The sequence below is a fragment of the Ochotona curzoniae genome, unplaced genomic scaffold (genome assembly GCF_017591425.1).
Source record: "Ochotona curzoniae isolate NIBS_2020 unplaced genomic scaffold, NIBS_Ocur_1.0 contig_2692, whole genome shotgun sequence".
Taxonomy (NCBI): Eukaryota; Metazoa; Chordata; class Mammalia; order Lagomorpha; family Ochotonidae; genus Ochotona; species Ochotona curzoniae.
The window spans coordinates 379,002-450,902 of NW_024465556.1; the positions used below are offsets into that span (position 1 = coordinate 379,002).

At 43.5% G+C, this 71,901-nt stretch overlaps 2 protein-coding genes and 1 long non-coding RNA gene across 7 annotated transcripts in view; 1 reads left to right on the plus strand and 2 right to left on the minus strand.

Annotated features, from left to right (window-relative positions):
* The window catches only part of LOC121153298 (interferon-induced protein with tetratricopeptide repeats 1-like), a 6,484-nt gene extending 5,948 nt beyond the window's left edge, over nt 1-536 (minus strand). Inside the window, exon 1 of the mRNA XM_040975735.1 lies at nt 517-536. Within this exon, the coding sequence (XP_040831669.1) occupies nt 517-521 (5 nt within the window). The 5' untranslated portion in view covers nt 522-536. The remainder of the gene's footprint in view (nt 1-516) is intronic.
* A 7,342-nt stretch (nt 537-7,878) lies between these two features.
* LOC121153299 (interferon-induced protein with tetratricopeptide repeats 1B-like) lies at nt 7,879-29,355 on the minus strand. Of its 4 annotated transcripts, XM_040975737.1 has the most exons (3): nt 28,503-28,634; nt 24,649-25,386; nt 7,879-9,197 (listed from the first exon to the last, which is right to left on the minus strand). In XM_040975737.1, the coding sequence occupies exons 1-3, from the start codon at nt 28,511-28,513 to the stop codon at nt 8,513-8,515; spliced, it is 1,434 nt and encodes a 477-aa protein (XP_040831671.1). In that variant the 5' UTR covers nt 28,514-28,634; the 3' UTR covers nt 7,879-8,512. The 4 variants fall into 4 exon arrangements, with proteins under 4 accessions (XP_040831671.1, XP_040831672.1, XP_040831673.1 ...); XM_040975738.1 differs by lacking the exons at nt 24,649-25,386; nt 28,503-28,634 and adding an exon at nt 29,138-29,355 and having other exon boundaries at nt 7,879-9,938; XM_040975739.1 differs by lacking the exons at nt 7,879-9,197; nt 28,503-28,634 and adding an exon at nt 29,138-29,330 and having other exon boundaries at nt 23,187-25,386.
* Nucleotides 29,356-31,617: 2,262 nt separating this feature from the next.
* Nucleotides 31,618-46,019, plus strand: LOC121153469. Of its 2 annotated transcripts, none has more exons than XR_005883400.1 (4): nt 31,618-31,725; nt 41,761-41,901; nt 42,824-42,909; nt 45,421-46,019. It is a non-coding gene; the product is annotated as an uncharacterized LOC121153469 (long non-coding RNA). The 2 variants fall into 2 exon arrangements; XR_005883399.1 differs by lacking the exon at nt 31,618-31,725 and adding an exon at nt 39,223-39,241.
* The last annotated feature ends 25,882 nt before the right edge of the window (nt 46,020-71,901 follow it).

Sequence of the window (71,901 nt, forward strand, 5' to 3'; positions counted from 1 at the left end):
AACTGAGAGGTCACGTGACTGGCTGACACAGCACTATGGATCTTGCATGTGGAGCCAGCAGAATATGATGTCTAATAAACAGACTGCCCAGCCCTCCACACATCAGACAAAGTACATTTTGTAGAAAAGAATCTCTGAGATTGAGGTCAATTTCTTCCTCCCTGCAAAGCAACTCTTCCCAGTTTCCCTCCCCCCTTTGGTGTTACAGTATGAGGAAAAGATCAAGGTCACAGCTACTTGAAAGGTCTGCCAGAAAGAATCCTGCCAGTGTATTTAGGTGAGTGTATCTCTCTACGATCATGACACACACACACTCCAACATCAGGTCCCTAAGCATATACAGGTCCAGAAAGATACACTATCTTCATATCCATACAGATATTAGATCCATAAACATACACAAGTAGTCATTCACATACTTGACTTTACTGATACCGTCCTATCCTGTTGCAATAGTACTGCCAACATTTTCTCAAAATCTACAGATCCCCTGAGGAGAAGCTGAGAGCTCCTTACCTCATGGTGGCTGTGAAGGGAGCAGAGCTGCTGCAGGTGTGCTGGTGCTGGACCTGGTCCTTGTTGATGTGGCCAGCCTGCTTGTGGATTTCCAGAGAAACTGAATACCCCAGACAGGACAGTAGAGAGTGGCGATTGGCAGCAAATGTTGTAATGTGTGTGTGTCCTTGTTACTGGTAATGAGAAACTCAAAGTGACCAATGAAACTGAAACTACCAGCTTCCTTGCTCTTGGGAAAAGAAACCTAAGCAAAGTGCTTAGTTGTCTGTCTTGATAACTGCCTCAGAAATGATGGTTGTGGCTTTGTTTGATAACCATAGCTGTGCCAAGTCCTCTGGCGACCTGCTAACCTGGATTGGCCCTGTCCTACCTGCACGTGTAGCCTTATGTGTTCATAATCAGTTGTCAGGAATACTATGAGAGATTGGTCTCCTGGGCAGAGATTTGTCTGTTTCCTTTACTTATCTTTCTCTCCTCTATTCTTCTCTTTTTCTCTTTTTTTTTCTTTCATTCACTTTATCTCTACTCAGCCTTCTTACTGCACAGAGCAAGTGATCCAGAAAACCCAGAAGTTAGAAAGACCATGTCACATACTGGGTTAGTAAGTGGTCTCAGTGGAAGGTGGGAAAGAATCAAAATCAGGAAGCTCAAGTCAGAGAGTTCGCTCGGGAAAGCAGCACAGAACAGGTTGCTTCAGAGTAGCCCCGTGTGATATTTCGGTTCCTCTTTTATGGGCCTTAATAAATTGATGCTATTATTTGAGTTGTGCAGTCCTCCTTAGTGTACTATGTAAATTCAGAGCAAAATCCTCAGCCAACCTCCCAACTACCCCAGCACCGAAGAAGCATTGGGAACAGTCACCTGATATCATCCCAGGGTCCCCTATGTGGAGCATATTCTGAGGTTCTATTCAAGTGGTTTCAATAGTTCTGGTATGCTGTTGATCTTACTGATCCAAGACCGAGGAAATGCTTTCAAAGCCCACTGGCTCACACAGTTCACCACAGAGTGTTCATTTGCCCAGAAATGTGCTATCAAGCTACCCTGGGGTAGTAGACCAATTTGTTCTGCCCTTCCTACTCTGCTATGGTACCAGATGTCCTCTGTACATCCTAGGGGACTACGTAATCCTCCATGTGCATCTCTGTATGCTGTCCACTGCACCGTCTTCAGTAGCTGAGGAGGCCCCTTTCAGACACATACACTCCACAGTCAGATCCCAGGTCCTGCCACTCTCCCCATGGTTGGAGTTCTGAGTTCAGCAGTTTAACTGGGGGAGGGATCCTCAAGGAAATCACATCTGAAGTGATCCCAGACCTGACTCATATGTGCCTGCCAATACTGGGTGTGGCTCATTCTGTCACCCTCATCACCCTATACATACTGAGAGTCACAATTTCTAGATCAGATCTATTCTCATCCCTGTTTCTTTTTTTTTTTTCGGGTTAACTTTTTTTTTTAACTTTTTTTTAAAATATATTTTGACAATCTTTAGATAGTTAATTAGGGTGGAAAGGGTCAAGGGCTACAGGAAAATGGCTAAGACTAGTATTTTTTCCAAATTGTTTGCTTCATGTTTAAAGGGGGGTATTAAGGAAGAAGGCCCACCCAATTTCCCACCCTCCCCAGGTCCTACATGTAGGGTATGCTGTGAGGTTGTTGCTCGAGTGGTTTTGCTATTTCAACAGTTATGAATCACTGCCAATTCTGCCGCTCCATGCACGATGAGGTCCTTGAGGATTCCACTGATTGACATAATCCATCATAGAGTCTCTGTTTGCCCCGAATTTCGCTGCTAAGATATAGCTGGGATGGTTGGTTGACCTGTTCTGTCTTCTCCCTTTTTTCGGTTAGGGTTCTGAGTCCAGCATTTTGATTGGGGAGATCTCCAAAGAAACTTTGTCTGAAGTGTTCTCGGACCTGATTCTCACCCCTGTTTCTTATGAAAACTAGTCTATGTTGCAGCCCATCAGAACCTGCCCACCACATCTGAGCCCCCTGTGTATATAATTGGGAGCTGCAGCTAGTTAGGGTGTCCCCCAATAACTCCCAGCCTGGTGGGCCCCCAGTCCTGATTCCTGTGCCTACCAGCATGCCTAGTCCGGTCTGTCCCACATCCCATTCAGCTCTTGTATATATCATTGTGCACTGATACTTGAATCAATCCAACTGACTCCCTTATCTGGCCCTCGCTCATGCTTGTGGGCGCTCCCACCTGTCCAGCTAGGCCTGGCCTAGTCCTGGTTCTCGTGCTCACCAGTGGGAGCTGCAGCCCATCAAAGAAGTGCTCATAGCTTCTATACTAGATCTACTCCCTAACCCAGATCTGTTACTCTCCAGGTGGTTCTGCAGTCTAGCTGGACAGGAGTTGCCCATAGTCCCAGCCCTTAACAGCTGTTGCTGCAGCTAAGGCTGACCAGCCTGCCTTTCCTCTGGCTCAGACCTGCACTAGTGGATACAGTTGGTTAGCCCAGCCTGGCTCTGCCTCTAATTTCACATGCTGGCCAACAGGTATGGTAGCCCTGCCCAGCCTGGTCTGTTTTGGGTCTCCCCCACGGATTCCTCTAGTACCCCATTGCTGCAGGGGGTAAACCTGCTGCCCCCATTGAACCTCCCAGCATGTGAGACACACACAGATGTGACAGGGGTTCCATCTAAACAGTTCTCCTTTACTTGGGAATTACAAATTCTTCTGTAGAGTAGTGAACAGCCTCAGGCCAGGAATTCTAGGAATTCTAAGAGGGAAGAAACTAGGAGGCAATTGTCATCAGCAGGACTGCAGAAGCCACCTCCCACAGGCCAGGGGCAGGTAAACAAAATGGCCCTGGCCAATCAGTCTTTCTTTGAAATGACTTGACTCTCACCCTGATTCTCACCAAGGGCTCTGTTCTTGGCTGCCTTGCCTTGCTGGCCACATGTAACCCAGTGACCTTGAGTGTTAGTCAGCATCTTGTTGACTTAGTGACTTCTTTGTCCTTTGAACCCCACAGTCTGCCCCTGATCCCAGCTCTCACACTCACCAGCAGGAGTAGTGGTCCAGCAAGGGAGTCCCCACAGCTCCCCTAATGAGCTTGCACTGCCACCCCATCTGCCCATGTCATGTGTGGGTGGGTGGGTGCTGTGACCCAGTCTGGTATGGCCCACCTCACCTTAGCATATGCTGGCAGCTGCTGCAGCCTGTACTGGCTTGGTCTGTCCCCAGGTGCAGCTCATGCTGGTGGGTGCTGCTGCCCATTCTGGCCTAGTCCGCCCCCAGTCCTAGCCCTAACATGAACTAGCTGGTGCTGTGGTTTGACTCAGCCTGTCCTGTGGTCTGTCCTTGTTCTCAGATCTTCCAGTGGGTGTTATGAACTGGCCTAGCCTGGCCTGTCCCCAGACCTGAGCCACAAGTATGCTGGTAGGTACTGTAACCTGACCTGGTTCTTCTTTGTGTGCTGACCTGCAGGGATTGCATCCTGGCAAAGCAGTTCCTCAAGCTCCTCTATTAGGCAGAGAACAACACTTTCAAGGATGCATGTGGGGATTGCTTCTTCAAGTGTGATTTTGGCTTTAGAAATTAGTGGAAATACTACTTGGTGCCTATACAAGGAGGACTCCAGCTTCTGCTGTCCCATTCTTTTTCATAGATTAGCGTTGTAATTGTTCATTAATCTCCCTGTTGTCATTTTAAGTTAAGCAGGTAAATGTGCATTTTGTGTACTTTCTGATTTTCCTGTGTATCCCAGTGATCCCTGTAGGGACCACACACAGCATCAGTACTTCCCAGACATTCAGCAACCACCCTGGGATTTCTATAATCCCTCTTGAGTTTGCAGGCTGAGGAGAGTTGCTGTGGTTTGAAATTGCCTGTTTAGGACTTTGCTTGTGCTCACTCACCAATGTAGACTTGCACACTGATATGCACACTCACACAGAAGCTCCTACACTCATGGAACTAGACCTATAAGGACAAAGCACCTTTGTTCCAGTACCTGGAGTACTGGAAGTGTTTACATAGTCATCTAATTTTCCTTAAAATGAAACTGAATTTCCTGACAATTTACCACCCGAGAGACCTTGTTGCATTTGTCCTGATTCCAGTCAGGAGTCAATAATTGTGTTTGCCAAGAGCATCTGTGTCTGCATTTTGCCAACAGTTACTGTGAGCTCTTTTCAGCATTCTGTTTTTGGTGTTAGCTCTTTTCAGTTTGTTGCCACAAACCCGAATACTAGAGCTGGGTGTCCCTCAGGAGGTTTTTGTTGTTTGTTTGTAAAAATTTATTTATTATTTTTATTGAAAAGGCAGATATAGAGAGAGAGGAGGAGAGAGAGAGAGGAAGATGTTCTGTCTGTTGATTTACTCCCTAAGCGGCAAAATGGCTGGAGCTGAGCCAATCTGAAGCCAGGAGGCCAGAGTCTCTTCTGGGTCTCCCACACGGATGCAGGGTCCCAAGGCTTTGGGCCATCCTCGACTGCTTTCCCAGGCCACAGGCAGGAGCTGGATGGGAAGTTGAGCTGCCGGGATCTGATCCAGTGCCCATATGGGATTCCAGTGTGTTCACGGCAAGGACTTGAGAAATTATGCTGTTGGGACACATCCCCAACACCCCATCCTCTGCCTTCCCCTACCAGCTAGATTTTAATCCAGCAGGGAAGATGGCTTCAGGGACAGAAGCAGAGGCAGAGAGAGCACACCCAGGAACCCATGCTATGAACAAAGGGCAGGTATTGGGAGCAGGCTACTCTGAGTGATTGGCGGATATGGCCGTTGGCAGGCCATGAGGGATTGGTGCATAGGACTGTTGGCACTTCAGAGGATTGGCAGGTGCACTGGTAGACAGGGTCTAAGGGGGAAGGGCCCCACGAGATTGGTGAATAGGGCCATCAGGTATGGTGTCATGAGTGGATTGGTGGGAACATAGTTACCAGGTTACAGCAGCTTGGTGGGCAAGTAATTTTGAACCTAATGGGCATGAAGTTTGCAGACATGAACAGTGGAAGGCAGATGAGATGTAGAGGAAACGGTATTCAAAATGGTGCTAGGTCAAAAATGGCTGGTTCTGTCAGTCTTTGGGCTGATAATTCAAGCCACTCCTCACTGTTAACAATATTAAGCCATACCAAAAGCTTCCAGTTGTGTTGCACGAGAACTGGAAGAATGTTGTATGTCTTCCTATTAGCAGAGCTGTATTCTGAGATTGCTCCCTTCACTTTCTACCGTGAGGGGAGGCAAACATTCCCTGACAAGGGGTCTATTTTAGTCATAGGTGGGGAAGGTATTCAAGGAGTGGTAGGTAAACCCAAAGTCACACATTTTTCAAAGGGTGAAGACAACATTCTTAGAGTAGTATTTCCCTTCATTCCAAGTTAATAACACTCCATCTTAATATCTGAAAATTGGAAATTCCTGCAATCAGGGATCGAGGTGATAAGAGTCAATCTTCCTTGGCTTGTAGAAATAAATCATTACCTGCCAGATATTTTTAAAAATTCTGTGTAGGTGGGGCCCGGCAGCTTGGCCTAGTGGCTAAAGTCCTCACCTTGAAAGTGCTGGGATCCCATATGGGCACTGGTTCTATCCCAGCAGCCCCACTTCCCATCCAGCTCCCTGCTCATGACCTGGGAAAGCAGACGAGGACGGCCCAGAGCTTTGGGACCCTGCACCCATGTGGGAGACCCAGAAGAGCTTCTGGGTTCCCGGCTTCAGATTGGCACAACACCGGCCGTAGTGGTCACTTGGGGAGTGAATCATCGGATGGAAGATCTTCCTCTCTGTCTCTCCTCCTCTCTGTATATCTGACTTTGTAATAAAAATAAATAAATAAATCTTGAAAAAAAATTCTACATAGGCTTTGAAATGCCATAGTCTTCTGTTTGTCCTCTTCCATGGGACCACATACATTGTTTAAGACTTTTGCTATTTCCATCAAAACATAGAATGTGGATGATCCCTCTGAGGAGACTGGGACCCAAGATGTGACGAACGTGCCGAGAAAGACCAGGACACAGGGGATGCAAGGGGAGTGAAGCAATGCATACTTCACTGACCTCGGCAGGGTGTATTTATATACTAGGCAGGTTATTTAGGCAACCACAGAAAGCCCCTCTAATGATAGCTAATAAGGAAATGACATAACAAACGCTATAGGTAAAAGGGTAAACATGCTTTTTAGGAATCAAAGCAATTAACTGAGGAAGGGGATATGCTGGTCTGTAAGCAACTCTTGGGGAAGGAGGCACAGGGAGGCAGTGCTCATTCCCAGCCTGCTCGGCCAGTGAAGCAGCCACAGTCCATTGCAGGAAGTCTGCTTCCTGCTAGCACTCTCAGTCTTAAATCTCACCTGAAAATGCACTCATGCTGAGTATATTTGTGTAGATAGAAAAAAGAGGCCTATTCCTCATCACCCTGCAAATGCAACTAGTGTTGAGCTGTGAATATATCATTTTCAGCTGGCACATCCAAAATGTCTTCCCTTATACATTATCTTTCCTTAAATTGAGGAAACCTAGAAGAACACAAATGTTCAGAAATGTGTCTGGATCGTGAAGAATGCTGGTGACTGCCAGCAGCTGAAATGGCAAAAGGTAATGTTACCGGCTTGGCTCACTCATCAGCAAGTGGAAGCTTCTGTAGATGCTTGTCAAGGGCAGCTCTGGGCTAGGGTGCTGTAGTGGAATCCTCAAATCTCTGCGAGTGTAATCTCTGCTGATTTTTGTGCTCTTTGTACTGACCTTACTGGCCAGCTCAGTGCCCCTGGCCACATGAAAAAAAAGCTCCGCTTGGTTATGTCTCCTCTGTGTGGATTATAAACTGATGTGTAGATGGAAGGTCTTCATTCCTTGGGCAGAACCAGATGGCACATATTTCTTGTTGATCTGAAATGACTGGTGCCCCAAACCACATTAACCCTCTTGGCCAAAGAATGGAAGGGTGCTATGTAGAAGAATAGATGCCTCCATCAGAGGCACGTAGAGTGAGGGTAAAGAAAGGGCAACAGAAAAAATGCCCCAAAACATGTATTTACTTATTTATTCCGGGGAGAGGGAGGTAGAAGAGAAGAGGCAGGCAGACAGATGAACACCCCCGTTTCATGCTCAAATGCCTGTAACATCCAGTTCTGGCCCAGAAACCAGGACTTCAGATCAAGTCTCTCATAGGAATGGCAGAAACACAAGCTTTTGCAGTCAGCTCTGGCCCTGAGGCTGTGACATAGCGAGAAGCTGGCATTGGGAATGCAGCTGGGATTTCAGCACAGCACCTGCTGAAGAATGCAGTCTGGCTAAGTGTCATGTTCTCAGGAGTTATTGACCATCAGGCCCCTGCGACCACTGAGGGGGTGAGACAGCCATGTTCTTCAGCAGGAAAAACCACTGGAGACAGTCTGATTGAACATACTGTTTATTGTAATGCAAGCACAAACTTGTATAGACTAAGAAAGGAGGAAGGCACAAGGTAGTCTCCTGACAGTCCTCCCACACAACAATGGCACTGTGATTGGCTAGAAGTCATGCCTATTTCTCTGGACTCTCCAGTCTCATAACAGGTCACATACAGCATGCATGGCTGGCAGACATATGCCACAGGTCAAGTTCACCATGTGTGGCTGTAGGTCAGCTGAAGGTCACACACACCACATGTGGCTATTAGGCAACATGGGAACACAGCTACTTCTCAAGATATGCTTGTCAGGGAAATCCCAGCATAGCTCATCCAAGGACAGAGAAGAGAGACTGGGGTGCAATCTACCGCTCTCACCTGTATAGCCAATGAACAGACTAGGATGAGGTCTTTGTTAGTCAAAACAATAGTTGGGGATTCCTCCAGGGACATGTTGCGCTGTGTGCCTATGACCTCCCAATAGGTCAAGCAATCAGAGATCTAGTGGAAATCTCCCACACCATGTCAAGTGCTACACCAAATGGCCATCTCAGTTCTATACTTCAGATAGCAGAGATTAGGAAAAATTACTTTATGATTAATTGGGAATACATTAATTAGAAAGTGGTGATCCCCATTTCAGAACATGGCATTGAGGTCAGCAGCCAGCCTCAGAGCCTCCTCATAACACAGCAGGGCCTGTGTCAGCTCTCCTCTCAATTTGTGAATGAGCCCAAGGAGGCTTTTGGCTTCCACAACTCGTACCTCTTGCCTATCCCATTTTTCTGCCACTTTCTGTAAAGCCTTGAGGAGTTTTTCCCTGGCATCGGACATCTTTTCTATTCTTAAGCCTGTTAAATACTGAGTGATTGCTTTGTCTTCAGATTTCCTATGATACTGTTGGAATTGGCCATAGTGGTAATGAATGTCTTGCAGGATGTGATCCTCGATGTTTCTGATGCTTAGTGCTTCCTGAAAAAGTTCCTCAGCCTCTTCGTACTGGCCTATTTCTGCATACATTTCAGCGCGGTCAACATAAGCCATTTCAAACGTGGGCTTTAGTGTTGTAGCCGTTTTAAATTTGTCTATAGCTAATTGAATCAATCTGTCCACATCTCCTCTGCTCTGGTCTTGAGGCTGCCTGTTGGTAGAATTCTTTATTTGGATCATTTGACCCCTGTAACAAAGTCCCATCTGGTGATGAAGAGAGGCAGAGTTGGGTGTTGCGTTCAAGGCCTCTTCTATATACCTCAGAGCTTTATCTGGATGACCCTGTCTGCGGTAAAACTTGGCTGCATACCGGAACACGTAGGCCTGTGAGGACCCCTGGCTCAGAGCTTCTTCAAGGTGCATTTGTCCTTCTGCTTCCTCTCCCACATCCTGCAGCTTCAGAGCAAGGAGAGCTTTCAGGTACCCATCTTGTGGGTTGAGGCTGATGGCCTTTCTGAGGGGAGGAAGAAGGGAGAAGGCCTCACTGATATTGCTTAGTCTTTTGGATGAAGAATTCAGGTGGCAGGCGGCAATTGCATAGCCAGTGTTGAATTCAGGGTTTTCAGGGTCCACTTCCAGAGCCTTTTGAAAGCAGGCCTTGGCCCGTTCATAGTGCTTTCCTCCACACTTCAGCAAGGCCCATCCTTCCACACAGTCCATCTCAGGACACTCCACTCTATAGCGGGAAGAATCTTCAAACCTGTTGCAAATCTCCTGCACCTTGTCCAGGTACTTCTGTGTGTCTTCCCATCTGCCCATGTGGTAATAGACCCAGGCATAGTTGCCCCAGGTCACCAGGCATCTCACATCTGGTTCATCAGCTTGGTCTCTCTGGTACAAATTTTCACCTTCTTCCAGGCACTCCAGGGCATCTTCATTCTTGCCTTGTAGATGTTTCACATAGGCCAATAGATTGTGAATTCCCACATTGTAACTGGTCTCTAGAAATTGAATCTCTTCTGAGATCCTCTCTTCTAAGTCAGGCACCTCAGCGTCTTCAATTAACAGCTGCCACGTGAAGTGACATCTCAGTTGCCCCAGCTTTTCCTGGATCTGATGTTCATCTGCACACTTACTATGAAGACAAGAGCAGAATTTGTTCAGTGAAGAGGAAGCAACAGCAAGAAGACAGATAAGATACTTCAGGCATCTATTTATAGTATAATTTGAACATCTATTGATAGTCTCCCACTTAGATTTCCTTTATAATGCCTATATTTTTAAGATACCTATAACTGTGAATATCATACAGTTGTCTGTCTGCTGGCTCAACTTCCTGCTAGCCAAACAACAATATTTTTTGAATATTTAGTTACTTTTGTTGGAAAGTCAGATTCACAGGCAGAAAGCTTTTCTGTCTATTGGTTCATTCTCTAAGCGGCCACAATGCCTGAAGCTAAACTGATCCAAAGCCAGGAGCCAGGAACCTCCCCCAGGTGCCCAACATGGGCGCAGGGTCCCAAGGCTTTGGGTCATCCTCTTCTGCATTCCCAGATCACAAGCAGGGAGCCGGATGTGAAGTGGAGCAACTGAGGCACAAGCTGGCACCCAAATGGGATTCTTGCGGTTGCATTGTGAGTATTTAGCCAGTGAGCCAATGTGCCCGGCTCTCAGTGTCATTTTTGCAAATGAGAATAACAATAAAACATCTCATCCTGGGCTTGAGGAGGATTAATATGACTATTTTTTCTGAAATTCTTAGAATATATGGTATATGAAAGTTTCCTATTTTACCGTTAGTATAATTGAATCAAGACTGGTTAGAAATATAGATATTTAGGAAACACTGATTTTAGTTTAATTCCATATAAGGGACCAAATTCAGTTAAACAAAAAGAGAATATACTAAGGTTTTTTTTTTTAATTTTTTAAATCAAAATAACTGTAGATTTACAGAAAAGGGCAAATGTAGGGCAGAGATCCAGTGTCTCCTTCACTCAGTTTCTCCCTTTGATTTATACAATTATCATCCAGTAGCTATGTAGGAAGTTGACATTAGTGTAACAGCACATGTGAGTGCGTGTGTGTGCTGTTCTGTGACTTTGTTTTTTGTCTGAAACATTGTCCCATAAATGGAGAATGTTATGTATAGTATGTAAATAGCAATTAATGTCACAGATCAAATTCACGGAATATTAGGAGAAAATCATGAATCCTGCAACGCAGAGGAAGCATGTGACAAAATTTAACATTCTTTCCCAACACTCAGAAGACAAACTGAAGGAAATAACTGCCACATGATAAAGGCCGCGCATGCAAAACTAACAGCCACCATCACATTTGATGACAGAAGACTAAACCTTATCCTCTACAATTAGGAACATAAGTAAGAATGCCTACTTCAATGGCTTCTATTCTATATATATATATATATATGTGTGTGTGTGTATGTATATATATAGAGAGAAAAATTTGATTTTTGTTGAACTAATCTAAACATTCAGCAACATTTCAGGATATAAAATTAACCTGGAAAAAAAAGTCACTGTTTCTGGACACTAGCAATAAAAAATTTGAAAGGAAAATTAAGGGAGAAAATCACATATACTATAAAAAAGAATAAAATACTCAGGAATAAACTTAACCAAAGAAGCAGAAGATTTGTATGCTGAAAAATACAAAACATTTGTTGAAAGATTTAAAGGAAGACACATATTGAAAAATCCTGTGATCAAGGATTAACAGAATTAATATTAAGATGTTAATATTCACAGCAATCTACAGATTTAAATCATCTGCTATCAAAACCCCATAATTTTTTTTCAGAATTACATAAAATTACCTTTGCTCCTTTTGTGATTCTACAATTATTTTGATAAACATATTTTTAAAAACACCTTGATATAATCTTTCTCTAATTCATATTTGTGAGATCCCGAATAGCAAAATCAGCTTGGATGCCTCAAACTTCATACTTTTAAGACATTCTGCAAAGCTACAGCAATCAACATTTTGATCTTGGTATCCAGACAGACCCTATAGACCAATGGAATAGAATACAGAGCCTGTAAATAAACTCTGGAATACAGGTAGGGACTCAGTTTGGGTGTTCCCATGTGGTTAGCCAGTTGTCCCATCACCCAGGGTTACAAAGTCATTTTGTCTTCACACTCTATCTAATCACCAGAATGGAGCCCATATGAGTGGCCTTTCCCTAGATCTACCAGAATCCCAGTAAGGCCTCCGTTCTCGCATAGCAGGGAACGTGGTCATTCAGCAGCAAGGACGCCACTGCTCTGCTATAAAGCAGGGAACAATAGTCTCCCAGTCCAGGAAGAGTAGTGGGACACACATCTGGTCCTTCCCTTAGAAGAAGAGAAGATTCTAAAGGGAGAGGATACACACTATATACAGAGTAGTTAGCCAGCAGCTTTGTAGCCCTGAACACACAAGCAAGCACGCGCGTGCGTGCGCGCGCACACACACACACACACACACACACACACACACGCCCTCCATGTCCATGATTTAACCAACTGATCAACATACTAAAGAGAAGTCAACCAGAGGCCTTTTTGTTTTATTTTCTCCAGTTTGATCTCCAGATACCTATCATGAGAGAAATTACAAAGACCATTCCTGCTGGAAGTTTTGCCCTGCTCAAGGTGATTTGGTGTGCAAATTTATACCTAATTTTCCTGGGGTACCTCTTTATGCAGGTGGGTGGCCTCATGCCTTAATATCTGACCCATGATAAATTGTCCCTCTCATGGGACCCTGCTTTAGGCTTGCAGACACCATTGTAGCCCCTGTTTGACGTTGTTCAGTCTATTCCTGTCAGGGTACACCCTTCCTGGGATAGCCTAGACCTGAAAGGAAGTTAGGTTCAGGTGAGATTCAGAAAATACAACACAAAGAAACACACAAACAAGCAGAAGCAGCTGATGATTTACAGAAACCACAGAGAATAGTGCAACCACTATTGGTAGGTCAATTGGAATAGCGAAACCATTGAGGACATGCACATTCTACCACAGGGTGGCTGAAAGACAGATGCACTGCTGGTTCCAGAGCGTTGTTGGAGTGCACAGTGTTATGCAGGAGGGTCTCCTGTAGTCTTCCAGTCATGAGGTCAGTGACTTTAGAGCAAATGGCTGTGGGTTCCACGGCGTCATGCTGTCACTCAGGGTTCCCCGAGCATGCCAGCTCTGGGGCAGTCCTTCAGGTGAGGCAGGGAGATACTGTGTTTAACTGTCCATAGAGAGCAGGTTATCAGGGATGACTGAGCACTGAGGTGACAAGCACACTGAGGAAGTGGGAGCATTCTGAGAGCTGTAAGTAATGTCGAGGCTGAGACAGCTCTGCTTGTGAAATGAGCAAGTCTAGCTCACATTGAAGGGGTCTCTGAGTCAAGATCAAATAGTAAGAATTTGGTGCAGCCACATAGTACATGCCTCTATTCATCTGAAACAAATTCATTGAGACAGAAAGTAGATTACTTGTTTATGGTGCCCTGAGAAAGGGTTAAATGAGGAATGGCAATGGGTATTAAATTTTGTCTTTCTGATGGTAAAAATGCCCTTGAACTTGGCAATGGTCATAAACATCATGAATGTGCTAACAAGTACTGCGTTATGTAGCTTAAAATGTTTGCAGCAATAAATTTCAGCTTTTCTGTATTTACTACAGTAAAAATTCATGCTGTTACACTCAACCATTTATAAATTTTGTATGTATAATAAATATGTTCTCATATGTAATGTGTCGTTTACACAATATTTGAGATATATATATATATATATATGTTTATATTCCTGGTATGTGTTGATATAAATACAAGACAACATTTAACTGAATTAGTATCTCATCTGAAATTATCTCTTGACCCCAAGAATATGCTTTGAGAAACATTATTTTAAGGTTTTAATGAATCATTATTAAATTCAGAAACTCTTATTCATGTATCAGTTCTACCACCTTGCTCTTTGATCTCAGCATCTCAGATTTTTTTTTATTGTTAAATGAGAGTATAAGAAGCTACTTCACGGATCTCTCTTGAGGACTAAATGTATTAATGTGCATAGTATTTTAAGAAGTCAGACTGCCACTTATTAACCATTTAGCTGATAATAGCTGCTTTAAAAACATGTTTTGGCTAATCTTTGAGCTATCAGTGACAGCCCTGTTTATGGATAAGGATTGATCATAGAACTATGTTTAGCATTTCCTGGAACTTTTTGCCACTTCAAGTTTTGCCCACTGAAGCACATAGAGGAAGAATGCAAGGAGGTATGAATTTTTAAATCTATACATGCCAGAACTATGATTTGCAGTTATTTTTCCCTGTACATTTTGAAAGAAATGTGAAGTATCATTATAACATGAAAGCTAATTGGTAGTCTAAAGGAAGAGTGAACAGGAAATGAAGCTAATCGTATAAGTTCTAGTGATCAAGATTTAGTTGGGATCATATAGAAATGTCCACATAGCAGCTCGTTAGGGGAAAGCGTATGTACATATTGCCAAGCACAGAAACCCAACAAGATTCATGGCAAGGGGGATATTATCTATGGATGGCCTGAGTTCCTCAGGGATGTAGTATCTGCTAGTCTAAATTCACAGTATGGAGAACTTCATCACCAGAGAAAAATTAAATCCTGCCTTATGCAAGACCATGGATACAACTAGAAAACATTATGCTTCATGAAATAAGCCAGACTCAAAAAGACAAATAACATGCAGTTTTTCTCATTTGTGGCAGCTAATACAGAACACAAAATTTAGGAATGAAATGGACATTTTGTGATAGGTCATTTTTAGCCCTTGTTTATAGTTTTATGGAGCTATGTTCTTCCTAATTCTTATAACTATTGTGATTAGTGGTGGATTAAGCCTATGAATATAGAGTAAGTTAAAATTACATCTTTTCAAAAACTGATGATGAAGGGGAGGAAGGGTGAAGGATTCAAGAAGTAGGGAAGCACAGTATCTTCTTGAAACTGTTCCTATGGAATGCACAATGTCTGTTCTCTTTAATAACAAAAAGATTAAACAGAAAATTAAAACAGAGTCAGTCTGTCACAGGAGCCCCTCTGGCCAGAAAGTGAGAGCTAAAGCCTATGGGAAAGGGCCTTGAGCTTCTCCTGCCACATCCTCACAGTGTTTCCCCCAGGACAGAGGCCTCAGGACATGACTGTGGGGGACACTGCCTTTGGGGTCCTGGGTTTTCCCATTGTTTACTAGCAGTAAGCAATGTCTGCAGGAGTTGCCCAGCCCTTCACAGATAGGACAAAGTCCATTTGTTAGAACAGAATCTGAGATTGGGGCTGTGTTTTCCCTTCCTGCAATAATCCCATTTCTCTTGCTGAAGATTTTACATTACAAGGTAAGCTTCCTTAGGTCAAAGCTAACAAAATAAACATGCCTACATGAATTAAGTTGTTTCTGTGTTTTATGAATGTGCACACCACACGTACATACACACACACACACACACACTACTTATTCAAAATCAAACATATTAGAACCATAAACAAGTACTATGCATCATTAATAAACTTGACCTAGTTGAGATCAAACATGTTGCAATAGTCCTGCCAACATTTTCTCAAAATCTACAGATCCCCTGAGGAGAAGCTGAGAGCTCCTTACCTCATGGTGGCTGTGAAGGGAGCAGAGCTGCTGCAGGTGTGCTGGTGCTGGACCTGGTCCTTGTTGATGTGTCCAGCCTGCTTGTGGATTTCCAGAGACTAAATACCCCAGGCAGGACAGTAGAGGGTGGCGATTGGCAGCAAATGTTGCAATGTGTGTGTGTCATTGTTACTGGTAATGAGAAACTCAAAGTGATAAATGAAACTGAAACTAACAACTTCCCTGTTCTTGGAAAGAGAAACTTAAGCAAAGTACTTTATTGTTACGCCCTAATGATCATTTATTTCATATTCTTAAGGAACAGAGTCTCTTGTTGCTATGCAAGTTGCTTGGAATCCCCAGAAATAATTGCTGTGGCTCTGCCATGATAGCCATAGCCGTGCCAAGTCCTCTGGTGACATGCTAACCTGCATTGGCCTTGTCCAACCTGCACCTGTGGCCTTGTGTGTTATAATCGGTTTGGGAGAATAGACCTGTGAGAGATTGGGCTCCTGGGCAGAGATTTGTTTCTTATTGCTAGTGTCTGCCCACGTTTAGCCTCTCCCTCCTGGTTGCTTTGAGCTAGCCACCGTCAGGAAATGGAGCAGAGTGATGAATCTCCAGCCAGCAGGTTCTGACAGCAGGCTTACCTTGAGGATAGTGATTTAATCACAGGTAGCCCCTTATTGGGAGGAGATGTTCAGATGTGCTGCCCCAGGAAGCTGCACCTGCAGGTGTTGCTCCTGTCACATGCACATTGAATGCCAGTGTCAGTGAGATTATCCTGTCTGTGCTATGACTAAGCAGATCAGTAAATGCATATTCAGAAAAAAAAATATCACAGAGCTGAGTACTTTCAGTACTTTACATGTCCAGTGCCAGGAGTGCAGAAATTACCCTGCTAGTGACAGGCCCACGTGAGAAGCTACTTCCCCTTTGTGAATTTCGTTTCACTGCGGAACAGCAGCATGTACAGGGTCCCTGGTAGTCTTGTGGGGACCACCTCCTATTTAAGATTGGTTTTTAGCTTCAGAGGAAAGTGGAAATGAGTCATGAGCCAGTAAAGTAAAAGCAAGAGAATTTTGTTAAAACAAAAAATGAAAGCAGCAAAGAGCAGGTCACTCTCTGATCAGGGCTTCCCCCGTGGGTTATTTCAGTGCTTCCTTCTTGGACTTGGAAAATGTCTGGTAATACTTGGGCTGAATGTTTGTGTGTATTCTGTAAAAGGGACTGTGATTCCCAGGAACCAGGAATCCACCTCTTTTCTATGCCTCTTGAGTTAATTCTGCAGGTTTCCTTTGCAATTGTAAGCTATGAAAACATGACAGGGGGTGATTTTTTTTTCAGATTTATTTTCTTTGGCAAGTTTGATCTACAGAAAGAGAGATATAGAACAAAGATCTTCCATCCTCTGGTTTCTTCCCCAACTAGCCCCAATATGGAATTGTACTGGTTCACTCCCTGTTGGCTGCAATAGCTGGAACTGAACTATTCTGAAACCAGGAGCTTATTCTGGGTGCCCCATGCAGGTGGAGGTTCAATCCTCTACTGCCTTCCCGGGCCACGGAGTTGGGTGGGAAGTGAAACAGCCAGGATATGAACCAGAGATCATATGAGATCCTGGAGTTTGCAACACAAGGACTTAGCTATTGCACCAGACCTGAGAGGGGGTGATTTTTACTATGCTAATGTCTTACATATTCATATAATGAAGTGGAGGTTTGGTAGTAGTTAGCCTGGATTATCCCAGTCTCTGGTCTGCCTGTACTATGTTGGCGTTCCTTTAAGAAACTGTTTGGCTAGTGGGTGGGTCTTGGGCCTGCCACATACTATCACTGCGGTGGTTTCTGGGTTGTCAAGGCAAGTTGTTGTGACTTGCTATCCCAAGATTCCTCAAATGATGACCTAGAAATCTTGACTAAACTAACCATGGATCTCAATCCTCACTGCAGACAGTAGATCCACCCAACTCTTTGAACATGGTACATCCCCAGTCCACACAGGTCTAGCAATGGGCACGCAGTCCCGGCACAAGGAAGGTGGTCTCCAGATGGGACCTTGATGGTTCTTGATGTCTTCTGCCTGTCCGAAATCTTCTCACAGAGTATTTTGGGCTTCATGGGATTTCACACCCTTTCTTGGAGGCCAAAGTTCAGGACATTTTTGACTTTGTGTCTTGTATCCCCATGAACACAGGAGATAATGAACTTTACAGTGGATTATGAACTTCCCAGTCTGTTCTAGAGCCACAAAACCTCATGGGTAAAAATTCTAGCTTGCTCTGGTGTGTTGAAGAGCCCTAGCATAAAGAGCCTTAGCATAAATTTTGTCATTTCAGCTACAGATGCCACCTTAGTAGTTAAGTTTTGTTTCTGGTCTTGTAGGAAGTGTCACAAGTAGATAGCAAGTTAACCACTAACCTATAGAATAGGACGATAACAGGATATTTCCCAAGTTCTTGTGATGAAACTTATTGGCATTCTTCTATTGGTTGGTAACGAAGCAAATTTTCCTTTTTGAGATGTTAACCAATTACCAGTATGCTGAGTTAGAACCCCCCTTAAACTGTAATAAAAACCTTGCATTGTTCTGCCTTTCTCTCCTACCAGGTAATTTTAACACATTTGGTTTGCCTACTATACGCGCTGTCAAGGATGTTGTTCTTCGTCCACGTACAGGACATCCAGATCAGGCACCCTGCATAGTTGTCTGGGAATACTTAGTAAAGAACCTGCCTGCCTGGATAAAATCATTTCTACCCCCAGAGACACAGCCAAAGACCATGCTGGTGGTCAACGAACATTTGGACTGGCATGCGATGTTTTGCCAGTCCCATGTCCCCAGTCTATGCCCATACACATGGACAAGCTCATAGCCAGTCACCTGCCTCTAAGGCTGGAGAAGCCAGTAGTTGATGAAAACAATATTCATCTAGCCACAGAGGTAGATGAATAACTATGAGTTTGTCCAGTCAGTCCTTGTGGATCTAAAACAAGGAGCTGATCCAGTGCAGGTTCACCAATACCCCAGGTCTATGAAGGCCCAGACAGGAATAATTCCCCACATGAGACAGCTGCTAAGCCTCAGAATTCTGAGGCGTCTTGCCAGTCTACCTGGAATACCCTCTTGCTGCCAGTCCAAAAGCCTTGCTTGACTGATTACAGGCCCATCCATGATCTCCGGGAAGTCAACAGACAGGTGATGGACATACATTCCACTGTTCCCAGCCCCTATACTTTGCTTAGTTGTCTGTGCCCTGATCACCATTGGTATACTGTTGTGGATTTAAAAGATGCTTTCTTCAGCCTTTCCCTAGCCCCAAAGAGCCAAGAATTGTTTGCCTTCAAGTGGACTGATTACCAAAAAGGCATTAGTGGACAATTAACCTGGACTCAACTGCCCCAGGATTTCAAAAATTGGCCTACAATCTTTGATGAGGCCCTTCATGAAGAACTGGGTGAGTTTCATGCAATGCACCCACAGGTAACACTTTTGTAGTATGTTGATGACCTTCTAGCAGCTGCCCAGGACTACAAGACTTGCCTGAGCAGGATGCAAGATCTTCTTCAGACCCTGGGTGACCTGGGATATTGGGCCACTGCAAAGAAGGCATAAATCTGCAAACCTAAGGTAAATTATCTGGGATATGTATTAGAGGGAGGCCAAAGGTGGCTATCCAATGCCAGAAAGGGGACAGTTTCAAAAATTCCAAGACCTACCACCCCACTCGTGTAGAATATGGATGCCAGGGTTTGCAGAAATGGCAAAACTTCTGTATGAAGCCACTAGGGAGTGGCTTCTGGGCATAAGATGTGTATGCATTTGTGTGTGAAAGAGAGAGAGAAAGAAAGAGGGAGAATTGGTTCCAATTGGAGGAGACTTAGTTATTTCTGCTGAAATTTCTCTGCTTTCCATTCACAGTTTATTAAGAAATATGTACCATACAAGATTTCCTTCTCCTTTCTCAGGCCATCATGTGTAGTCTCAGTCCATTATCACCTTGTCATAGGCCACATGAAATAATATCTAGTGAGGACTGAACCGTTGACAAATTGGTCAACCCACAGGTGATGCTGCTTTCCACGTTCTGTCATTTCTATCTTCTCAGGCATTAGCCTCAAATCAGAGTGTGCTGGGGAAATTATTAGGGTATTCACGGTTAATAATCAGAGTTAAAAGCAGTCAAGTTTGGAGGGGACAAGTACAGGATGGTCTCCTCTTTAATGAAACGGTAGCCTGAGTGAAGCCATTTACTTGTGCGCACTGGTTTTGTACTAATGCAGGTCGGCATGAATCACATGGGATGTTGAACTTAGATTTGTGTATTGTTCCTCCCAAACTGAACTTCTGTACGTAACCTTCCACTTTTTTATTAATGTGACATCTGCTAGCCTATACCACAACAGTCTCAGAATAATGAAACCAATAAGACAGCTTCTGGATGAATGCTGAGTACAATTTAAGAATGTTTCCCCTGTTACTTCTTTGTGATGTTGCCTATAAAAGATGTAGAATCCAATTATAGTGTATTCAGGAATTATGTGGAATTCGTCCTCTCTACATGACTTCGATCTCAATCCCAGTTATGTTTTGTATCATTTGATCCAGTTTGTTTTACTTCCCATTTACTGTTATGTTTCATGTGTATTCACACATTTTCTGAAGTATATTATTTGAGAGGAAATATGAGAGAATTTTAGAAGGAATACTTATGTATCCATATTTCATAATTTACATTTTGCTACATCTATTTAGTCATTCAGGTTTTTTAAAATACATCCGTAAGTTCATTTTGTGCTGCATAAAAATGCCAACACTTCAATGGGTGCATATAGGGGTAGGTTTTTTTAAGTGTGAATTTGATGTTAGAGTCAGGTAAACATTTATGTGGTGCCAAAAACAAATACAAAGCCCAACCTCTTTTCATCTCCTCCCCATGCAAGTAGCTGTGCAGCAGTTATAGGTAAGGAATTCAAAGAGCCCAGGTGAGCCCAAGACTCTTTTAAAAAATGGTTTGCTCTGGTTAAATTTAAGCAGTTTTGTGGGCAGGCATTTGACAAATAGTCGAGGTAATGCTTTAAATCCCCTCTTCCCATATTGATTTTCCTAGATTTGAGTCCAGGCTTCATTCCCAGTTCCAGCTGTCAGTGCATACTCTGGGAGGAAGCAGTTGGTGGTCCAAGTGCTTGAATCTCTATCCCCTGTTTGGAATACCTGGATTGAGTTTCTGTCTTTTGCCCTTGCTCTACTTTCATGAATGCCAATAGGTGTTGTGGCCCTGCCCAAACTAGTCAGCCCCCAATCTCAGCTCTCACTCTCACAGGTGGGAATAGCAGCCTAGCAGGGGAGCTCCCTGCAGCCCTCCCTGCCAGGATTGTACACTCTCCCTCTGGTTTCATGTGTGCTGGTTGGGTGCTGAAGCCCATTCTGGCATGGCCTGCCTCACCTCAGCATTTGCCAGTGGGGGCAGTGGGTTGGCCTGGCCTGCTCCCAGTTCCAGCTCACACTGTTGAGGACTACAGCCTAGCCAACCCAGCCAGCCCCCAGTCCTGGCCCTAGTGTGAACTGGCTGGTATTGAGTCCTTCCATGGCATAACCCACACCCTGTTCAGGCTCTCAGATTCACCAGTGGGTGATATGAACTGATTCAGCAGGCTTGCCCTAAACCTGAGTCAAAGGTAAGCCCGTGGGTATCATAACCTGGCCTGGTCTGGGCTGATCCCTTTCTTGGTACTTGCTCTTACCTGCAAGCCTTGTGTCCCAACATATGAGTTGCCAAGCTCCTCCATCAGAACCTCTCCTAATACCAGATCTCACACACACTGGTGGGTCCATGGCCCAGCCCTACTTAGTTCACCTCCTGTCTCAGCTGGATCAGTGGCTTTTCCTGACCAGCCCTCACCCATTCCAGTTGAACAGCCAAGCCTGTTCAATCCCCAGACACAGCTCACACATGGCTCAGTTGGGACAGAGATTTAGCCAAGCCCATCCTTTTTCTCACAAGTTCCAAAGGTGCTGGAGTCTAGCCTAGTCTAGTGTACTCCAGACCCAGTCCACATCCATGCCAAGGGAGACTGCATCCATGTCCAGACCAGACCATAACCCCCACTGGCCCCCAAGCTCAACAGTGGGACTCACAACCCAGCCAGGGTATCCCATTTGCTCCCCAACTCGGGCTGATCCCAGCCACAGATCTTGTATATGCCAGTGGTTGCTCTGACCAACTTGGCATAACCCCTCCCCTATCTTGGCCTTTGCCTTGGGATGCTGCAGCCTGCCCTGAACCCAGTTCCAACTTTTGCTGGCAGGTGCTGGCACCTGGCCCTGCTCAATCTGCTCTCATCCCTGGCTCATGCAAGCCAATAGGTGTGCAGCCTATCCCGACCTAGCCTCCTTCCAAAACCAACTTACACACTTGCCGACAGATGGAGCTACTCTGCCCAGCCTGCCCAACACCCAGGCCTGGACCACATGCTCATCAGTGGGAGCCATGATCTATTGGGGGAGTTTCCCAGCTTTCCCTGCTTGGGACACTCCAGGACCAACATCTCACACATGCCAGTAGGTGTTTGCCCAGCCTGGCCTGTCCCATCTCTCCCAACCTTTGTATGAACTGATGCAGCCCGGCCTGCCCCACACCCTGTTTTAGGGTGCTCATGTGAGTGCTGCAGCCTGGACCTGCCCTGCTTGTTCCCAGCCCCAGTAGCAGTGAACATTGGTAAGTTACATGGTTACAGCTAGCTCAGCCCATCTCTATCCCAACTCTCAAGCTAACCAGTAGGACTTGTAATTCCATAGGGTTGGGCACAGAATCTAACCCACAGAATCCAACCCTGTATCTGGTTCTCTTGTATGCTGGTTGGTATCATGGCCCAGTCTAATGTGTCCCATCTCCTGATCTGACACTCACTGTCAGGTACTGGGGTCTAGCCCAGTCAGACCGGCTCTAAGCCATAGCTTGCATGCATACTGACATGTGCTGGTCAGCCATGTTCCAAGTTAACAAGCCCAACCCAGGACTGCCATGTGGGCTGGTGCTTCAGTCAGACCCACAAAGATCTTTAGGTCTCTCGCTTCCGAACCACCAGGTCTCAGTTCCCCCCACTTACCTGCAAGTACAGTTGCCCTGTCATTGGGTGTCCCTCAGGATTCGTTCCTCACCTATAAGCACAGTGGCCTTATCCATGGGATGTGCTTAGGCAGTAATTCCATACCCCCAAGACCCCAGAACTCCAAAGCTTGCCACCAGGCAGCCAGCAGGCAGAGCCCACAAGCCTAGAACCCTCCACCCTGCCCACCTAGTAGTGGTATATGGGGAGCTAGGATTCCCAGCAGTTAGCCTGGGTTGGCACAGGTACTCCCCACCCACATGTGGCTAGAATATCCAGACACCTGTGCCACTGCTCAGAATTATCTGGACTCCATTCACTAGCATAGCAATGGCAGGTGGAGCCATGGTCCTGGGCATGCCCAAGCTGTCTGAGATCCGTACCCAGCATGTTCACTGTGGATGGAGGAAATTCTCAGACCTTGGGCTTGGACAATTCCCGGAGCATGCCCCTGCCTAGCAATGGTGGATGGGAAGCTAGGAGCAACAGCAGTAAGCCTGGGCTGGCACGAGAACCCCCTGCCACAGTGACATGGCTGGGAGACTGACACTCGTGCTGCTGCTCAGACTTACATGAACTTTTTTTTTAAAAGGGAGTTGAAGACTATTTTTGTGTGGAAATGTTTTAAAAGCATGTGCATTTCATAAGCTTTTCCAGTGAAATTTATTAACACTCCTCAAACAACATTTTTAGAAAGTTTCATCAACAAAATAAAAGAATTGGTGGCCTCAAAATTTTTTACCTGTTGTTTTTAAAAACATTATATCTCATACCACCCAGCAAATGCTTAAAAGCTGCATCAAGCAATGGGCTGTGTCATTTTCAGCTTCCCAAGTCCTATGTATTCTGAGCTCTGAAGAAGAAAAGTCCAGCAAGGTGTTTGCATCATGTTGATCCCTTATGATTGCCAGCAGCTGGGCTGATAGAAGGCTGAGTTTATTGTAAGTCTTTGGATTCAGTAGGACCTTGGGAAATGGAAGTCCAGGCTGGAATGCTGTAGTGAATTCCTGGAGCTCCTTTCTCCATTGGAACTCTTCTTACTATTGCTCATTTGTATGCCTAGTATTTCTTATGGCAGGACAGTGCTCTAGCTGCATGAAAAGTCTCCTGTGTTAGGGAGAATAGTGACTCTGTTCATGAAACCCAAAGGCAAATTCAGAAGCACAATAAATCTTCTTGTTCCTGAATATGACAATGGCCCTGAATATGATTAAGCATCTTTGAAGATGAATAAAATGATGTGTTATGGAAGAATGGATTCTCTTGTCACAGACACATGGGGAAAAGCGGTAAGGTACAAGCAGTAGGTTAGGCAGTAGAAATTTGAATCTATCAGGTTGTGTATTTCAGATGGCATCCCTAAGAAAGACGACATGATAGGTCGTTTTGAGTGCTTTCATTGGATAGTGGTGATCCCCATTTCAGAACATGGCATTGAGGTCAGCAGCCAGCCTCAGAGCCTCCTCATAACACAGCAGGGCCTCTGTCAGCTCTCCTCTCAATTTGTGAATGAGCCCAAGGAGGCTTTTGGCTTCCACAACTCGTACCTCTTGCCTATCCCATCTTTCTGCCACTTTCTGTAAAGCCTTGAGGAGTTTTTCCCTGGCATAGGACATCTTTTCTATTCTTAAGCCTGTTAAATACTGAGTGATTGCTCTGTCTTCAGATTTCCTATGATACTGTTGAAATTGGCCATAGTAGTAATGAATGTCTTGCAGGATGTGATCCTCGATGTTTCTGATGCTTAGTGCTTTCTGAAAAAGTTCCTCAGCTTCTTCGTACTGGCCTATTTCTGCATACATTTTAGCGAGGTCAACATAAGCAATCTCAAACGTGGGCTTTAGTGTTGTAGCCGTTTTAAATTTGTCTATAGCTAATTGAATCAATCTGTACACCTGTCTTCTGCTCTGGTCTTGAGGCTGCCTGTTGGTAGAATTCTTTATTTGGATCATTTGATCCCTGTAACAAAGTCCCATCTGGTGATGAAGAGAGGCAGAGTTGGGTGTTGCGTTCAAGGCCTCTTCTAAATACATCAGAGCTTCATCTGGACGACCCTGTCTGCGGTAAAACTTGGCTGCATACCGGAACACGTAGGTCTGTGATGACCCATGGGTCAGAGCTTCTTCAATGTGCTCTTCTCCTTCTGCTTCTTTTCCCACATCCTGCAGCTTCAGAGCAAGGAGAGCTTTCAGGTACCCATCTTGTGGGTTGAGGCTGATGGCCTTTCTGAGGGGAGGAAGGGAGAAGGCCTCGCTGATATTGCTTAGTCTTCTGGGTGGGTAATCCAGGCGGTAGGTGACAATTGCATAGCCAGTGTTGAATTCAGGGTTTTCAGGGTCCACTTCCAGAGCCCTTTGAAAGCAGGCCTTGGCCCGTTCATAGTGCTTTATTCCACACTTCAGCAAGGCCCATCCTTCCACACAGTCCATCTCAGGACACTCCACTCTATAGCGGGAAGAATCTTCAAACCTGTTGCAAATCTCCTGCACCTTGTCCAGGTAATTCTGTGTGTCTTCCCATCTGCCCATGTGGTAATAGACCCAGGCATAGTTGCCGCAGGTCACCAGGCATCTCACATCTGGTTGTTCAGCTTGGTCTCTGTGGCACAAATTTTCACCTTCTTCTAGACACTCCAGGGCATCTTCATTCTTGCCTTGTAGGTGTTTCACATAGGCCAATAGGTTGTGAATTCCTGCATTATAGCTGGTCTCTAGAAATTGAATCTCTTCCAAGATCCGATATTCTAACTCTGGTACTTCAATGTCTTCAATAATCAGTTCCCAAGTAAAGTGACATCTCAACTGAATCAGTCTGTCTTTAATCAGATTTCCTTGGGATTCCTCACTGAAAGAAGAAATTAAATTTTTTCTGAGTATTTATTCTATTGGAAATGAAGTCAACAATTCACATAATTAACCCCAAGACTAACTTCCTAACTACTGTTCCTATGTTTGCTCTGTGTTCTGCAGAGGTTGACAAGCAAACAAACAAAAAAAAAAACCCCTCAGAATATGGGTGTACGTTGTAGACTATCAGGTTAAGCTACGGCCTGTAGTACTCCTGTCTCCTACAGACACTGATTCATGTTTTGGCTGCTTTACTCAAGTCCTGCTCTGTGCTATTGTCCTGGGAAAGCAGAGAAAGAGGGTGACAGCTGTCTGTTTTTTTTTTTTTAATGACAGGCATATGTAATCAACTGCTGAGGGAGAAACTTCCTTTATACCAGCAAACCGCAGGTACGAGAATCATCCTGTATATGTGTGTGTGTGTGTGTGTGTGTGTGTGTGTGTGTGTGTGTGGTGGTGGTGTTGGGAGATTAGATATGAGTAAAATTAATATTGTGCCTAAGAATCCCCACTGAAAAATCACCTCCCCTAAAGGAATTGGGACTCTGGAGGAGCTTTTGTTCAAACTGCTCCATTCTTGCGCATTAGAGTCCATAGTATCACGAGGGCTGTGCAGGGGGAAATCATCCACACAGACTGACTTTACTCTAGATACCTGGAATGTACGTGCAGGAATAAAGCATTTTATTCTTTCTAAATGTATACCCCCATCTCAAGCACCTTGGCTGCTGCCTCAGCAAGTTCATTTGTTATGAGTAGAAACAGAGTTTTATTTTTCTGAGCAATGTAATAAGACCAGAGTGCTCTGCATTGAAAAGTGCGAAATTTGCCAGGTTATAGCCCTCACCAGGATTGTAGAACTTTAAGTATGGAACCTGGGCAACGTGAAGGATTGCCTGGCAGAAGAAGTTAGCTCTCTGGGGAAGTTGTTTGCGGACATGTATAATTTTTTTTAAGATTTATTTATTTTTATTACAAAGTCAGATATACAAAGAGGAGAAGAGACAGAGAGGAAGATCTTCCGTTTGATGATTCACTCCCCAAGTGAGCGCAATGGCCAGTGCTGTGCCAATCTGAAGCCAAGGACCAGGAACTTCCTCCAAGTCTCCCACGCGGGTACAGGGTCCCAAGGCTTTAGGCTATCCTCGACTGCTTTCCCAGGCCACAAACAGGGAGCTGGATGGGAAGTGGTGCTGCTGGGATTAGAACCAGTGTCCATATGGGATCCTGGCACATTCAAGGCGAGGACTTTAGCCACTAGGCCACCAAGCTGGGCCCAAGGACAGGTATAATTTCTTACCTGTTGTGTACCATGGCTCTGGAAAGACTGTGGAGTAGAACACAGCAACGTGGAGATGCTCTTACTTTCTAAAATATGAATGCTAAGAATCTAACATCTTCCTGGTACCCAATGAGCATGCTGACTACTGCTGTTGGTAACATCTTTAGTTATAATGCAAGTACCTATGGTGACCTAATGACTTTGTGCATGTGGCAGACAGGGATCTGACACTATACATTGTCCAGCATTTCTATGGGTCCTTTCTCCTAAAGTTACTTTCATCAGTGGGCACTAATGGAAAAACACTCAACCAACTTCTCTGTGCCTGTAACATTGGGATCAGGGATATTTTGATGCAGCCTTTATTCAGTCTGAATAGTCCAGTGACTCCTTTAACCATCTCAGAGCAAAGCTCCAAAAACATAAGCGACAGGCCATTGCAAAACCTCTCAGTTAGCCTAGCTACCAATACAACGGGAGACGGAGGGTTTGCTTTCTATCAACTCACAGATGCAGATAGTTAGGGTCAGCTTATGACTAAGAGCCCTTTACATTAAAAATCAATACTCAGCAGTAGACATCTTAAGTAGTTGTTAAGATGCTGGTTGAAAGTGCATGAGTTTGAGTCCCAGCTTTCCTCCCAAATCTAGCGTCTTGCTAATGCCACCCAGGGAATGCTGGGTCAGGAGCTGTGTCTGCTATTCATGTGGAAGATGTAAATTGCGTTACTAGTTGCTGGATTTGGCCTGCTTCAGCCCTGGATGATTTAGGCATTTGGAAGTGAACCAGCTGTTGGGAACTCTCTCCATATCCAAATTGTCTCTAGGGAAACATAAAATAATGAGGGAGCCTAGTCTACTCTTACAGTGAATTCTCTTTTAATCTCTCATGACTAATTTCTTTTCAGGTCAGGTATTCAAAATGATAATAGTTTTAGAAGTAGTCCTAATGTTAGATAGCCCTTAGGGTAACTTGAGTGTCTACAACAATTATGCATTTCAAAGGATTCCAACATATAGAAATGATAACATTTTAAGGAATGGAGATGTCAATTAGTGAAACTTGTTATACTTTTGGTAGTATTCCTCATTAATATATATGAATACTATGTGTCACTTAAAAGCATGGAAAAACTAGACAAATAGAAACAAGTATTGATGTTTTCTATAAAACAGATCCTAAAGGAGGCTCCCTATTTACTGTAAGCTCCCTGTTACCTATTGATGATAACATTGAGCATAGTAACATGTCAGACAGACTGCTCTTGAACAGAACATATTTGCTGCCCACTAGTAATAACCAAGTCAGGAGATGAGAAAGGCAGTTTCCTGGAACAAATATGTCACAACTCTACTAAGTGGTCTCTCAAATCTGAATGTGTAACTAGATCACCTGGAAGGCTCTTTGCCTGGAAGATGCCTGGGCCCTCAATGGAGTTTCTGAGTTGGCAGATCTCGGGAAGGCCTCAGACTCTGCATATCCGACAGGTTCCCAGGTCATGATAATGCTGCTTGTCAGCAGATTCCACTTGAACAATGCTTGGGTCAATGAAAAGGCAAACTTCATAGTTATCAGAGTCTCGTTGCATGGTAAGCACAAAACCATAGAGCCATCTTTGAAAATTATTTCTTCTTCCCACCTGATTTTCATCAAATTATCAGATTAAAAAAATAGCTTGTTTCTCTGTTGGATGCCTGAAATGACCTAAAGGTTCCTGCCCAGATGGGTCACCATTGCGTATCTGTCTGCTTTGAGTTCAGGTCTCTGTCCTCCACTGAACAGTCTGTGTGTGTTCCCTGGGATATTTATTGTTGCATCACTTAAAAACTTACCTAGATGCCATCTGATAATCTCTTCTAATTCAAGAAGGGTATTTCATTCATTCACTGAAGACCACTGCTGCTCCCAATGAGCAAGTTCCATAATGGCAGAGTATGGACACTTCTATATATCCCTTCTTATATCACCCTGTCTAGACTTAATTAGATCCATCCTTCACCATGCCGTCTGCTTGCAGAGAGTGACTCCTTGGGTTTTGCACTTGGGTCTGTTTCATTTTTAACTTGCTGTGCTGTTTGCTGGCAGTCAGAAATTAGAGTGCATTAGGAAGGCACTGTGCTTGACCAAAGTTGTCAGCACCAAAGACCACTTGATGAGGCTCTCTCCTGGAATTACAGCTAACCATCTCTCCAAGGTCTAGTGATGCCCTAGGCCTGCCACTCTACTCCTGTTAGTCGCCATCATCATCCAGTACCACTTCCTGGCGGCTTCCCTAAACCTTACCCACATAATCTTACAGAGCCTCCTTCATATCCCCTGGGTTACCAGATTGAGGAGGCCTGTCAGTGTTAGAACTGTGAATGCAACTCTCCTTTAGAAGGAGACCTGCCCAACCCCTGGTCCCTAAGGAAACATTTTAAATTCATAAGTGCACAGAAATAAGGCCAACAGAAAAAAAAATCTTTACCTCATGGTGCTGCAAGACAACAGTTATCTTGAGGTTTGATTCAGGCTGGGAGGCTGCTTCTTCAAGGTTTGTCCCCAGAGTTCTAGGGTTTCTCAGACAACCATTGGGGCTTATATATGGGAGGTATCTCCAGACAGATTTCTATGCTCTTCGTAAGTCCCAGTGAAATTGGCAGAGCTCCACAAGGGTGAGAATGCAACCCTGCTTCTGCTTCGATTGTAAACAAACACATGCTCTGCTTTGGCCCCCTCACACCCAAGAGGATGTCTGCAGGAAGCAGTTTTGATGTGCAGATTGTTGGAGTCAAGGTGGCCTTGGAGATAGGGAGTAACCAGGTCTCAACATGACATTCAATGTTGCAGAAAGACAACATAGTGGACAGGGATGTGTGCTTTTACAGAAAATGTCAGACTCAGCAAGTAAATTTGTTACTGCTACATGCACCTAGCCAGATAACTCCAGGAGCCACCTCTGAACTAGGGTCACAAGTTTACATCTGGAGTCATGCTGTAGAAAGCCATTGCCAATTTATGGAAGAATGAAATTGCAAATGGTTAGCACTTCTTCCACAAGGCTGTGTTCTTCAAAGTGGCTCCTTCTTGATTTTGCTCTGTAGGTAAAGTCTCATCTTGTATACAATCTCTGGCAGCATTTGCAATGCTACAGCTAACTTCTAGACCTGCTGGTTAGTTTGCTGTTGCTTGCTGCTCAACCATGTTCGGGTTCGCCAGTAGAGGAACACGTGTATAGTCAGAGGCTGCAAGGAGGCCACTGAAGCCTATGATACGCTATCATGTGTGTATAACATCTGATTCATATTCTTTGGAGCTGGCCTCATGTTCTTCTGCTTTCATTAGTTTTCAAAGCAGCAACTACCAGAGTGCAAGTCAAGCAGCATGCTCATATTTAATGAAAAATTTGAGACCAAAGCTGGAGTAACTAATTGTACCCCACAGAAGAAATGGAAAATTTGGAAACGGCTTCTTGCACTTGTCTTATGAGGTGTTATTGAATAATCTTATTTCTGGATATTGATTATAAAATAGGTAATGCACCAATATGAAACAAAAGGCAAAATCTGAAAACAATTTTCTTTTTTAGAAAATTTTTTATATTGTTGCTATTTTTTTTTAATAATCTTACTTAGTTGATTAGGGTACAAAGGGTCAAGGGCTACAGGGTGAAAGTGAGTCATACCATTGTTTCCATGAAAAAAATTTTCCTTTTAGTGATTATTTCAAGCTTCTTCAGAGTTTACTCATACTGTCAAGCGGCACTGTGACTTGAATGTGCTGTTTCACCTCAACCCTATTTCCCAGTCTGCCTTCTCATGGTCAAGCACCTGAATTGAATGGAAATGGGGCAAATGTGATTGCATCATTTCCAGACCTAACCCATAAAATAAGCATTCAGGGCCTTCCATGTGGGTCCCTCTTCCGTGGGAACATCTGGAAGTAACATATTAATGGGGATGGGGCCAATAGGACAGACCTTCAGCTTTGTAATTAAGATGCCAGTGTTCCATGTCAGAGTACCTGGGTTTGATTCCCAGCTATAGCTCCTGACTTAAGTTTCCTGCCAGTGCACAATCAGGAGACAATGGTCATGGCTCAAGTAACTGGGTTTCTACCATCTGGACAGGAGACACAGAGGACATTTTAAGCCACATGTACTTCCTTAAGAAATCCTCATAGGAGCCTGGAGTGATGAGAGGGGACGCTGCCTGGAGGCAGGAGCATTGCAGAGTGTAGCTGTGAGTATTGCTGTCACAGCAGGAAACAAGCCCCTTCACCCCTATTCTGAGATGCTCCTCAGCCAAAGGCCTTCCCCACTGCAGTTTTCCCCAGTGGACATTGAGAGATGCGTCTCATGTCTCCAGCCCTGCAGCTCCTAAGAGAAGGTTGTTCTCTTGTGAGCAGCAGGCCATGGCAATGCAGATATTCATATCCTAGGGCTCAGCTCAGGGAAGCCTGGTCATGCCCAAGCACAAAGCTGGGCACCAGCTCATGGGAAGCTGCCACCTTTGCCCTCTCTGGTAAAGGAGAAGAAATGTTGAAAGGGGAATGGCTTTCTCTCCCTCCAGTTTTGTGTCAGAGATTCCTAGAAACATGTGTTTTCAGGTGTAAATATGTTCTGCAGGCCACTGGCTGTATCCTATTCTGAAAAGAAAAAGGATTGAAGTATAAATGAAAACCGAAACGAAGGTTAGGAAAGCTGCTCATGCTCAGAGTGGCATGACTTTGGCATTTTTGTGCATAAAGTTATTGCTTAGTAATTGTAGACCAGAGAAGCAGAATGGGTGTTTATCATATGGTCGTTATGAACTTGGCAGCGAGCCTGGTTCTTTCCCTCTCTGGCTCAGCTGATTAGGTATTCAGACTCTTATCTGTTGTGTCCATGGCATAAATAGACTCATGAACTACATGGAGAGAGAGAGGGGCATTAAGGATAGAAAATAACTCTGTGTGTGTGTGTGTGTGTGTGTGTGTGTGTGTGTGTGTGTAAACAGGAAAGGCAATAGAAATTTTGGAGAAAATTTTGAAGAAACAGAATTCCTACTGGTAGAAACGAAATGTAAGGCCAGAATTGTGAGTCCAGGATGAGCTCTGTGTTCCACTTGCTGAGGAAACTTGATTTCACCGAATTCCTGCCTCACTGTTTTTGGTAAAATAGCCTAAAACAGTGGTTTATGACTTTGTTCACAAATTAGAGAACTCCCTGGGAAAAAAGTTCTGAAGATTTTATTTTTATTTGAAAGGTAGATTTACAGAGAAGGACAGAGTTCTGCCATTTACTGGTTCATTCCCCAAATGGCCACAACAGCTGAAGCTGAGCCATTCTGAAGTCAGGCCAGAAGCTTCCTCCAGGTCTTCCACATGGGTACAGAGGCCCAACCACTCGAGCCATCCGCCGCTGCTTTCCTAGGCCTTGGTCAGAGAGCTGGATCAGAAGTGGAGCAACCAGGATACAAACCAGTGCCCATATGGGATGCTGGCAACACTGGTGAGGGATTAGCCTATTGTGCCACCATGCCAGCCCAGGAAAAAAATTAAATATTGCATTAGAAGCATTCAGAATGGCATCAAACCCAAAGTTTGTTTTGTAGCTGTAGTATGGTATTCACCTAACAAAACAATATTATATTGCAACAGAGACAACTGAAGATGAAAAAAATACCATTCCCATATTTACCTAATTTGGTTTGGGTACCATCAATTACTACTTTAAATTACCATTCCAATTACAACCACCACACTCTACCACGCAAAATTAGTGGCTACTGAAAATACCACCAGGACAGAGCTCTCTAAAGGAACATTCTGTATTCTGCTTACTATACACGCACAGATAAAAGTATAGCCTCACATTTTAATTTTTTTTATCATTAAACTGAGTCCACTGGGCACAGAGGTGGGAAAATGTTTCATAAACAAGAAAAACATTTTTCATCATTTTTTTTTAATTGTAAGGTCACATCAACAGGAAGGACAGAGAGAAAGGTTTTCTGTCAGTTAGTTTAGTCTCCAAGTGGCCACAATGGCCAGAGCTGAGCTAATGTAAAGCCAGGAGGAGCCAGGAGCTTCTTCCAGGAATCTGACATGGGTACAGGGTCCAAAGACTTTGGCCCATCCTCGACTGCTTTCCCAGGCCACAAGCAGGGAGCTGGATGGGAAGTAGGGCTGCTGGGACACAAACCAGTGCCTATATGGGATCCAGGCACATGCAAGGCAAGGACTTTAGTCTCTAGGCTACTGTGCTGGGCTCTCATCATTTTCTTTATCTTCAGCCTTGATAGTTCCCTTCTTGCTGCATCAGGCCTTCCTTAGCTCAGCGCACAGCACTATTTTCCTATTTTTCCTTCAGCTCAGTAGCCTTTTCATCAGGCTACTTGTCATCTACAGCAGTGTCATTCTTCCCGTTCCTTGGTGACATTGCCCATGCAGAGACCAGGGTGTTCTTTGATTTTGGGATGATACTCAGAACAAGAACAAGGCCAAAGCAAGCTCTCTTGGGGGTGTGGGGAACCTTGAACTTCTCTTTGTCCTCTCTTTAGGAGGGAGAAAAGTTTTAATTTTTTTATGTAGTAAGCTAGTCTGCCCTGTGCTGAATCTTCAGGTTTTTCTTTCTCCCTGGCAGACATGGTCTTCCTCCTCTCTGAGCCTTTCTTTTAAAAAGGGGGGGGGGGCTTAGGAGTTGATGGAACCACATGGGGGCTCCTCCTTGCTACTCGTGCTCATCCTAACAAGTTAGCACAAAGAATGTACATGACGACCCTCCCCTCTGACTTTGCCCAGCTTTATTTTGCTTCAGGAAGGTACAGGGTCTCCCACTGCCACCTTGCTGGCATATGCCCAGTTGTTTCTGTGGTGCTCCGTGTATGGCAATGTCTGTGACAGCCTGACACTTGGAATCTTTGTATAACTGTTGATCTCCAGTCCAATGAATTGGAATCTCTGAAAGTGAGGACTAACCCTCAGTATTATAATTAATAACCAAGTCCCTACGTGATTTTTGTACATTACTTAAAGTTATGCAATTAAATGTTTTGTTTGTTAGAGTATGGTTTGTAGACAAGCAAGGTCTGTTGCTACTGTTTAAGTACTGATTAAAGTTTACAAATGCAAAAAAACAGTGCCCCCTCCCCCAACCACTAAGGCTCCTGAATTAGAATACACTGATTAACATGTCCAGGTGATTTGTAGGCACATTACTGTTTGAGATATACTTTCACCACTGTTCCCCAAATCCCTTTGAAGTCAAAAAGGTATGAATGAGGAATTCTTTCCTAGTAGTTATCCTGTCTTCCCATGAGGCTTTGTGGTAGGAACTTCATTCCTCTGTGCTTTAAGTTCCTCCGCCTACACCTTGGTAATCCACACAGTGTTCATAAAGGCAGGTAGGTCAAAGAGTCTTGACCTCTACAGAAAGCGATTGAGGTTTGCGAATGTGTACTGATTGTATCCAGAGAGAGAACATTCGGCTCCCAAGAGCTTGTCTGCTCTGACACCACATTAGGGGTCTTGATAGCTGTCCTTGGTTCAACTTCATCCTCTTCTCATGTATCTAAATTCTAGCTGAATTTTCATTGTCCTGCTTTTACAAAAATGTTCATTCAGCTGGAATTTTCAACGTAAATGTAAATTTGTCAAAGTACAAGATCTGGCACAGATGCTATGCAAGGGAAATAAGAGGTGCAGATATTTTTCCATTGTGATTGGATTTTAGGATTCACAAGTGGATTGAAGAATACAAGTTGCAGTATTCATGTCATTCATAGGTAGTTTAGAAATCTGTGGACTGGATGGATCATTGGAAAATTCAAGGCTGTCTTTGTGGCTATGAGAATTTTATTCATTTAAAAAACATGCAAGCAGGTCCAGCACAGAAGCCTAGTGGCTAAAGTCCTCGCCTTGAATGCACCAGAATTCCATATGGACACTGGTTCTAATCCTGGCAGCTCCAATTCCCAACCAGCTCCCTACTTGTGGCCTGAAAAAGCTGTCGAGGACAGCCCAAAGCCTTGGGACCCTGCACCCATGTGAGAGACCTGAAAGAGGCTTCAGGCTCTTGGCTCCAGATTGGCTCAGCACTGGCCATTGTGACCACTTGGGGAGTGAATGATCGGACGGAAGATCTTCCTCTCTGTCTCTCCTCCTCTCTATATATCTGACTTTGCAATAAAAATAAATCTTTTTTTTAAAAAAAAGACACGCATGCTAGGAGTGAGCCATGAGTTGTATGCCAGCTGCTTCGTAGGAACCTGAAAGTGGAAATAATGGCATATTTCCTCTTCTCAGATGTCTTCCTGTTGAGCAGGACAGATTCACAAGCACTAAATTTGATCTTTGTTTAATTGTTCTTTTGAAACCACAAGAGGAAGCAATATTTATCTTTTTCTGAAATGAAAAACTTTAAACTGAAGTCTTTGGAACAGTAATTTCATTGGCTCCCTTATGCAGAGAATACTCTGAACACTGCTCAGTGGGTAGACCTGGCCTAGATGGGCCTCTGGTTATTTATACAGTGTGCAGTGATGCTGGTTACCCCCAGCAGACTTTGACCAGGACCTCCAAGTCAGTTCCTGGGTATCATGTTATAGTCATCCCCCAAAAAGCAGGAAGGAGAGTATGTGTGATTCTGAAATAGCGATCTCATTGCCAAACTGGCACTTAGGAGAGGGAAAGTTGTGTGTAAAGGGGTATGTAGTAGACTCACTAGGATCTACTCAAGTAGGAGTTTGTTTCAGGCTTTTTGGTCATTATGTTTTCAGGATCTTCGGTTATTGACTGATCTGTGAATGTAGCCCCTTGCTTTCCTAAAGGACAAAGGGCGCAGGGGACAGATCTGACTCAGGGAATGGCAGATCGTGTTGGATCCTATCCCTTTCCCTCTGTGTGAGTTGGCGGATCAGGTTCTTGTGTTGGTACATATAAATGTGTACAGAGCTTCTATGTCTATACTGTAAATGGTAGTACAGTCACATTCTCACAGTAGGCATTTATTTAAAGGAAAAGGAAAGTTCCAGAAACTCCCTGTTTTAAAAGTCTTTTTTGGGCTTGGTGTGATAGCCTAGTGGCTAACTCTTTGCCTTCCATGCTCCAGGATCCTATACGGACACCAGTTTATGTCTCAGCTGTTCCACTTCCCATCCAGAACTCTGCTTTTGATCTGGGAAAACTGTAGAGGATGGCCCAAGGCCTTGTACCCATGTGGCAGACCCAGGGGAAGCTCTTAGCTTCTGGCTTCAAATTGGCATAGCTCTGGCCATTATGACCACTTGGAAAGTAAATCAGCAAATGAAGATGTTTCTGTCTCCCCTTCTCTCTATGTATCTGTCTTTCTAATTAAAGGTAGGTAAATCTTTTGTTTTTTTAGTTTCTTTTGATGTAGACAAAGCTTTTATTGAGTTCCTAATTCCATTGATAAGTGATATTAAGTAGCTAGTATCCTGTGCAATGAACACCTCACTTCCAGTTCACCTAGGTTCTCTGCCTTGGATGTCCTTGTAAGTGTCCCCCGGAAGGACCTGGTCTGCCCTTCTAGAATTAATCTCATGGAATGATCTTGCTCTTGTTGCAATACATGTCTTTCATATAAGCAGATTGTGGCACGCAGGGTAAAGCAGTGCGAGGAAGGAAATAGTTGATGAAGTATGTACAGATTTATAAATGTGGCAAACAATGGAAAACTGGACAAGGGAGTTTATTATGAAACAGTGTTCCTACTTAAATCAGGTTGTGGGATTAGCTCTGAAACTGACAGATCAGCTGATATTCTTGATGAGACTGTAGCTTTCATGAGCTCCAACTCCCCACAGCATGAAGAAGGACATTTGTCTAGGTTGATCCTCAGTTTTCCATATCAAACATGATGTCCCCATAGAAACATCTATGCATATTTTAGAATTTCTTTTTCCTGAGCTAGATCTAGGATGGGGCATAATCAACTATCTTAATGCTGAAATACATGGCATACAGGAGGAATTTGGCCATCCCAAGAGGTGAAGAGGAATAAAACTGTTCTGCACAACCAGGAAAAGATTAGGATCCTAAACATCTTGTTATTCTCATATACTGAGACTTTCAAGGATAATAAGGTTTCCTGTGGTTTAAAAAAAGTTGTCAGATGGTTTAAGATCTCTGCAAGTTCTACCCTTAAGTCTCTAAGGCAGCATTCTTTGTTCAGAGCTTCCCATCAATCCAGATACTTGAAAAACCAGCAATGCTCGCCTGAGGTACATCAGGTATCAGGGTGGCATGTGATAGGACCATGATAGAAGAGACAGCCATCTGCTCTCCTCCAGTGGATCATTCTTGGGGTTTAGGCCTGCCACCAGGCCCCAAGGCAGATGGTGTCCTTTGGCTGCAAGAATCACCGAGACAAGCTGGCGAGGAATGTCTGATTATTCAGAAAAAAATCCACGGTTATAAAGGTTCAGGAAGGAGAAGGCAGGGGGTCATCTTCTGGCCCCCTGCTCACCAAAGACACCGTGATTGGCTATATGGCACATCTATCTCCCTTGACCTTCTGGTGATGTTCCATGTGTATTCACCTTGACCTTCTAGCCATGTCGAGGGTCACACTTCATGTGTAGGCCTGGGAGTTGTGCCTCAAGCTCTGAGTCACTCCCACCAGGTATCACGGCAGGGCTCTGAGGCAATTGCCCATAGATTACTGTATGTGGAAGACAGAAAGAGGTAAGTTATTTGCTTGATTTTGTTATATCAAGATGGGTATAGATGTCTTGTAAGCAAAGAGAAGGAAGGCCCTTCTGATCCACATAGAAGACTTCTTGGGTCACCCTGATTTCTACTCCAAAAGTAAACAAAAGCCACGGTGCTGATGTAAGCACAATTCTGAGACTAGTCATGACATTTTCAGATTGCTAAACAGTAAGCAGGTCTTGAGTTCCGACTTGGCTGTGATCCTCACGTGGCAGTGGTGGCTGTTGTCTCCTTATATATGGCCCAGCCAACCTCTTGACATCAAGGTCTGTAGGTATTATCCTGGATGGCGGGGAGACTAATATCTATTGGCCATAGATATTGTTTTAAATGAGTGATTCTCAACTCGGGGCAGCTTTGCCCTCAAGAGGGCATTTCTTATAACCTGGAGATGTTTAGATTGTTGCTACTAGAGATGGGAATGATATTGGCCACTGGCAAGTAATTGGGTGTTGAGGGCTCAGCCCTCATGACTGAGTTTGTGCCTTGATGTACTAATAGGTAATGAAAAGAGAGAGCTGATAATTAGGAGAGGCTGTCTCAGGGAGTCCAGTCACCTGGTGAGGCCCTTGGGACTTCACAGATTCCCCAACTGTAAATGTTTCTCAGTAGATGCTAATATCATAGTATTGGACTTTCAAATCCTGGATTAGATACACTTCAATATAGCTTCTTTTGGTACCTTGAAAATTTTGCCACATTTATTCTATCTTTAAGCAATTGTGTGTGTGTCTCCTTTTTTTGTCTCTCCTCTTTTTTTTTTAAAGATTTATTTTTATTGGAAAGGCAGAGAATGAGGAGAGACAGAGAGGAAGGTCTTGCATTTGATGGTTTACTCCCCAGGTAGCCACAACGGCTAGAGCTGAGCCAATCTGAAGCCAGGAGCTCTTCCAGGTCTCCCACACGAGTGCAGGGTCCCAAGGCCTTGGGCTGTCTTTGACTGCTTCCCTAGGTCACAAACGGGGATCTGGATGGGAAATGGGGCTGCAAGGATTAGAACCGGCACCCATATGGGATCCCGGCCCATTCAAGGAGAGGACTTTAACCACTACACTGTTGTGCCAGACCCAATATGTTGTCTCATAAAAACAGATATATTAATATCACAAAGTGATGGATTCATGACCAGGATCATAACATGGGGAAGGAAGGGAATATTGTCATGTATATAGTATAATTCAATTAAAGTGTATACCAGGTGCTATAATATCTACATAATTTTTACATTCTGTATTAATGTCCACAACTAAGAGAAGCTTTCTGGGTCTGACATTTCACTTAGCATAATGATCTTAAATTCCAACCAATTTGTGGTAAATGCCAGCATTCTTTATTATGACTAATATTTCCTTATATATACCACATATTCTTTGTCCAGCCATCTGTTAGGGAAAATCTTGGTTGAGTCCATGGCTTTACTATTCTGAATTTAGCAGCAATAAACATGCAGGAATTCCTTTTATATGCTGATTTCACTTCCTTTAGATATATTTAACAGAAATGGATTAGATGGATCATATGGTGCATATATTCTGAGGGGTCTACTGTTTTTCCTAAGAGTTATATCAATTTGATTTCACACCAGCAGTGTATTGGAGTGCTTTACAATCTTTCCAGAATGCTATTTTTTTTTCAAATAATCACTGTGACTAGAATAAAATGATAAAGATTTTAGTATTATTTATATTTGCATTTTCCCTGATGGCTAGTGATCCTGAGCATTTTTTTGAGATCTATTGACCACTTTTTTTTTTCTTTGATTGGAAAGGCAGATGTACAGAGAGAATCCTTCCATCTACTGCTTCACTCCCCCAGTGACTGCAACAACCAGAGCTAAGCCAATCCGAAGCCAGGAGCTTCCTCTAGATTTCCCATGCAGGTACAGGGTCCCAGGGCTTTGGGTCATCCTCGATTGCTTTCCCAGGCCACAAGCAGGGTGCTGGAAGTGGAGCAGCTGGGAAATGGACCTGTATGGGATCCCAGTGTGTGCAAGGCAAAGATTTAGCCACTAGGTCATCACTCTGGCTCTGTTGGCCATTTGTATTTCTTGCCTCAAACAATTTCTACTCGTGTTCTTCACCTAGTTCTCAACTTTTTGATTGTTGCTGAATTTCTTGAGGTCCTCAAATGTTCTTTTATCGAGATGGGTAGTTTGAAAAAATTTGTGCCCCATTCTATCAGTTGCCTCTTCACAGTCGTTTCCTTACCTTGATGTAATCCCATTTGCCTATTTTTTGCTTTTATTATGTTTTTAGCATCCTACTCAAGAGATGTTTGCCTAGACTATTCCCTTGGAATATTTCCTGTTTTCATGTAGCAGTTTGATAGTCACAAGTCTAGAGTTGAAAATACAGATCCCCCTTTAGTTTATTTTTCTCTATGCAATAAGGTAGGGGTCTCCTTTCATGATTCTGCGTGTGGAGATTCAATTTTCACAACATAATTTGCTTGAGAGCATTTACTTTCTCCAGGGAGTTATTTGAGCTCAGTTATCAAAAAATTGGTTATGGTTCATGATTTATTTCTGGGATTTCTATCCCATAAATCCACATGACTATAACAACCCCCGTGTCAAGCTGTGTTGGTTATAATGCCCTGTATTATGTCTTAAAATTGGTATGATGATGCTTTCAGCTTTGCTTTTATTGCTTAATATTACTATTTGAGGTATTATGAAATTTAGGGTTTTTTTTTCCCCCTCAATCTGTAAAGAGTGTCCTTGCATATTCTGAATTTGAATGTCCAGACCTTTCTCCAAATTGGGAATTTTTATGCTATTTTCACACTGAATTGGTTTTCTACACCATTCTTTTTTTCCATTCAGGAATTCCAAAATCATGCATTCCATCATTTGATGGTATGCTAGGGATCTAAAACCCTACTTTAGTTATTTGAAACTTTCAGATTTTTAAATTCTACCTAATAGAGGCTTCTGTTAATAGAATAAATAAGCACATTGGAAGCTTTAGGTCCTTCATTTCTAATATTTTTTTCAATATCTCCATCTGTCAGCTGAATCTCTCATCCATGTCATGTACTAATTTTCTAATTTCATTGAGCCATTTTCTTGTATCTCTAACCTTAGAATTATTCTTTGAATTTTTTCTCAATTATTTCATCAGTCTCCCTTTCTTTGCAATCCAATATTCATGAGAATATACATTTTGGGGAGTCATATTGCCTTGCTTGTTCATCTTCCTGCATATTTGGGGAAATGTTTGTTCCTATCCCTTTTAAAGGATGGTTTTTACTGATTGAAGTCTTATCCCTGGACATGAGCCTGTGGATACTGGTGAGATGGAGTTCTTTAGTGCCAGCTGGATTTTACAGCAGAGTCCCCCTATGCCTTTATGTGACATAGTTGATACTAACTATAGTAGGGATCTGAAATGTTCCTGTGGCTTAGTGTGGTCATTGAAATTCCTGCTGTTCAGCTCTCTAGCTGTCTTCCAAGGCAAGGCCTGGTATGATGAGCTTCCCAGATGTTAACAGCAGGCCTTACTGGTATTGTGGGTATGGCAAGTACAAAGATTCCAAGTCAATATCCAAATCAGGTGCTGGAGTCTGGAGAGTGGAGTGCAGGCTCTAGGAGCTGGGTGGACTTAGAGACTCCTAGATGCTTCCCAGATCCAAGCTTCAAGGGTTGCATTGATGCTGGAGGGAGGAGGTTGGATCTATAGAATGTTTTGGATTTGTACAAGTGGTTTAGACTCTAACAGCTGGTAAAATGTCTTGGGTCACTCACTAAGGGTTGTACACAGTTATCTCAAGTTTCAGCAGAAATTGTGCAATAGCACCTAAATTCTTGCTGTTTAAACAGAAAAGGCTGTGGGCTGGAGCCTAGAACCCTGAGGCCCCTGATAGGCTGGTACAGATTCCTGAAACTCTGAGTCAGAGACCCCAGCAAGCTGCATTGTTACACACAGTACTGAGAGCCCACTTGTAAGTTCCTGTGGGTAAGGTGTTGCTGAGCTTGGGGCAATGCAGAAGGATTAAGCCAGACTAGGGACATTTGAAGGGTGAGGCTAGGAGCTCCAGTCCCTGTTGGTGCTAGGGCAAAAGTCTAGAACTTAAAGTTATTCTCAGGCTAGGGAGATCATATTGGAGCCCCATGGTGTGCCATATTGCCAGCTCTTCACTGTACCACAGTGGCCAACTGGTTGACTGCTGGGGGTAAGGGCACTGTGCTAGTGTACTCCAGCAGCCTTGCCATGAGCAGAGTCCAGAGTACCAAGGTACTCCCTAATGTGTCCTCAGTAGGCAGAGAATTCTATCTTGGCAAAATGGGCAGGAACCCAGTACTAATATCCAATTTCTTAAGTGGTGGGAAGAGAGAAGGTTCTGGGAAGAGGGCCATGCCCAGTTCTGACAGGGTGAGACATTTTATTTCTAACCCAGCATCCTGCCCCCACTGTCTCCTGCGGCACTGAACACTCTGCAGTCCTGGCTCCCGGGGCTGCATCTGCCCTGCTGCCAACAGCTGGACCTGGGATCCTCAGTGGGCTCGCCGGAACACAGGAATCTCTGGGAAGATGACAGGTAAGGTCCTCTGTTCCTCACTCTGTGGGTTGCTACAGTGACTCCAAGTCAGTTGTTTCCATTCTTTCTCTGTACTTCTCTTTGCTGTCTTCAGTCTATTCTCTCAAGCTCTCTTCTCTCCTGGCTCACTCTGTTCTCTCTCCTTTCTTATCTCTCTTCTCTTGCTTTGTTCATGCTGTTTCCCCTCTAGCTCTCATCTCCCTCACTACTTATCTCTCTAGGTCTCTTTCCTCTGTGCCTTGTCTTTACTCTCTCTCTCTTCTCCCACTCTTTGTCTCCCTCTCACTGTCTTTGCTCTTTATTTTTTCTGTCTCCTTTCTATACTTTCTTTCACTTTCTTCACGCTCATCTCTGCCTTCTTTGTTCTCTAAGCTCTCTTTATTCCCTGTCTTCTCTAGCTCTCTTCTATTCTCTATCTCTATGCATGCCTCTTTTCTGCTCTCCTGCCTTCTATTTCTCTCACTCTATCTCATCCCTCTATTCTCTTTATCTTCTCCCTGGCTCTTTTCTGTCTCTGTACTTTCACCATTGTCTCTCCAGTACCTTTGCTCTCTCACTCTCCTCTCTGGCTCTCTTGTCCATCTCTGTCCTCTCGTGCTCTGTCTTTTCTCTTGCTCTCAATCCTTTGTCTCTTATTGACCTTCACTCTTTCTTCTCTTATGTCTTATTTGTTCACTATCTCTGCTCCCACTCTCCTGTATTCCCTCTCGTGTCTACTGTAATTCCTTTCCCTCTCTCCATTCTCTATCTTCTCTTTGTTCCCTTACTATTTTCTCTCAGACCTCTCTCCTCTCCTTTTCTCTCTGCTCTCTCTTAAGCTCTCCTTTGTCACCTTTCTTTGTTCTCTCATCTCTGTGCACTCTCCTCTGTCTTCACGCTCTTTACACTCTGCTCTTCCCTCTCCCCAACCCCTTTCCTCCAGTCATGTGCATCAAAGTCCATGGAGTGCTCCTCACTGCATTGCTCGTCAGTGTTGGTTGGATTCCTGTCTGGGAAAAAAATAAAAGGGTGAGTATTCTTTGCAGATGGGCTCTGTCTACCCTCTCCTGCTCACCATTTCCCCTCAATAGGGAATCTGTTGGCCTTGGGGCTTCAGGTACTGCTGGCTTGACTTTGTTCCTTTCTCTCTATATTTCTATGGATATTTTTGACTACCCACTGTCTTTGCATTTACATGAACATGCAGCTGCTCTGGGCTTCATCAGTAGAATAGAAAGTGAACACTGGATTTCTCCATATAAGTGATACTGAACCTGTTATTATGACCTATTTGGATGCAATATATAATGATTTTGGCCATCTTGGCAAAACAGTGGGATAAGCCACAGCTTGCAATGCCAGCAGTACTGAAGGGAATGACAACTCTACCACATTTGGATTCTATATGGGAAACATAGCCAAGGTTGGTGTTACTGGGCACCATTTCTTTGGAGTTAGTGCCATATCAGTGGAATATGAATTCATATACCTGCCCTATCATCTTCATTCTTCCCTCCATGGGTCTCATGTATATATCTGGTGCTAAGATATTCAACCAACAGTTTTCATTTCTGAAAAAAAAAAGATGCTGTATTGAAATGTTTTTCTCAGCACTAGGCACACAGAGACTCACACTCCTAGTTCTCTCATACCAAGTAACTTCTGGTCCCTAGGATTACCAGATTTGGCTTCTAGTACTAGTGGTGTGAGATAATGCAATATACTTTAAGTAAACTTACTTTTGACCAAGAAGGAACAACTTATCTGTACATTTCCATGTGCCCTATCCAACCAATGCTTGGAACAAGTCATTTTGAATAGGCGTGATCAAGAAATGATAGTAAGACTGAGAAACAAGTAAGTAGCTCTCTTCTATTCTCTTCTAGCTTAGAATTGTCTGGTGGATTGGGACATAAACTTTTCTACTCTGCAATCATAAAGTATGTTCTTCAATTTCCTATTTAGCCAAATACGCCCCCTGCAAGAAAGGCTATGGTAGTAGAAAGGAGGAGGGGGGAGAGGGAAGAGGAGAGTGCACAGAGAACACAGATGGAAATTCAAAGAAATAAATGCATGCAATGCCAGATTCCAAAAGTTAGTGAACAGCCTGCTTCCGCGGGAGACCTCCTTTCATAAACCCTAGAGAGGAATGATGCTCCTCTGATCAATTGCAGCCTAAATGGCAGACACCCTGCTGATGTTCCTGTGTTCTCCTACCTCAGCAAAATAACAGGGCCTGGTAAGCTGGGGATGTTTAGCTTTCAATTCCACCTCTTCAGCCTTCACAAATGCACACAGAAGGCGAGTTGCTTTCTCTTGTGAACCCAAGATTCCAGCTATTTCTTCAAAAAGACAAAAGGTAAGTGAATCCTTTGCTTAGGTCATACCCAGACTATTGCACTTAATAAAAAATGTTTTATCTACCTCTTCTTCTCTCAGGAAGATGTTTTTGGCAGGGAAACTGAGTTTAGTGAGTTCTTTAAATTACAATGTCCTATGATGCCCTAAGAAGACAGCTTCAAAAAATCTCAAGGCCAGAATTGTGGAATAATAGGTAAAGTTGCCACCTGCTGTGCTGGTAGTATTTACTAGGGGTGCTGGCTTATGTCCCAGCTGCTCCACTTCCCAACTCAGCTCCTTCTTTAAGGCCTGGAAAAGCAGAGGAGAGCCCAAGTCTTTGGGCTCCTATACCTATGAGAGACCCAGAAGTAGCTCCCGACTTTGGATTGGCTCTGTTCTGGCCATTGTGGACATTTGAGGAATGAGTGAGTGGATGGAAGATCTCTTTCTGTTTCTCCCTATCTCTTTGTAACTTCGTCTTTCAAGTAAGTAAAGGTTTCTTCTTTGTTTTGTTTTTTAAAGCTCATTTATTTTACTTAAAAGTCAGGGTTAGAAAAAGAAAGATGGTGAGCTTCCATCCACTGGTTCACACTCCAAATAACAATGACTGGAGTTGAGCCAGTCTGAAGTCAGGAGCTTCTTCTGGATCCCTCCACCCTCTCCCCCATTGGCGCAAGCTTACAAAGACTTGATCCATCCTTCACTGCTTTCCAAGGCATTAAACAAGGGATGTGTGACAGCAGGACTCTGTTCCTATATGAGAGGGTGGTGCCAAAAAAGAGGATTAGTCCAATATGCCTCCATGGTGGCCCTAACCAAGTTTTTTTAAAAAATAAAAATTAGAAATCTATTTCTATTACCCTGGGAAACCTGGCCTAAAATCCAGGCTAACTTTTACAAAAAGCACTAAAGTTTGTAAAGGTTTCACATCAGTAACAGACAACCAACTAGCTATAAATCATACTGGCAGAACAAAGAGTACCATGTCCAGTTACTAATAAAAGCTCACATTTATCATAAATACAGTACATTCACTCAAGGAGATATTGCAAAGGTTTTTTCCCCAGTCTAACTGGTTCTATTCTTTTAATACCCACCATCTGGGAAGCAACTGAACACACACTCCTTAAAGGGGATTCCACCAGCAATGCATCTTTTTCTAACTATGCTCATACTGATTGATGAAATTGTTTGTTCCAGAATTCAACAGTTTCTCAAAATAATAATGGACCTTCATAAGCCATCGACACCAATGAGACTTCTCTGGCACATGAGCTACAACTCTAACACAAGAAGATGCTTCTGAACTCACAATAAGCAGTGGTACACCAAAAAATGTGCATTCAGAAAATGCGATGGACCAGCATCCTTCAATGCCTCCATGATAATTAGGATCAGAAATCTGTGGGGTGGAGTGGGGAGAAGAATGACATGGGATACAGAGGTCATAAACCACAAGACTTTGTCTCATGTCCTTAAATCCCATTTGTCGAGATACTCCCTTTCTGGGGATGCTTTATTTTTACCCGGGACATGCAGAAAAATCTCCTTGTAAACATGTATAATAAACTCCGCAGGGAATTTTGTGGGCATCTCATAAAATTTCCAGCTAATTACATCTCATAAAAGAAGGTGCTGGGAGGTGCTTGCCTCTCTTACAGCACCAGAAAAACAGGAAGTTTTTCATTCCTTCCTTCCTCCACCCCTTGTCTCTTCCTGGTCTACTCTACTCTCTAACTATGCCCACCTGTGTATGTGTGTTTTGTTCTTACCTTTAAAATAAACATTATCACTTTGTGCATCATGGATGTGCCTGTACTTCAAAAGCATTTTTAAGTCAAAGGTGAAGACCTGGAAGAGAAACATAGAGCCCATATCTTCCACATCAAAACACAGGATCCAGAGACACAAAAGAGGCCACAAATGTGTAGAGACAGGAGCTGGAGTGACAAGAAGGCTGGGAACAGCGATGCAGGGGGAAAGAGTAAAAGACACCAGAGTGAGAGCAAGACATGGGTCAGGGTAGCAGGGTACACTGAGAGGAACAATCACAAGAGGTGAGTCAGAGAGTAACAGTTGGAGATTCAGATTATAGGGCCAGAGAGATAGGACACAGAGGTAAGTAGAGACCAAGTGGCAGGGTACAGGGTGAGACAAAGGGGGTATTGGGAGAGACAGGTGGTCAGATTGACAGACATGGAACTGGGGTGCAGCTCAAAGAGGGAGAATGAGATATGAATATGGAGACGGGAGAGGATGAAAGATAGATTCAGGCTACAAGGGCTGGGGTGCACAAGAGGTTAGAGCGCAGGCCCATAAATGAGAGAAGTGCAGGTGAGAGACAGATGTGTCCAGTTAACCTCACAGAGTGAGACTGACGGCGGGGGAGAGGGGGTAGGATGGAGAAGGAAAGATATGAAAAAGGTGGAGACACAGCCCAGAGAGCAAGCAATAAGGGAAACGAGGCAGAGAGACAAGGGCAAGAATATATATCATTTATCAAAATTGAACTCAAGCTCTAGAAAGCCTCAACAGATCAACAAATATTGATGCTAGTGAAGGTTAAACTCAAGGCTTCAAAACCAGATCTCTTCAATGCTAATTTCTGCTAAATTTTTAAGGAATCATCTCCAATTTTTAATTCTGTTCCAAAAGATTAACAGTGGGAATCTTTCAAATCCTAGGACATTGCCTTAATTCTAAAACCAAACAGGACACATTAAGAAAAGTTTAGCCTAATATTCCCAGTGATCATTAATGCAAAAATTCTCAACAAAATACTAGGAAACCAAATCCAATCGCACACTAAGTAAGTCAATCACAGGACCAATGTCGTGGTACATCAGGTTAAGCTGATGCATGTGATGTCAGCATTCCATATGAGCAAAAGTCCTCAGCTACTCTATTTCCAATCCATCTGCCTGCTGCCCTGCCTCACATAGCAGCCGAACATGGACCAAGTACCTGGGACCCTGCCATTCTTGCAAGACCCAGACCAAGCTTTTGTCTCTCCAGCCAGACACTTCCCCTGTCAATGTCACCATTTGGTAGAATGGAAGCATGCTTGTCTTTCTCTGTAACCATAATTATAGGAAAAGATCACTCACCTTTCTCAACTGGGGTTCATGGCAAAGGAGCAGGGATGATCTAACATATACAAACCTATAAGTCAGTATGTCATATCAATAGCATGAAGGATAATTATAATTTCAACATAAAAAATATTCATGTTCAAGACCTGTTCGTGATAAACACCCTTAAGAAATTTGTTACAGGTCCCGGCGTGATGGCGCAGTGGTTAAGGTCCTCGCCTTGCACGCCTGGGATCCCATATGGGCGCTGGTTCTAATCCAGGTGGCCCCTGCTTCCCTTCCAGCTCCCTGCCTGTGGCCCGGGAAAGCAGTCGAGGATGGCCCAAAGCTTTGGGACCCTGCACCCATGTGGGAGACCCGAAGAGGCTCCTGGCTTTGGATCGGCATAGTATTGGCCCGTTGCGCTCACTTGGGGAATGAATCATCGGTCAGAAGATCTTCCTCTTTGTCTCTTCTCTCTGTATATCCGCCTTTCCAATAAAAATAAAATAAATCTTTAAAAAAAAAAAGAATGCATGAAATTTGTTACAGAAGGAACCTACCTCAGCATGAAAAAGCTATATAGGCCAAATCCACTGTTAACAACACAATGAATGGAAAAAAGGAGCATTTTTTTCCTAAAATCAAGAGCCACATAGGACATACTCTCATTCCTCTTGTTAACAACTATGGTGCTGTAAGTTCTGACCAGAGAAACTAGGCAAGAGAAATTTTTTAAATTTCTGCAAATAGGAATGGAGCAAGTATAATTATTATTGTTTGTAGATCATTTTATTGCATATAGGAAAACCTCAAGATTCTACCAAATGCCTATTTTGAATTGATAAATTCAGTAACATCATAGAATGCAAGAATCAATAAACAAAAAAATTGATAGTAAGCAGGTGTTTTACTTAACTGTTAAGACATCATCAGTGTCCTATGTTAGGGTGCTGAAATTTGAAACCTGTCTGTGATACCTGACTCCAGCTTCCTGCTGAAGCAGAGCCTGGATGGCAGTGATGGTCAGACCATTAAGTTCCTGCCAACCACCACAGAGCCCTAGGCCTGCATTCCTGGCTTCCAGTTTCAACCTCTGTCAACCTTTGGTTATCATAGGCAATGAAGCAATGAGAGAATGCTTTATTTTTGCTCTGTCGCCTCAATAAAAATTTTAATAATCAGTATCATCCTTATACACCAACAGTGAACTCACCAAGAAAAAGATTTAAGAGCAATCCTACTTACTTCAGTGACACACACACACCTTGGAATAAATGTCACCAAGAATAGTAAAGACCTGTGAAACAAAAGTTACAAAACACTAAGGAAGGAAATTTATTTCCATACTCACCAACACAACTCACAGATTCAAGGGAATGTCATCAAAGTCCCACAACATCATTTATATGATTAAGAAAACCAGACCTAAAATGCTTAGCTATTGTTTAGCTTTTTATCACTAACACTTGGATCTCCATGTCAGTCTCCCATGTGGATTCAGGGACCTCAGGACTTCAGCCATCTTCTGTTGCTTTCTCAGGCACATTGCAGGGAACTGGTTTGGAAACACAGCAGCCAGGTCTCCATTCATTATTCTGACAGAAAATGTTGGTGTCACAGGCAGTAGCTTACCTCATTGACATGGATGCCCACTTCACAGACCCCAAGCTTATGATTTAAATTCATTGTTAGTTGATTTTGTATGTGATAGAAGAGTAGGAGTCTAATTTCATTCTGCAGAGGAATATTGCATTTTCTCAACACCATTTTCAGGAGACACCTGAATATCAGCCTTAGAATATTTTGTGAAAAATCAATTGAGTGCCAATGCGTGTATTTTTCTGGGCTCCCAGTACTGTTCCATTCATTTATGTCTACTTGTTTGCAGTATCATACTGTTTTGACTGCTGTATCTTTGTACTATGTTATAGAGTCAGGTAGTTGATCGCTACCTCCTGTGAGGACAAAAGAGGCAGTGGACCACTCCCAACCTGGGTGTCACCCAGGACTCTTACCCCACACTTGAGCATTGGCTGAAGTTCCTGGCTCACTCCTAGCATCTACCCTGATTCCCAGTAAAGATCACTTATTCTACCAAGCGATAGAGGCACAGCTCAAAGAGAACAATCGTCAGAGGAGAAAGCCAATGAATCCATATTCAAGTGCCCAATAGTAAAAGAAGTTATATGAGCAACATAAACAAAGGCAATAGGACTCTCCTAAAGGAAAACAAAATGCTTCAATCATAGAATGTGAAGATAAAGAGACTGAGGATTTGCCTGACAAAGAATTTAAAAGATGATCACAAGGCTAATCAAAAACAATAGAAACAAATGTAGGATTCAGAAAATCTATACACAACCAGAATGTTCCCACAAGATTAAAATCTTGTAGAGCAATCAAATTGAACCACTAGACATGAAAAATTCAATATGCTCAAGCAAAAATACAAAGGAAAACCTTAGCAATGAACTTGGACAGGCAGAAGAAAGAATCCCTGAACAATAAGACCAATCTTTTGAAGACTCTGATTCAGACAAAAAGAAATAATAAGGAAAGACAAAACAAAACAGTGCCCAAAATTTATGAGCTACCATCAAATGGCCAACATATGAATACTGGAAGTTCCTCAGGTGTGGAAAGGGAGAATGGACTAGGAGTCCTATTTAGTAAAGTAACAATGGAAATTTTCCTTAATATGGAGAAATAAAGGGATATCCAAGTATAGGAAGCACATACAACTTCTAATAGGCATGACCAAAAACTCAATACCGCAACATATCATAGTCCAGCGTTCCACAGTAAAAGTGCTAATATAAATGAGATAGAAGAAGATACCTTTATAGGATCTCTAATTACCTTTATAACTGATTTCCCATTGAAAGTCCAACAGGCTAAAAGAGAATGACAAGATGTAGTCCTGGTTCTAAAAGAAACTGGCAACTCACAATATAATATCCAGCAAATTTCATTTACACATGAAGGCAAACTAAAGAGCTTCCAAAACAAAAAGAAATTGAAAGAGTTTGCTGCCACACAACCAGCCTTACAAATGATGCTTAAGGATGTGCTACACACAGAAATAGACAAATACCATAATCAAAGAACACAAATGTTCTTAATTTTCTAGTAAAGCTACAAAGGAAATCTAAAGCAAACAATGAGAAAATTTATGTTAAAATAATAGGACCATGTTTCAATAATAACCCTGAATATGGATAGCATAAACTCACTAAACAAAAGGTATAGCTGGGGCCCGGCGGTGTGGCCTAGCAGCTAAAGTCCTCGCCTTGAACTCTCCAGGATCCCATATGGGAGCTGGTTCTAATCCCGGCAGCTACACTTCCCATCCAGCTCCCCCCTGCTTGTGGCCTGGGAATGCAGGCGAGGACGGCCCAAAGCTTTGGGACCCTGCACCAATGTGGGAGACCCGGAAGAGGTTCCCAGATCCTGGCTTCAGACCAGCGCAGCACTGGCTGTTGCACTCACTTGGGGAGTGAACCATTGGACAGAAGATCTTTCTCTCTGTCTCTCCTCCTCTCTGTATATCTGACTTGGTAATAAAAATAAATACATCTTTAAAAAAAAAAAACAAAAGGTTTAGCTGGCTGACTGGATAATGAAACAAGACTCATTATTGGCAGTCTACAAGAAACACCTCACCAACAAAATACACACAGTCTGAGAGTGAAAAGATGGAAAAAATATAAATGCCAATGAGGAGAAAAAACAAGGAGGTATAATCATTTCTCATATCAGACAAAATAGACTTTAACAAATGGTCAAAGAGGTAAGAACCTTACACAATGATCGAGAGATCATTTCAACAAGTCCTCACCATAGTAAATGCACAGATACACAATGTCAGGGCACGTGGTTATTTAAAGTAACTGTTAATAATTTAAAGGGATGTAAAAATACAATAATAATAGGGGACTTTAGTATCCCACTTTTATCAATAGACATATCAAATAGAAAGAAAATCAACAGGGTCTGGCCTGACGGTTCAGTGGCTAAATCCTCACCTTGCAAACTCCTGGATTCAATATGAATGCTTGTTCACGTCATGACTGCTCCACTTCCCATCCAACTCCCTGCTGTGGGCTGGGAAAGCAGTCGAGGATGGCCCAAAGGCTTGGCACTGTGCACCCATGTGGGAGAACCAGAAGCTCCTGCTCCTGGCCTTAGATTGGTTCAGTTCCATTTTGGCCACTTAGAAAATGAACCAGTGGTTAGAAAATATTTATATATCTTCTTGCTATAAAATTTGTCTTTCCAATTAAAATAATAAATCTTTTTTAGAAACCTAAAAACCAATAAAAAATCTAAATTAAAAAAAAAATCAGCAAAGAAGCAATAGGGCTAATCTATACTATGGGCCAAATCATATCTGCAGAACATTTCATCCCCTGGTTGTGCAATACATATTTTCATCAGTGCCATACAACAGACCATAAACAGCAACTCAACAGCAAAATAAACATTCCAGTTGAGAAATTGGCAAAGAAAATTAACAGGCAGTTATCAAATGATGAACTACAAATGGCCAAGACTCATGAGAAAAATGCTCAGAATCACTAGCCATCACAGGAATGCAAATAAAAATCACAACAAGGTTTCACCTTCCCTTAGAATGGTCATCATTCAAAATTCAGAAAATAATCGTCATCATCCAAAACCCAAAAAATAATAAAGTCTGATGGGCCTGGTGTGATAGCCTAGTAGCTAAATCCTCAGCTTGGCATGTGCCAGGATCCCATATGGGCACTCGTTCATGTTCCAGCTGCTCCATTTCCCATCCAGCTCTCTGCTTGTGGCCTTGGGAAGCAGTCAAGGACAGCTCAAAGCCTTGGAAACCTGCATTTATTGGGAGACACACAAGAAGCTCCTGGCTTTGGATCACCTCAGCTCTGGCCATTGTGGCCACTTGAGTGAACTAACAGATGGAAGATGTTTCTGTTTCCATAAATCTACCTGTCCACTAACAATAATATTTTTAAAATTTAAAACAATAATAAAGTCTGATGAGGCTATAGGGAAAAGGTGCCCTGCTCTACTGTTGGTGGAAATATAAACAGTTCAACCATCGTAAGAGGCAGTATGGAGATTCCTCAAAGAAATGAAAATAGAGATACTTTATGAACCAGCCATCCCACTCCTGGCAAGTTACCCAAATAAAACAAAATCAGGATGTGAGCGACATATTTGTACTCTCAATTTACAACAGCTGTATATGGGATCAATCCCAATCCTGTCAATGGATGACTAGATAAAGTAATCGTGGAATGATATGCATAGTATGGAATGTGACTGCCACACAAAAGAAAATCCTGTCTTTGACAACTAAAGGGATGCAAATGGAGATCATTGTGCTTAGTAAAATGAGCCATTTCCAAAAGGACAAATATCATGTTTTCTTTGACTTATGACAGCTAACACAGATCACACACACACACAGAAGAAATAGCAGCGATAGCAAATGTTCACCCTGGGATATGACTGTTCCTTTTTGCTCATGTTTATACTCTAAAGGAAACATGATCTTGTGGTCTTACCTTTTATTTGTTGAATATATTAGCAAATTATGCTCATTATATTTGTGCAAATAAGGTTGAAGAGAAGAAAGTGGGGGGAGGGATCCCAAGCAAGAGTGAGCAGGACAGTGAGGGAAATTGGATTGGCTTCTTGGAACAATATTTGTGGAATGCATAACATCTGTTCTCTTTATATTAGTACATTAACAAAAAAGGAACCCATTAACTTCATAGCATGTTAACTGAAAGAATCCAGGTGCAGAATGGCAAAAATTCCATGATCTTATTTGTGGAAACTAAAAATGTTGAATTCATGGCAGGAGTAAAGTTGAATGGTCATTGCCAGGAGTTCCAGTAAAAATGAGATGGGGGTTGGGGGAGGTGTTGCCCAAAGGTTGCAAAGCTTCAATTCTATGGGGAAAACAAGTTTAAGAGACTCAATTGTACAAAAACAGTTAATAATAAGGTCTTGAAAAATTTGTAAATGTTCTCCCTACAAAAAAAATGATAAAGATGTAAGGTAATGCACATTAACCCACCTTAGGCATTCCATAATATATACATATTTTAAAACATATTGGGAACTATCACAGTGGGACAATGAGCTATACTGGTACCTACAGCTTCCAATGTTGGCATCTATTGTGGGCCCAAGCAGTTCATGTTCTGGCTGCTCTGCTCTCTAATGTGCCTGAGAAGGCAAAAGATCGTCCCTGCCATTCCAAATGGAATTCCAGGCTCCTGGCTCCCACTGGGACACACCCTAGCCATTGGGCTTTCTGGGGGAGTGAATCAGCAGATAGAAGACCTATCACTTTACCTTTTTTTTTTTTTTTTAAAGATTTATTTTTATTATTTTTCATTGGAAAGGCGGATATACAGAGAGGAGAGACAGAGAGGAAGATCTTCCATCCGATGATTCACTCCCCAAGTGAGCGCAACGGGCCGATACTATGCCGATCCGAAGCCAGGAGCCTCTTCCGGGTCTCCCACGCGGGTGCAGGGTCCCAAAGCCTTGGGCCGTCCTCGACTGCTTTCCCAGGCCACAGGCAGGGAGCTGGAAGGGAAGCGGGGCTGCCGGGATTAGAACCGGCGCCCATATGGGATCCCGGGCGTGCAAGGCGAGGACTTAACCACTTGCGCCACCGCGCCGGGCCCCACTTTACCTTTTAAGTGTTTCTTAAAAATAAATAAAACACATAGACAACATGCAATTTTTTGTCATTTAGAACAATGAGTGCTGGATACTACTTGATGCATATTGATCATAAAATGTTGGAGGCCAAGGTCCAAAGGAAGGACTTGTGATCTAATGGGTCAGATCTAAAGTACCAAGTGCTCCCTAGGGGCTTTCTGTTTCAGGAGACTGAGGGCCAACGAGATGACTCAGACAGAACTGGCCCAAAAGTAAGAAAGGTCAATCGTGGGGGAAATTTACGTGGACAGAGACTAATTGAGCCTGCAGAAGAGCAGCAGCCCATCTAGAACAAGAAATTGAAAAAATGTATTACTGGTAAAAGGGAAGTTATTGGCATGGCAGCAAGCTTGTAAAATTTTTAGTTTTGTTGAACTTATCTAGAAGATGAGATGCTGGACTTTATGCTAGGTATATGCTCGCAGGGAAGGAATCTCAACTGAACTTGAACTGTGGATACACAACAAGGTGGAGGAATCCACCATGGGGGGAGGACTGGGAGAGGAGAGGGAGGGAATTCCATTACCTAAAAAGCTGTATCACATAATGCAACATAATAAATGTTTTAAAAAATTTTTTAGTTTTCTTAAATTTAAAAAATATTTAATATAAAGAGAGCAGGTGTAATGTGTTTCATCAATACAACTTTGAGAAGATAATCACTTTCCTTTTTTCTATCCTCCTTCAATCCTCCACTCCAAAAAAATTATAGTGGGTATACTTTTGGTTTATTTTATAATCACAGCTTTAATACATCACTAATCATATTGTCCAACCAGCAAAAAGGGAAAAGAAGCTTCCTAGGCCACTGCTTCTGAATACGAGGTCTCCAGACCAGGACACCTCTATTATGTAGGAGCTTGCCAGAAACGTCAGCCTAATGTCTCTGAATGAAAGTCTGTTTTAACAGGATCCCCAGGTGATTTGTGCATTAAAGTTTGAAATGCATTTACCCAGGCAATTTTTACATTTTTTCCCCTAAGGTTTGGCTTTATGGTTTAGTTGGAAAACTATACCCTGCAACACTAGCCTCCCAATATGGTGCCAGTTCAAGTCTCTGCTGCTCCATTTCTCACCCAGCTCTCTGGTAATGGCCTGGAATAGGCAGCAGTGCGTGATCTGCTGCTTTGGGGCTCTATCACCTGTGTGGAGACTCAGATGAAGCTCCAGGCCCCTGGCGTGGGCTTGGCTCAGCCCTGTTCATTGTGGCTATCAGCTGAGTGAAGCAGAGGATGTAAGAGAATGTGTCTCCCTCTCTGAAACAGACTTTCAAAACAAATAAAAATTAAAATTGTTTCTAAAATTTTCTCCAATATTTCATCCAATAATCCAAAATTTAAATCCAATATTTAATCCAAAATTTCATCCAATAATTCTCCACCCAAAAGATAGGACCACAATGACTGGGGATGACAATTCTATCCAAACCTCATAGAAGAGTGTTAGAAACCCAATTACTTGAGCCATCACCACTACTTCCCAGGGTCACATTAGTGGCGTCAGGAGCCAGAAGCAGCTATCAAACCCAAGTGCTCTGATGTGGGACACAGGCATGGTAACCAGGAACTTAACCACTAGGCTAATTGTCCATCTGGCCTTTTAAAAATGTAATGAACTTTTAACTGTAAGAGACATGGGAGTCACAAATCAAGGAAGGAGAGAGTGTTAGCTATTCCAAATACAACAAAAAGAAATATTATTGGGAAAAATTTGCAAATTTGATTTTCTTGTTCATTTTCCTTTTTTTTCCCTCTTTCTGTCCAGGGGTAGCTCTGGAGTTGTAGCTTCTTCTGTTATTCATGGAAGAGGGATAGAGGTGGGGAGTTACGGTTTGTAAGAAGTGGCTTTCTGGAACCCCTTCTCAAAATTTGGAAAAATCAAACAAGATGATGCCTGCAAAATTTCTATGAAGTATGAGTTGAACATTTATAGTTTTCCTAAAGATTGGGTTTTATGTCACCCTGTCCTAACTATGAAGTTGGAGACTGTTTGCATGAGTCTTATCTTAGGGTCAAGATGACAAATAGACCCTAGAACACAGTTGTGTTCTATCAAAGTGTATTTCACTTGCAGAATCTTACACCTGTCAAAAATGAATATTTGCTTAAGCTTACTTGAACTGAGATAAACACATAAATAAAGTCAGTGTTCACCAGTCAGCTCCCAGTGTCCAACTGCAGAGATTGCAACTAATGATGGGATTCTACAGCATTTACAGAAAAACTGAAGTGAGACATTGAATCCAACTTAATTGGCTGCAGGTTAGCTCATCAGGCAATTGGACCCCACTTCACTTGATCCATTGGGTTGGAGCCTGATTATTACAGAGTTCCCTTCCACCACCCAGTATTCAGACACTATTATTGAATTCTACCAATTTTCTCTATTGTTGCTGAGGGCAGGTGCCCATTCCAAACCCATGGCATTACAAAATTTTTACTCAATACATATAAGGACCAAGGAACTTCAAGAGTTAAATACTTCATTACACATCTTTCTAATCTCTGTACTACTTACAAGACTTAAGAATACAAGAGCCTTTCCATCTTACATGTTAGTACATTTAAATTACTTTCCAAAAATTTTAATTTTCATTTCATTTGAAAAGGGACAGGTATCTTCCATTACTTGCTTCATCCATCAAACACCTAAACTTCTAGGGCAGAGCCAGGTCAAAGCCAGGAGGGCAGAATTCAACTCAGACCTCCCATGCTGTTGGCAGACTTTCAAGCACTTTCAAACACTTGATCCATCACTGCTGCCTGCCGGGGCATACATTAGCAGACAACTGGAATCAGTAGTCATGCCAGGACTCAAAGCCAGGCATGTTAACAGAATGTGTGTCCCAAGAGGCGGCGTCTTACCCACTGTACCAAACAACCAATCCCCAGCTCAGCACAAAGTTTACTCATTTACTGTTTCATTTTCTGGTGATGTGGCAGGACACTCCATGTCACAGAATAGGGTCAGTAATCTCCAATTTTTCTGAGCTGCCAATTTATTTCACACTTTCTACTGGTGGTTTTCTGCATTTGCAAGTGAAGAACACTATATGAGTGTGTGGCTAATAGGAAGAAAGTTTTTCCACCACAAATCACAGAATGTGCTAGCCACAAGGGAATATGTGTGCCTCACCAGCCCTCTAGAGACAACCCTCACAGAGCAATGCTTTCCTAAGGTAAGCTAGGGCGTGCTGCCAGGGAGAAACAACTGTGGCTTGAGCACCGAGGAGTGTGCTCACTCGCAATCCACTTACTAAGGATAGGGGCTCATCGGACCCTGCAGCAGAACAGGGTCTGTGAACTCAGCAAGACCTTGCCACAGAACAGTGCTTGAGCACTATGGCTCCCAGATACCTAAGGGACATGCAAGAGGAGCCAACCCAAGCACTTCCCACAGCAGCTGGAGTCAGGGAAGTCCAGTGCAAGAGCTCCTTCATCTGCCACTGCTGAAATCTGCAGGAGGACCCTCAGCACAGCCTCTCTCACCTGAGATCAAGACCACAGTACCTCCAAGAAGGAGCAAGCCAAGTGAGTCTCTGTAGCCAAACAACAGAGGGGCCAGACAAGAAGGCAGCTTGGTCTTCCCCAAGTTTAGATCACAGCAAGATCAAACAAAGATCAATGAACTTGATCTTTGAAATGAAACTGATTTCAGTCAGTGAACACTGCAAATCAATCAGAGCTACTCTCTACTGTTAATTTTCTATTGCTGCTCTAACAAAATCAGTGGCATAAAACACCAACCTATTTTTTGGTTTCACTGAGCTATAGTCAAGGTGTTGACAGGGTTGACTCCTTTTGACACTCCAGAGGAGGATTTGTCTCCCTATCTTCTCCACAGGCTGCCTATATTCATTGGCTAGATCTGCCTTCTTCAATTCAAGCCAACAATGTAGTTTTGTTTCTTTAATTTTTGGTGTAATTGTTATTTGAAAGGCTGATAAAGAAGAAGAGAGATACCTTCCATCTGTTAGTTTCCTCCCCTAAATGGCTGCAAAGGCCAAAACTGTGCTGATCCAAAGCCAAGAGCCTTCTAGGTTTCTTATGTGGATGCAGGATCCCAGGGCTTTGGGCCATCCCCTGCTACCTTCCCAGACCATAAGCAGGAAAGTGGTTTGGAAGTGGTGCTGCCAGGACACAAACTGGCACCCATATGGGATGCTGGTGGAGGCTTGGCAACTGTGCCATCAACCTTGTACTGTTATAAAGGTCTCCCTACAACCACATTCCCATCATCTAACTCTGGTCTTCCTGTCTCTCTCTCTTAACAGATTGCAATGATTCTGTTGTACTAACTTGGATCATCTAGGGCCTTCTCCCTATTCAAAGTCCTTTTGCCCTGGAGGGTAAAATATCCATAGGTTTTGACGACTGATTGTAGGACACCTTTGAGGCTGAGGCACATCCTGAGCATGAAGCCTCCTAACATTTTTGAGGCAGACAATGTCTGAAAATGCCAATATAACCTGATCCAGATTATACTGGAAGCTCTGGAGCAGGAGCAATCAAATATTTTTTGGTAAAGGGTAAGACAAGCATTTTAGTTTGTGAGCCATGCAATCTGCTATAAATCCTCAATTCTGCAGTTAACATGAAAGTACGTGTAGGTAGCACAGAAGCAAAGGAGAAAGAATGTGTTTTAATTAAAATTTCCTTACAGAAACAACAAGCCAAAGTGGTCTCTGAACCTTACTAGAGGTCTAGCTGAGACAAATGGATTCTGTTAATCAATGAGGGAATCAGTTACACAGAAAATTCACATGTTTTGATGAAGAAAAACAAATGAAGTGAAAAGCCATTGGTTTTCATATTGCAACCATCAAGTCTTCCAATCAGTCAGGTATTTATGGGATTAGAAATATCTTTATGATTCCAGAATTCAAACAAATCACATCACAACTTTGCCAAGGATGCAGCAGGTATTTGGGAACAGCTGTTCCCATAGCTAGTAGTCCAACCCGATGTCAAGAGCCTCTTGGTTGATGAAGCAATTAAAGAGAATGATGTCTGTGGGCTTGAGGAGCAGGTAAGTATCCCCAGTGACAGCAGATTCCATAGTCATTGTGCAGTGCAAGTCAGAGAACAGGACATGTGGAGCTAAAGTTAGTGACAGTGGGTAGCAGTTGTAAAGACCTAGTGGATGTCATGCTGAGGACCAAGGACTCTATCCAAGAGATTACTCAGATGGTGGCCAATCCCTCATTACAGATAAAGCAGAGATTCTATTCCAGAAATTCTCAAAAATAGAAAGCCAAACCAGCCTAATTTTTTTCTTTCCCAAACTTAACCTTCTTGATCATTTTACCTAAATAAAATACTGCTTTCATGCATTTCTTTCCCTTTTCTTCTTGTACTTTCCCCCTAAATTGCTGTTTTATGATACAACAGTTAAGATTTTTTTTCTACAGAACAATCTATCACCTACATAAGAATTGACAGCAGAGCTGTGAAAATGGAGTATATTTGAAAATGATTCTTTTGAGCCCTTTCATAAGTTTTACTTTCAGTATTTTGAACTAGTGTAACGACTTCCCAAAAACTGAGTTTGTTTGGAGCAAGTTAAATCATAGCTTGGGTTATCTGCATCCCTTATCATAGAACCCATAATTCCTGGTTACTTTGGGTCTCTGATCCAACTTCCACTTAATGTTCATGGTTGTGTGTGTGAGGGGGGGGGAGTTTTACATCATGATCTAAATGCTTGGACCCCTGCTTCTCATATGGGAGATAAAGATGAGAGACAAGCTAGTGGCTTCTGCCTGCCCTAGCTTTGACTGTGGTGGACACTTGGGAGTGAACCAGAGATCTTTTTCTGCCACACTGCCTTTCCAGGTAATATTAAAAAAACAAACCTGTCTCATCTATGTGGAAGTCTAAACTTATATAGTCTTCACTGCTTCAATCTAAGTTTCAGTAGTTTAGCGCTTCAAATATCAGTACTTTTACAATGTTGTCTGTTAATTTTTTTCAAGAATTATTTTTATTCAAAAGGCAGATTTATAGAGAGAAAGAGGCAAAAGCAGAGATCTGGCATCCATTGGTTCATTCCCGAATGGCTATAACAGCCAGAGTAGAATCAATCCAAAGCTAGGATCCATGAGCTTCTTATAGGTCTCCCACATGGGTGCAGGGGCCCAAGCACTTCTATGTTCCTCTGCTTTTCCAGACCATAAGAAGGGAGTTAGGTCAGAAATGGAGAAGATGGGACATTAACTGGCACCAAGATACAATACCAGTGCTGTAGACAGAGGATTAATCTACTATACCAATATGCCAGTCCCTTTGATGATTATTTTTAAGTAAATTAAGTACAGGAGATCAAATATTTCTATTACCTGAATAGAGCACATTTTTTTCTTGGATGTTTCAAAAGTCATTGACAAAATTAGGTTGCAAAAACTTGCAGTCTGATTGATAAATGTATTCTTCCTGTTTATGCCAATGTATTGATGTGAAATCACTTTTTTGTTTTCTTCAGCTCTATTGTTTCTGATATAAAGAGCTCTATTCAGCACTGAAGGTGTCTCTGGGGATTACAGCGCTGATTCTGGGAACAATGGAAACATTGCAAACTAAAGTCAACGTTGCTTCGTCTAGGAACTGCTGCTATAGTGATGTCCATGGACTAAGCAGGAAGTTCCCTTCCTCTTGCAGCTTTGAATCTGATCTCCCTCAAGCACCACTATTGTCAGAATCTAAAAGAGGTAGCTGAGGAAGCAGGAATCAGATTTGTAAATCTCAGTCCAAGCATGGTAAAGCAACCTGGAAGGGAAGCACTCAATGTTAGAGACCATAGCTTTCTTATGGGCCAAGGCACCTTCACTTTCTGAAACCCAAAAGAATTGAGAAGTACAGAGAACAGCCAAAAGTTCAGTGAGAAGAACTGCAGATGGTGCCCTGGAAACAACAAGATTAGAGAGACAATGATTACTTTGGATTAAAATAAGAAACAGAGGGGCTGACACTGTGGCACAGCAAGTTAAGCTATTGCCTGTAACACCAGCATCCTATATGGATTCCAGTTCGAGTCCCAGCTGCTCCACTTCTAATCCAGCTCTTTTCTGTTGGACTGGGAATGTAGGGGAAGATGACCCAAGGCCATCTATTTGAAGCAGAGGATTCTTTCTTGACTTGAAAATTTACAAGTCCAAATCTGTTACATGAGTCTGTGGTCTGAAGTTGCACTTAACCTACCGCATGAAACTCCTTTTTGAAGAATTTAATTCAAAAAAAGTTATGGATATTAGTGATCCCACATGACAGGCAGAAGCTTCCATAATTCCTCATAGGGAGAAAAGATGTTAAACTTGGGCTTCAAATAATATCCATAAGTTAAATTGTAAGGATAAATAATAATTTTACAGTGGAACTGGCATAGACAGTGAAGCCACTGCCTATGGTGTTCACATCACATACGAGCACAGTTTCGAGTCCCAGCTGCTCCATTTCCAATCCAGCCCCATGCTGATGACCTGGGAGAAGCAGGGAAGGATAATCCACGTGCATAGGCCCCTGCTACCCATTGGGAGACCCAACAGAAAGCTCCTGGCTCTTGGCTCCAACCTGGCCAAGCCCTGGCCATTGGTGTCATCTGTTGTGATCCAACAGATTTAATGCCTCTTTGTAATTCTGACTCTCCAATTAATAATACATATTTTTTAAATGAATCACAGTGAAAATCTTAATGATTTATAATGAAGTGTAAGAACAATAAAACAAAAACAAGTAAAAGCAGCCAACAGGGCAGAGTCAACATAATAGACCTACCAGACACAATATTGAAAATAATTACATAAATGAAAATTTGGATTTTCCAGAAATGAAAAGATGCTCAACTTCAAAAATAGCCAGAGGGCCCAACATGGTAGCCTCGTGGCTAAAGTCCTCCCATTGCATATACCAGGATCCCATACGGGCACCAGTTTGTGTCCTGGCTGCTTCACTTCCCATCCAACTTCCTGCTTGTGGCTGGGGAAAGCAGTCAAGGATGGCCCAAAACCTTGGGACCCCAGACCCACATGGGAGACCTGGAGAAAGCTCCTGGCTCCTGGTTTCAGATCAGCTCAGCTCTGGCTATTGTGGCCACTTGGGGAGTGAACCAACAGATAGAAGATACAGATTTGTAGATCTGTAGATCTGACTTTCCAATAAAAATAAATAAATCTTATAGAAATAAACAGAGAAATGTAAATTAAGCAGTCAATGAGATATCAATTCATTCATATTGTTTCAAACTGGCATTATCATGTGGCTTAGGGAACAAAGAATGCACTAACACACACACATCCCTCCTTTCCTTGGTCATAAACTCTGGAGAAATCTTAATGTGTTTATCCCAGGATTTGAGTACAAGAATGGTCACTGCAGTATCATTCATAATAGCAAAGAAAATCCTTGGAAATAACTCTAATGCTCATCAAGATTTAAGTGGATTAAGTATAAATAAATATGATTTCAGACAACAGAGCTGTGAAAATTAATGAACTTCGCTATTTTCATAAACAGAGGTGAATCTGTAGGCTGGCATGGTGGCTCAACAGGCTAATCCTCCACCTGCAAGTGCCAAGTGCCAGCATCTCATATGGGATGAGAAGCTGTTCCACTTCTGACCCAGCTCCCTGCTTGTGGCCTGGGAAGGGAGCAGAAGATAGCTGTACCCACTTGGGAAATTTGCAAGAGGCTCCTGGCTGCTGGCTGCTGGCTTCAGATTGAGTTCAGCTCTGGCAATAGGGGCCATTTGGGGAATAAGCCAGCAGATGGAAGAGCTTTCCATCTCTCTGTAAAATCTGCCTTTCAATATATATATATATATATACACACACACATTATATATTATATATATATTAAAGACATAGGTGAGTCTCAACTATAACAACAACAAAAAATCAAGTCATAGAGTATAGCAACATGACCCCATTCATTTAACTAAGTTACAAAAAGCACACATTGTTGGACAAAACATACAGTTGTGGTGAAACAAAATGAAAGACACAGGAATGCTTACCATAAAATTTAGGATAGCAGTTGTTCCTGGGAAGAGTCTGTGGAAAGGAGAGTGAATAAGGTGGCACCATCGAGGGACTTCTGAGGTATATGGCATGTTCTCATCCTGGGTTGTGGGTACCTGAACGCTTATTTTTACACACATTTTACATGTACACTTTATACACATATGACATACTTAACAGAATGCAAAATACAAAATGAGCGTTACCACTTCTGAGTCCCTTGGAGCCACTGCTTGAGGCTGTGTTGCTCCCAAGCCCAGTGCCAGCCTCCTTGCTCAAGGATAGAATGGGTTGGGGATTTTCTGCAGTTATTCAGGCCTGTAATATTCCACAATATGCCCATTGTCTAGGGTCATTATTCTGAAATGAAGAAATACAAACCTAAAAATTAGAATCTCAAATTTCAGCACCTGGAAGAACAACCAGAACAACCAGAATTGTAGTATAATCGTATGAGGCCACGGAGTTGTGAAAGTGAGTGACCAATCTAGTTAGGTGCATCAGGCAGGATGTCATGTGTAGTACTGAGGGCAGACTTAGCTACACAAAGCATGAGTTTTCTTATAAACTACACATCACTTGAGCATAGGCTGATTTAAAAGGAGGAAGCTAGCGTGGGTAATGAATGAGAGTTTGGACTCTGAGTAGTTTTCCAATGTTATGGGGCGTGAAACAGATCATGTCAGACAAGTCAAGGATGTATTAAGGAGTCTTGATTAACAAGGCTTGGTGGGCCCGGCGCCGTGGCGCAAGTGGTTAAGGTCCTCACCTTGCACGCCTGGGATCCCATATGGGCGCCGGTTCTAATCCCGGCAGCCCCGCTTCCCATCCAGCTCCCTTCCTGTGGCCCGGGAAAGCAGTTGAGGACAGCCCAAGGCTTTGGAACCCTGCACCCGCGTGGGAGACCTGGAAGAGGCTCCTGGCTTTGGATCGGCATAGTATCGGCCTGTTGCGCTCACTTGGGGAGTGAATCATCAGATGGAAGATCTTCCTCTCTGTCTCTTCTCTCTGTATATCCGCCTTTCCAATAAAAAAAATAAAATAAATAAATCTTTAAAAAAAAAACAAGGCTTGGTGATGAAAGGGCTCACTAAAGTTAGCAAATGACAAGTCCATGTGACAATCCAATCTGAATCGAAACCCTGAGAGAAAAAAATGGTTATTACTATAAAACCCATCTGTTAAGACCTATGTTCCAACTTTGCCAGCAATGTAAGTTATCCTAAGAGATATGCAGTGAATAACCTGAACACACTCACAAACCTGCAAACATTCACCTTTCCCTGGCTTCTCTGCTCTCATTCCATTCCTGCTAGGCTTCACCTCTCCTGGAACTCTTAAAAGAACACAAATTAGAAATACAAAGCATCTTAGCATTGACAATTTCATCAACTCACTGAAGCAGTGAACAGAGGGTGAGGAATGCAGATATACAGGGCCCATGTTCAAGGGCTACCAGTCCACGGTGTCTGCTCATGGGAAGCAGAGAGCAAGCAGGTACTAAGGAGGCCAAGAGTTGGAGTGTGAGAGCAATGGAAGCACATGACTAAGAGAGAACCCCTCCCCATCATGGGCCTTTATGGGGACTTGTGAGGGGAGTGCTTACTCCTGTTTGAATGTCTAGATATTTGCCTCCATCCCATTCACTTTCATTAATTTGATATACAATTTTTGCCAAATTCCTCAGACTTGCTAGACCTGGGTTACACCTGTAAAATAATCATGATGAACCCTTGTACTATGCAAGGTGTCTCAGAGCTGGTGCTATTCCAGTTGACCAAGGGCTGAGGCATGGCCTCAAGCCCCACCTCCTCACTCAAGGGGTGCTGTCCATGACAGTGTGCAGTCTGTACATGCCAGTGCTATGGATGTTTGCCAGAGTGAGACCGTTATCTCAAAATTCATGCGGCTGTGACCTCATCCAGGGCCAGAATCTTGGGTTTCTGCAACAGAGCCCTGCCCAGACCGTGTAGTCGCTTGCCCAATGCTGAAGCCAGAAGAAGACCCTTAGGACCAAGGCAAAACCCAAGAGAAAACTTTAAGGACCAAGGGAAAATTATCTTCCAGATGAGATTTTATCTCCCCAATTCTAGAATGTTTTACCTGGCTGGTGTGGGCAGCATTTTTCAAGCTTTCAAAATGAGAAGACCTGATGCTTTTTACTTATATCAAGAAGTTTTGGGAACAACCATAGCTGAATTGAGGTTCCCACTAAGGGGCATGTGGCCTGGAATGGGGGCTGCATTCTGAATGGGAAACAGTTGTAGTCTCCCTTGGTATAAGTGTGGACTGCGACTGGACGCACCGAGCCAGGCCAGACCCCAATACCCTCTGGTGTCCTGGAGGACCAGGGTAGATGTGTGATGGACTTGGCTAGGTCTCAACCCGTTACTGAGCCATGTGTGAGCCATATGTGGGTATGGACAAACCATGGCTGGGCTGAAACTTCCAACAGCAAGAACCAGCTTAGGTTGAAGGCCAGTCAGGAAAAGCCACTGTTCCTGCTAGGACAGGAGGTGAACTGAGTAGGGCTGGCTCACAGACCCACTGGTAAGCGTGAAACCTGGCATTGGGAGAGGTTCTGATGGGCAGAGCCTGGGCAACTCCTCTGGCAGTACACAGACCCTGCAGGTAAGTGCAAGAAACATGATAGGAAACAGCCCAGAACAGACCATGGAAAGTTACCACTGGCATACAATTGGCAGGGATCTGGGGCAGACCAGGCTGAACCTGCCCAGGTCATCCACTGGCAAATCCAAGCACCAGAACAGTGTGGGTCAAGCCAGGTTCGGTCGCAACAAAAAACCAGTGCACATTATGGAATGCCAAGGTGAAGTTACCTGTACTGGATGTGACTGCAGCACCCAACCAACACATGTGAGAACCAGGAAGGGAGGGGGCAGAGCCGGCAGGGGAATAAGGGGTGGTTTCTTTGCTGGACAGCTACTCCCACTGGTGAGCGTGAGCTGGGATGGGGACAGACCAGACTAAGCTGGGCTACAACACCTGTGCACCTCATGTGGACTAGTTCAGGGAAAAGCCAGGCTGCGCTGATTATTCCTACTGTGCAAACAAAATTAGAGTGGGCAAGGGTTGTTGGGCTTAGCCACAGCATCAGCTGGCAGAAGCTGGCACTGGGGGATAGTTCTGTCAAGTCAAACCACAGAACTATCTAGAGAGTGCATAATCTGGGAGTGGGAGAGGCCTGGGAGGGAAACAGTGGGCTCCTCCCTCTTGGGTTACCACTTTACGGGAGAGCATAAAACTAGGACAGTGGCTGGGGTGGAATGGAGTGTGGGACAGACTGGACTACTGCTACACATACTGGGAAAACAGGGTCAGGCTTGGTGGGGGTTAATGCGGGTCGTTCCAACTAGGCTGCAGCTCCCACTGGTTTATGTGAGGGCTGAGTATGTGCTGGGCAGAACCAGGCTGGACCTCAACACCCATTGGTTCCAGTAGAAGTCGGGGCTGAAAACAGAACCAACCCAGCAATTGCAACCACCAGCTGATCAGGGCGGTGAACTCTGCTGGGCCCTGTACTTCCCAGCACATACAAGAATCTGGTTTGAGAACACCTCAAAGTTTCTTTGGAGATCTCCCCATTTGAAATGCTGGATTCAGAACCCTAACGAAGAAAAGAGAGAAGACAGAACAGGTCAACCAACCACCTCAGCTATATGTTGGCAGCGAAATACTGGGCAAATGGTAACTCTGTGATGGACTATGTCAATCAGTGGATTCTTCAGAGACCTCATAGCGCTTGGAGTGGCAAGATTCTCAGCGATTCATAACTCTTAAAATATCAAAACCACTTGAGCAAGAACCTCAGAGCATACCCTACATGTGGGACTTGGGGAGGGTGGGAAATTGGGTGGGCCTTCTCCCTTAATACCCCCCTTTAAACATGAAGGAAACAATATGGAAATAGAAGTCTTACCCACTTTCCTGTAGCCCTTGAACCTTTTTACCCTAATTAACTATGTAAAGATTGTCAAAATATAATAAAAAAATAATAATTAAAAAAAAAGAAGTTTGGGGAAGTGATGTGAAGGAAATATCCAGGAATTTTACTAATTGCTCTTTCCTGCTGTGGCCCTTTAGGAGTTTTTTGGATTTGGGGATGGCTATAGTTCTAAAGTCACTTAAGAAAATTCTGCAGGCATTAAGAATTCACCCAAGGTGAATCTCCACTTTTCCCCTCTGCTATGTAACCTCACAGACACTGTCAAAACTTCACTTAGCTTATGCCCAACTCCTGCCTGGGTGATCTGGACTTCACTGAAGCAGGCTGTGCTGGGGTCTTATGGGGCACTCAACTGCTCTATGCTAGCTGATGTCTCCATGGTCCATTGCACACATTTAAGCCACAATCCTTCAAACCAGGTCTAAAACTCAGGTTTGAAATCAAAGCACTAGTAACACCATGTAAGCATTTCCCAGTCTGGGGAGGATGGTGTGATTTTTGTTCTCACATCCTGCATGTGTCCAGACACCATCACAGCCTTATTATAGCATTCTGTGTCCTTTCTACACAGCACTGGCTGCTCCTGCACTACTGCCATAGGTCTGTCTCCTCCTTAGCTTTGGAAGTATAAGGGTCTGTATGCATCTTATTGACTTCTGTATGTCCAATGCCTGACTTGTAATTGGCTCAAATACAGATTTGATGACTGAATCTTTGAATGGCCTTTGACATTGGCCAGAAGACCAACTTCTGTTCTGTGAATTCCCACATCCATTGCTGAGAGAAAACAGAACTGAGGGAGGTGTCTACCAAAGCATGTGAGTGTTCCATGAACAAAATCACTGAGGTCCAGCCAAGATTGTAATAGTCTGGGCTGCAGCCCAGGCGGTGGGACTGCAGCCTCGTGGAGCCTTGCTCCGTGGAATGCTGTACCATGCAGATTCCACACCTGGGAAGCCTGGTAAAAGGCGGTTAGGACTAGGTTTGGGATTCTACATGTGTGAAAGACTCCCACAAGAAGGTGGAACTGCTAGTGCAGTAATTGAGCTATGAAACTATGCCCTTGGGCCCTGTGTGCCGTGGTAGCTTAGTGGCTAAAGTGCTTACCTTGCACACACCAGGATCCCATATGGATGCTGGTTCACTTCTACTTTTCTCTAGCTCTTGATCCTTCCCACCCTGATCAATTATGTAACAGCATCAAAAGCTAAATTAAAAAAAAAAAAGAAAGAAAGAAAGAAAAGAATGGGCCTAGCACAGTCAGCTAGTAGCTAAAGTCCTTACCTTCAACGTGTCAGGATTCTATATGGAAACTACCCTAGGCTGGCAGTGCCAACTTCCCATCCAGCTCTCTGCCTGTGGCCTGGGAAAGCAGTTGAGGATGGCCCAAAGCCTTGGGACTCCGCACCTCATGGGAGATCTGGAAGACACTTCAGGCTCCTGGCTTTGGATTTGTGTAGCTCTGGCTGTTGTGGCCATTTAGGGAGTAACCATCAGATGGAAGATCTTCCTTTCTGTCCTCCTCTCTGTATTTCCAACTTTCCAATAAAAATAAAACATATCTTTAAAAAAATTTAAAAACCTGTGCCCTTGCCTGCCAATACCACTGTCTAAGCTTCAAGCACTCAAGTTCCCTGTGGAATTTTACTGGGACACCTGCTGCAGGAGCAAGGCTGAGCATGAATAGCAGACTTTGGCTAAAGTCTTGAATTTCAGTGTGTAGAGAGAAAAAAACAAACAAAAAACTCCACCAAATTCTTATGGAGAAAAAATGCTAGTCAGACTTTTCAATGGACAAGCCAACAGGAAGTGCAGGCCAGAAGTAAAGGAACAAGATTTATGAAAATGCTTTGAAAAGGCAAAACAACTGCAAAACCTGAGAAAGCCTTTATGTGAATTTAAGGAATTTTGGCAATGCCTGAGGGTCTTGCAGGGACCACCTCCACCTCCCGCCTACATGCCTTTGATCAGAGCCTCATGGCCTCAACAGCCCTGTTATGTTCCTTTAAAACTCCCCACAGGCAGTGAAATCAGACTGCAGGGTTGGACCCTGGAACATAGAAGTGTTCTCACTCTGCCTGCTGGCACCTCTGAGGCCTTACAATAATGACAGAAATAGGCTCATACTGTGTAATGTCAAAAGGACTTCACTGAATCATCAAGGCATGTGACAGTTTTGAAGCATTCTCACATCTTTTTTATCATGTTCCCATCACAATGGGATAGTGAAAAGTGTGGAGCACCAGGAATCACATGGCAAGGATTATAAGGAATGGTCCCCTCACCTCCTCTCACCGCCGAGGGGAAGCACTTTGGCAGACACAGTCTTGGGTGGCTGCTGGCTTTGACACTTTGTGGTTCAGTCCGTGTTGAAGGCCAGTAATGAAAGGATTGGAGATGAGCCAGTCCCAGGACCTTCTAGGTCTCTTCCTCTGCGTGGTTGTTGAAGGGGTTCAGATTCCACCTCAGGCTTCCAGGGAACAGGATAAAATCCTGTAAGTTAGGGGAGAAGTGAGACATGAGGCTAATGTCAGAAGACCCGATGGTCCCTTGCAGCCAGGAGAAAGGCGGTGGGCCTGTCCTGCCTGAGATGGACTGCCAAGGCTGGGAGCAGGTTTGTGGCTGAGTTTCCACAGGCTTCCCCTCTGGAGGCTAACAGTGGCTTCCTAGTTTCTCTTGCTTCTGAGATTCACTTACAGGTTTCCTATTTGCCATTGCATCTCTTAAGCAAACGTACATCCAGGCCTCCAAGTGAAAACTTGTGATTTGATGTTTGTACCATAGCATAGGATGCTAAACCTCAGCCTTTGGGACTGACACCCTATATGGGCACTGGTCTGAGTCCCTGCTGCTCTACTTTTAACTCAGCTCCCTGATAATGGCCCAAGATGCAAGAGAATGGCTCAAGTCCTTAATCCTCTGCACCCACATGGGAGACCTAGAAGAGGCTCCTGCATCCTGGACCCAAATCAGCTCAGCTCTGGCCATTGCAGCAACTAGGGGAGTGAAACAGTGGACAGGACAGAACACACACACACACACACACACACACACACACACACACACATCTGTGTCTTCTAACTCAAATTTTAAAAATCAATGTAAAAAACATGAAACATGTGGTTTAAGGGTAGAAGATCCTGAGGGGAGGGAGGAAGGGGGAGAAGGAGGTAGCCCAGTTTCTGTAGAGGAATTTAGTAAGCCTTTGAAACACTGAATAATATAGAAGTCAAATCGAATAAACTTCAGACACAATGAAACTACTTACCAGAGAAACTTGGCTCTCATGAGGGAAGGAAGGATGGTTCTGTTAAGGGGTGGCGGGGGTGGGGGGAGGGAGAATCTGGTGAGGGGTGGAGGGATGGCTCTGGTGATGGGTGGAGGGATGGGTCTGTTGAGGAGTGAGGGGTGAGTCTGTTTGACGGCAGGGGAGATGGGTCTATTGAGGGGTGGGAGCATATTTCTGGTGAGGGGAGGAGCAAAGGCTCTGGCGAGGAGCCCCACAGTGCAGGGGGCTTCAAGGCAATCTTTCTTCAGTAGAGTCCAGACAGAAAGCCAATAAAAAGTCGTTCTCACTGCCTTACTGTGTGCTGGCAGAAACCCACAACAAATGATCATACCACATGGGGACTGTGAAGCTTAATGGCTTCAAGATTTAGTCACAAAACTGCTAACACTGACTGTAAAAGTTTTGCAAAACCATGATGGGTTATTATAAATCATCACGAGCTGCACATTGCTATGTAACAGCCACCCACTGCTCAAATCCAGACCATCACATATGCATACAAAAAAAGGCAGGAAAGCAATGTGTCTTGAGGAACTAGCCTAGGGATGCTGAGGAAGCAAAAGAGACCTGTTGCTCACTGAGCAGACATCAGTTAGAATACAGTATGCTTGCTTCCCATAGACTGAACACATATAGCCGCTGGGTGTGTCAAAGCAAGTGCTGGAGTTCACCTCCAGATGACAGCCATCCCCTCAACCCCCCTTGAAAATCCTAAAGCCCATAGACTGATATGTATTGTTGTGTGGGTGTCAGCTGGCCACCTGCAGTCTCTAAGATTCTGCTGCAGCCTTTTGAGAAGGATGACTTTGCAGATCTTGACCTGCCACCCCATCATTCTGTGAAGACAGATCAAGTGCCTATTGGTGCAACACATAATTCTTGGGGATTAAATTTCCCAGCCTGAGTCATTTGCAATCACAGGTGGTAACATGCCATGATTGGCTAAGTCATCTCTATGATAGTAAGCTGATTTGGATTTTTGTTGAGGAAAAGTGTGCCAGGTATTAGAAGAGAGGAAGAGAGAAAGAAAGAAAGAGAGAGAGAGATGGATGCATGCATACTAAATCTTAAATTAATGCTGAGAACTTCTCAGAAGTTGTTGCCTTACAGCAGATGTGTGTTAAAAAAGCCTTTTCCTTTTTTTTTGGAAGTAAGAGAAAGGGAAGGGTTAGGTGTGGCCAGACCCAAACTTGGGCCTCAGCATCCTTGTCCAGACTGTGTGTACATGTGTGTGCTTGTGTGTGCACCTCCACTAGAGCCAAAGTCTGTAGAGAACAGGAAGGTGTCTAATTTTGCAGACCTGAAGGAAACCTGGCCCATTCTCTCTTTAGGGGCCCTTCCTGCTAATCCTAAAGTTCTTCTCCCTAGTTCTTCATTTCCTTGCTTTCTATCTGATGTGGCATTTACAAGAAATGAGCCTGGTTTCCTGAGAAGTAGGCAGGGAGAAACTGATAAGCACGGACAGTGACAGGACACCGGTTCAATCCTTTCCCAGTATCCTGCCCCCTGGTGATGCTGTGTCCCTACACTTCCCCAGGGCAGATGAAGTATACTGAGCTGCTCTTTACTCCTCCAGCTGTCTTGTGATCACAAGGTCTCGGGTGTAGGCCTC

Coding starts and splice junctions, on each gene's coding strand:
- LOC121153299 (XM_040975737.1), bottom strand. Junction 9,198..24,648: donor GAAGAAGCTCTGACCCATGG/GTCATCACAGAC, acceptor TCTGAGCCAGGG/GTCCTCACAGGCCTACGTGT.